Raw genomic sequence first — 72,089 nt, 5'->3', positions numbered from 1 at the left:
CAATCCGGAAATGTTTAACCCCCATACAAGAAAGAAAGGTAGAAATGACCACCGGAGGAGAACGAAGCGCCGGAATGCAAAACGGACAACGGGGAAAATGCTCGGATGCATGAGACGAACACGTATGCAAATGAAATGCGCATGATGACATGATATGCAATGCATGACATGCAAGCAATGACAAGGCAACAACAGCGAATAACTGAACGACACCTGGCACATCGGTCTCGGGGCGTTACAGTGGAGCTGCGATGGGCCCACGAGGGTGGGGGCGCGCCCTCCTGCCTCGTGGCCGCCTCGTTGCGTCTCTAACTTCCACTCCAAGTCTCCTGGATTGCGTTTGTTCCAAGAAAGATCCTCACGAAGGTTTCGTTACGTTTGGATTCCGTTTGATATTCCTTTCCTGCGAAACACTCAAATAGGCAAAAAAACAGAAACTGGCACTAGGCCTTCGGTTAATAGGTTAGTCCCAAAAAAATATAAAAGTGCATACTAAAGCCCATTAAACACCCAAAACAGATAATATAATAGCATGGAACAATCAAAAATTATAGATACGTTGGAGACGTATGATGCAACCAGAAGGTTTTGTCGATCCAAAAGGTGCTAACAAAGTGTGTAAGCTCCAGCGATCCATTTATGGACTGGTGCAAGCATCTCGGAGTTGAAATATGCGCTTTCATAGTGTGATCAAAGCATATGGTTTTATACAGACTTTTGGAGAAGCCTGTATTTACAAGAAAGTGAGTGGGAGCTCTGTAGCATTTCTAATATTATATGTGGATGACATATTGTTGATTGGAAATGATACTGAATTTCTGAATAGCATAAAAGGATACTTGAATAAGAATTTTTCAATGAAAGACCTCGGTGAAGCTGCTTATATATTGGGCATCAAGATCTATAGAGATAGATCAAGATGCTTAATTGGACTTTCACAAAGCACATACCTTGATAAAGTTTTGAAGAAGTTCAAAATGGATCAAGCAAAGAAAGGGTTCTTGCCTGTGTTACAAGGTGTGAAATTGAGTCAGACTCAATGCCCGACCACCGCAGAAGATGGAGAGAAAATGAAAGTCATTCCCTATGCCTCATCCATAGGTTCTATCATGTATGCAATGCTGTGTGCCAGACCTGATGTGTGCCTTGCTATTAGTTTAGCAGGGAGGTACCAAAGTAATCCAGGAGTGGATCACTAGACAGCGGTCAAGAACATCCTAAAATACCTGAAAAGGACTAAGGATATGTTTCTCGTTTATGCAGGTGACAAAGAGCTCGTCGTAAACGGTTACGTCGATGCAAGCTTTGACACTGGTCCGGTTGACTCTAAGTCACAAACTGGATAAGTATTTTTATTGAATGGTGGAGCTGTCAGTTGGTGCAGTTCTAAGCAAAGCGTCGTGGCGGGATCTACGTGTGAAGTGGAATAAATAGCTGCTTCGGAAGCAGCAAATGAAGGAGTCTGGATGAAGGAGTTCATATCCGGTCTAGGTGTCATACCTAGTGCATCAGGTCCAATGAAAATCTTTTGTGACAATACTGGTGCAATTGCCTTGGCAAAGGAATCCAGATTTCACAAGAGAACCAAGCACATCAAGAGACGCTTCAATTCCATCCGTGATCAAGTCAAGGAGAGAGACATAGAGATTTGCAAGATACATACGGATGTGAATGTTGTAGACCCGGTGACTAAGCCTCTCTCACGAGCAAAACATGATCAGCACCAAGACTCCATGGGTGTTAGAATCATTACTATGTAATCTAGATTATTGACTCTAGTGCAAGTGGGATACTGAAGGAAATATGCCCTAGAGGCAATAATAAAATTGTTATTTATATTTCCTTATATCACGATAAATGTTTGTTATTCATGCTAGAATTGTATTAACCAGAAACTTAGTACATGTGTGAATACATAGACAAACAGAGTGTCACTAGTATGCCTCTACTTGACTAGCTTGTTAATCAAAGATGGTTAAGTTTCCTAACCATAGACATGAGTTGTCATTTGATAAACCGGATCACATCATTAGAGAATGATGTGATTGCGATGACCCATCCGTTAGCTTAGCACTATGATCGTTTAGTTTATTGCTATTACTTTCTCCATAATTTATACATGTTCCTATGACTATGAGATTATGCAACTCCCAAATACCGGAGGAACACTGAGGGAGTCCTGGATTAGGGGGTGTTTGGGTAGCCGGACTATACCTTCAGCCAGACTCCAGGACTATGAAGATACAAGATTGAAGACTTCGTCCCGTGTCCGGATGGGACTTTCCTTGGCGTGGAAGGCAAGCTTGGCGATGCGGATATTCAAGATCTCCTATCATTGTAACCGACTCTATGTAACCCTAACCCAATCTGGTGTCTATATAAACCGGAGGGTTGTAGTCCGTAGGCAATCAACTCCATATACAACAATTATATCATAGGCTAGCTTCTAGGGTTTAGCCTCCTTGATCTCGTGGTAGATCTACTCTTGTACTACCCATATCATCAATATTAATCAAGCAGGACGTAGGGTTTTACCTCCATCAAGAGGGCCCGAACCTGGGTAAAACATCGTGTTCCCTGCCTCCTATTACCATCCGGCCTAGACGCACAGTTCGGGACCCACTACCCGAGATCCGCCGGTTTTGACACCGACATTGGTGCTTTCATTGAGAGTTCCTCTGTGCCGTCGCCTTTAGGCCCGATGGCTCCTTTGATCATCAACAACGATACGGTCCAGGGTGAGACTTTTCTCCCCGGACAGATCTTCGTCTTCGGCGGCTTCGCTCTGCGGGCCAATTCGCTCGGCCACCTGGAGCAGATCGAAAGCTACGCCCCTGGCCATCAAGTCAGGTTTGGAAGCTTAAACTACACGGCTGACATCAGCGGAGACTTGATCTTCGACGGGTTCGAGCCACGGCCAAGCGCGCCGCACTATCTCGAGGGGCATGACCTAGCTCTGCCTCTGGACAGTGTCCTGGAGGCCGCACACGCATCGGTTCCGACCCCTAACTCGGAGCCTATTGCGCCAATCGAGGATGAGCGGTTGGACGTCACCTCGGGGGCTTCGATCTCAAAGGCGATCGAGCCGAACACTAGCCCCGCACTCTGCATGATTCGTGACTCTGAGGATCCGGACTCCTTTCCGAACTCCGAACCCCCCACGCCCCTGCCCATCGAATCCGATTGGGTGCCGATAATAGAGTTCACCGCCGCAGACATCTTTCAGCACTCGCCTTGTGGCGAAATCCTGAACTCTCTCAAGTCCCTCTCCTTATCAGGAGAGCCCTGGCCGAACTACGGTCAGCGAGGATGGGATACGGACGATGAAGAAATTCAAAGCCCACCCACCACCCACTTGGTAGCCACTGTCGATAATTTAAACGACGTGCTCAACTTCGTCTCCGGAGACATCGACAGCATGGATGACGATGCAGGAGATACCGACGAACCAACACACATAGGGCATTGGACAGCCACCTCATCTCACGATGTGTACATGGTGGATACCCCTAAAGGAAGCGACAACGAGGAAAAAGGGGATGGGACGGGAGATCGACCCCCTGAAAAGCAATCAAAGCATCGGCGTAAATGCCGACCCAAGCCCCGCCTCGACAAAAACCCAGCCATAGAGCAGGACGAGCCGGTAGACGACGAGCAGGCCTTAGAGCAACCGTCCGAATAGGGCAACTCGGATAGAGAAACCGAACATCCCTCCTCCGGTGAAAACGGCATTCCGGACGACCTCACGCCGAATAAACCTATGGAGCAGAAGAATCTCCACGAGAGGCTCGTTGCAACTGCACGCAGCCTAAAAAAGCAGAAGCGGAAACTAAAAACAGCGGAAGATGCACTCCGTATTAGATGGAGCAAAGTAATCAATACCACAGATCAGTACGGCGACAGTCGCCGCACTAAAAGCTATCCGAAAAGAAAGCTACTGCCTGAATTCGACGAGGAGGCCCTAGAGCCCTCGCATTCAAAAAATGAAAAAGCCACACGGTCGGATAGACGACCCCATAAAGCGGCAAGCGGCGCCGCACCTAAATCGGCATGCGACCCACTTAAGGACTCGCATCATGGCCCAGTCAGGTCCATTTATGGGCCAAGAAAGCAAGCTCTCGTAAGCAACGCTATGAAGCCATCATCAGAATCTGGCACACCCAAATACAGGGGCGCCGCACACCCCCTATGTTTCACCGATGAGGTCTTGGACTATGAATTCCCAGAGGGATTCAAACCCGTAAACATAGAGGCATATGATGGAACAACAAACCCTGGAGTTTGGATCGAGGATTATATCCTCCACATACACATGGCTAGAGGAGATGATCTCCACGCAATAAAATATCTACCCCTTAAGCTTAAAGGGCCAGCCCGGCATTGGCTTAAAAGCCTTCCCGAAAACACAATTGGAAGCTGGGAAGAGCTCGAGGATGCTTTCCGAGCAAACTTTCAAGGGACCTATGTCCGCCCTCCGGATGCAGACGACCTTAGTCACATAACTCAACAACCCGGAGAATTAGCTCGGCAGTTCTGGAATAGATTCCTCACTAAAAAGAATTAGATAGTCGACTGTCCGGACGCCGAAGCCTTAGCATCTTTCAGGCATAACGTCCGAGACGAATGGCTCGCCAGACACCTCGGCCAAGAAAAGCCAAGAACAATGGCCGCACTAACAAGCCTCATGACCCGCTTTTGTGCAAGGGAGGACAGCTGGTTGGCAAGGTGCAGCCCCAGCAACCCAAGTACATCCGAAACTAGGGATGGAAACGGAAAACCGCGACGCAACAAGGACCGTCGCTGGACTAAGGACAAAAGTCCGAAGAGCACGGCAGTCAACGCCGGATTCAAAGGCTCATGACAAAATCAGGAAAAATTGCCCCCCCCCCCGGGATAACAGGGACGATCCATCCAACCTAAATAAAGTCCTGGACAGGATATGCCAGATACACAGTACTCCCGGGAAGCCTGCTAACCATACCCACAGAGACTGTTGGGTTTTCAAACAATCTGGCAGACTCAACGCCGAACACAAGGGGCTCGACACACCAAGCGAAGACGAGGACGAACCCCAAAAGCAGAGCACCAGGAAACAAAAGAACTTCCCACAAGAAGTAAAAACAGTGAACTCACTTCACATAACAAAACGTGCGGCGCCCGTAAAGGTACGCACCACACGGCCCATCCCCAAAGGGTCCCGCCACTGGTTGTCAAAACCGATCATCTTCGATCAGCTAGATTATTCTAGGAATATCAAGAATGTAGGCTGGACTGCCTTGATACTCGATCCAATAATTAGCGGACTCCAGTTTTCAAATGTCCTTATGGACGGCGGCAGTGGACTAAACCTGATATATCAGGATACAATCCAACACATGGGGATAAACCCAGCAAGAATCCGCCGCAACAAAACCTCCTTTCAAGGGGTAATACCTAGTCCGGACACCCATTGTATGGGTTTTGTCCGGCTCGAAGTCATATTCGGCTCTGCCGATAACCTCCGCCGCGAAAAGCTGACCTTCCATATCGTCCCGTTCTCAAGTCGCTATCAAGCACTACTGGGACGCGAAGCTTTCGCTCGCTTTAATGCAATACCGCATTATGCATCTCTTACGCTTAAGATGCCCGGTCCACGAGGCATCATCTCTTTGAAGGGAAAGCACTAAAGTGCGCCTCCCCAAGCGGAGGACTGTGCGGCCGCTTTGACAGCCCCACAGCAAAATGGCCTCACCGGCCAAAAAAAACTTCGAAATAGGTCATTCAAGACCACGAACGGGGATAGACGAGTTCGGTGCAAAATCATCATTGATGCAGGCCTAGAAGCCATATACCCCCGCACTAGGGGCTCCACGCATATACAATAAGAGACAATAAAGCTCAATCTTATATATCTTACTTTATACTTTGCTTATTTTAAACTTTTTCGGCACGACCCGTTTTCAACTCAGTTCCTCTCTTTTACAGATGAACGTCGTGCGGCGCCCGTCCAGGATACGGCACAACGGAGACACAGGCGTAGACGTGCAGTAGGGACCCATCCTAAAGGATTCTTTTCAGATTAAGACCCTGCGTAAACCTTTTTTACTGTCTCTTGTTGCTACACATCCCCTGGTTTTTTCTTTCTGATATAACCAAGGAGGAGGCTGGCGTCTTGGCATGTGGCCACGTCAGAATTTTTCCACGTACCTGGACACTAGGGGCTTTTTTAATAAAGAGTGTTGTTTCGCCCGCACTCATAAAGACCGAACACCTTAGGGAGTGTTCGGCATCGCGAGTTTTGGCATTATATGCATCAGCTCCGAATCATGTCTTTTGGTCAAATTTTGGGTTGCCCGGCTCCTGAGTTCGGCTACCTTACGTTCCGCTGTATCGGCTAAGGTAGCACCAGGAGAACTACTGTGATTGTGCCCCGGTTCGGCCGGCGAGCACCTCAGTAGAGAAAGCCGAAAACTGACTGTCATAATGTAGCATGAGACTGGTCAGCCACTTGATGACCTATCGGAATCTATCGGATTCCTCTGCTTTAACGAAGGGCCGCTTCCCGGTCAGGCACATATGTGCCCCGAACTCGGACGAGCACAGTTGCCACCAAGGGGCTACCTAAATAGTCTCACTGTCAAACTCCTATGGCTAAGTGAAAGTGTTAAAGCATTATAGTCCGGTTGCCTGGCCCGCTACGCTATCACCTCCTTTGTAGGACCAAGACGTTGGGTTAAGTGTGAAAATGCGTCTTCTGCGAGCACCCCCGCACTATGTGCGTGGGGGCTGAAGCCAACGACTGCCATCTTTCAGATTTATATATATATATATATATATATATATATATATATCTTAAAACGGCCGCACAGGAGGTGTTCCCAATACTTGGAGGCACAAGTATAAAAAGGCCACTACAGTTTATCAAAATATTACTTTATAATTACATATTCTATCATAACATAGCATCTTTCGGGCACTGCGTCTCTATTACACGAGCGCCTTCAAGAACTTCCTGAAAATAGTGCTCGGAGGGTACTCGGTTTTGTCCGAATCTCGGGACGCAACAACGGTGGTCTCCATCTCTGCCCAGTATGTCTTAACACGGGCAAGAGCCATCCTAGCGCCCTCTATGCATGCTGACCTCTTCATTGCATTTATACGCGGCACCGCGTCAAGGAATTGCCGCACCAAGCTGAAATAACTCTTCGGCTCCGATCTCCTCGGCCACAGGTGACCCATGACGTACTTCATGGCGAGTCCAGACAACCTATTCAGTTCGGCCCATTGAGCCAAACGATCATCCACTGCCAGTGGACGCTCTGGATTGTGAAACTGCGACCAGAAAAGCTTTTCCACTTCGCGATCTTTCTGATCTCGAAAGTGTTCAGTCGCATCAGCAGCACTCGCTGCCAAGTCCAGATAGGTATCCTCCACACTCCACATCCGGTCCAACGGAGCAAACTTCGGATCACAAAATTTCCTTCGCAGCATAAAGGGCTTTCCAGCCGCAATCTGTTCGGCCTGACGCAACTCCTCCTTTGCAGCTCTCATCACAGTGCGCGCGTCCTTGGCATTGGCAACGGCCTTCTCTAAGTCCGTCCGTTTCGCCTGGTCTTCTTTTTCAAGAAGTCTGCAACGGTCTGTAGCGCTTTTTAACTTTTCGGCCATCTCAGCCATCTCTTCTTTGCTTCGGCAATGAGCAGCCTGTTCGGCTCTTAGCTCTTCAAGGGCTTTCCTGGTGGCCGCATCACTTTCGCTGGCTTGTTCTTTAGCTTGGGCAAGTTCTTCCCTAAGACTCTCCACGGCGACCACACCATCTGCGTCAAGCACACACATCGTAAGACACAGGCATAAAACTGTTCTTACCTGATGCCGCCCGAGGAATTACATACCTTGAGCCTCATCAAGCCGCTTATCGACAAGCGTGATGTCGGCATCTGCCACTTCCAGTTGCCGCGTTAGTTCGGCAAAATCGTCAGTTCGGCTCGATTCCGGACACCCTGCCGCCTACATTCAAAGGCGACATCTTAGACCTGGGATTATGATCCTCCGCGTGCCGTCATTTCTTGACGACACGCAGAGTCTCAGGGGCTACTATCTACACAGGGCGCATCTTATTCATGCGCAACTGACCAAAGTATACATTATTTAATGTACCTCAAAACCCGTCAGTAAACTTTTGACGGCCTCATACAATCCGCTCTCTACGGATGAAATCCTTTCAATCACCGTGCCCATCAATGCACGGTGCTCCTCTGAGATAGAAGCTCGCCCCAGCAGAATCTTTAGCTCCTCCGGCCGAGCACCAGACGGTGCCGGGCTCGTCCCATGACCTCTTTCGAAGGCCGGACGCGGAGAACCTCGGGGGGCCGCATAGCCACCTTCCGCCCCTGCCAGATTTGGAGAAACCCTCCGCGATGACACCTCAGGGTCGCCCGCCTTGCTAGGCGGCATGGCAGGGGGAGGCGTCCCGCTCTCCATCATCTCCGGAAGGAGATCCCCCGAAGACGAGCTCTGCTGAGAAGGGCTGAGGTCCGAGCTACAAGATAAAGGTTTGGTTAATCTTCTCAGATATAAATCAAGGACTTCCCTCATCCCTCAAAAGGAAAATCTTTTCTCCACTTACGGCTCACTGGAGGGCTGATCCCCTTGAGGGCGTAGTCCGGCCGAGGAACTCCCCGGCGTCGGACCTCTGACGAGGATTTTCTCCCCCGTTTCGAGGCCATGGTTTCCGGGTCGTCAGAGGCGGCTCTCTTCTTCCCCTTAGGAGAGGAATTTTCGGTTCCTCCCTTCGGAGAAGCCTCCTTCGAGGAGGCCATAGCTTCCTTGTCCTCTCCCTCCAAAGACATTATCTCCAGCATCCTGACCAGCACGGGATCCGGCCTGGTTTCAGGAAGGGGCGCCGGACACCTGATCAGCTTTGCCTTCGCTATCCACTCCTGTTTAAAAGGACGGCTCTTTTAGGGGCAAGTTTCTGACAATTATATGGATAGAAGGTCCGGGCACAAGGTTGCTTACTTGAGTATCCGGGCGATTGCAGCTTAGGCCTGTGTCCTCGGTTAAATCCGGACACATCTCTTGTGATCCGAAGAACAGTCTATACATCTCCGCGGGCGTTGCGCCCATAAAGTTCTGGAGAGCTCGCGGTCCCTCTAGATTAAACTCCCACAGGAGAAGGGGGCGACGTCTGCCGGGCAATATTTGGCGAATCAGCATGACCTGCGTCACCTTGACCAAGCTGAGGCCTCCTTCCAAGAGATCCTTAATTCGGCCCTGCAACAGGGGCACGTCTTTGGGCAAACCCCAATCTAACCCTCTGTTAACCCATGACGCTAGTCGTGGTGGGGGACCCGAGCGAAAGGCAGGAAGCGCCACCCACTTGGTGCTTCGGGAAGCAGTGATATAAAACCACTCTCGTTGCCACAAGCCTAGCTCCTCTTGAAAAGAGCCCTCGGGCCACGGACCATCATCATTTTTGCTTATAAAAGCGCCTTCGCACTCTACGTGCCGCCCTTGATCATCTTCGGCTCCACTTTGAAAGTCTTGAGCCATAATCTGAAGTGAGGGGTAACACGGAGGAACGCTTCGCATACAACAATAAACGAGGAGATATGGAGGATGGACTCCGGAGCTAAGTCGTGGAATTCCAGCCCGTAATAAAACAGCAGTCCCCTCACAAAGGGGTCCATCGGGAATCCTAACCCCCGAAGGAAGTGAGACACAAACACTATGCTCTCACCGGGCTAGGGACTGGGGATAGCCTGCCTTTGAGCAGGCAACCTGTGCGAAATTTCGGCGGTCAAGAACTTAGCCTCTCTCAACTTTAGCACGTCCTCCTCCATGACGGAGGAGGGCATCCATCGGCCTTGAAGGTCAGAACCGGACATTGTCGAAGGTCTGAGGCGCCCGGAATCTGGAGCCTAGGGTGTTGGAACTCGAGGCGACGGGCGAACTTGTTTTGGGATTGGAGAAAAGGAGTAAGTCCATGGTCTCTTTATAAGAGGTTGAATACTAGGAGCCCTCCCCGTAACCGTTTGGGACTCGCCTTTAATCGAGAAAACATGCTAACAGGCACGATTGGGTTACCCACGTCCGTATTGATGAGAATCCCGTAAAAGGGGGGCACACGATCTCTGCTTTGACAAGACGTGCCAAGGAAACCGCCTCGCAAAACACGCTGAGGTGGAAAAGTGAAAACGATTTGAGTGAAGGACTTGGCTGTAGTGTGATGACGCACTGCGGAATACATCAGCAGATTTGATTTGTGTTAATATTATTCTCTCTATGGCAATATGTGGAAGCTTATTTTGCAGAGCCGGACACTACTCTTGGTGTTTACAATCTTCTATGAAGGACTTGGAGGAGGAACCCGCCTTGCAATGCCGAAGACAATTTGCGCGCCGGACTCGTCGTCATTGAAGCCTGGTTCAGGGGCTACTGAGGGAGTCCTAGATTAGGGGGTGTTCGGGTAGCCGGACTATACCTTCAGCCGGACTCCAGGACTATGAAGATACAAGATTGAAGACTTCGTCCCGTGTCCGGATGGGACTTTCCTTGGCGTGGAAGGCAAGCTTGGCGATGCGGATATTCAAGATCTCCTATCATTGTAACCGACTCTATGTAACCCTAACCCTATCCGGTGTCTATATAAACCGGAGGGTTGTAGTCCGTAGGCAATCAACTCCATATACAACAATCCTACCATAGGCTAGCTTCTAGGGTTTACCCTCCTTGATCTCGTGGTAGATCTACTCTTGTACTACCCATATCATCAATATTAATCAAGCAGGACGTAGGGTTTTACCTCCATCAAGAGGGCCCGAACCTGGGTAAAACATCGTGTTCCCTGCCTCCTGTTACCATCCGGCCTAGACGCACAGTTCGGGACCCACTACCCGAGATCCGCCGGTTTTGACACCGACAAACACTTAGTGTGCTATCAAACGTCACAACGTAACTGGGTGATTATAAAGATGCTCTACAGGTTTCTCCGATGGTGTTTGTTATGTTGGCATAGATGAAAGCACAAGTGCTCCCTGGGTGATTTTGATAATTAATGACAACATATCTCTTGTTGGACTAATACTTTTACCTAGTATGTTTCAGACAAGTTCAACAAATTAAGTGGCATGGACTAAAGGATGTGGAACCCCTTCAAGATGCTAAGGACAAAGGATTAGCTCAAGCTTCAAGATCAAGACTCTACATTTTCTATTTTAGTGATCCAAGATCACATTGAGTCTATAGGAAAATCCAATACTATCAAGGAGGGATAAAGTGTTGCTTGATGAGGTTCTTGCTTCATAGTGCTTAGTGATATGCTCCAAAACCCTCAACTACCTTCCCACATCCACATATGACCTAAACCAAAAGTCAAACTCGGCCCCACCGATTCTTTCTATCCGGCGCCACCGATTTCAGATGTCATAGCCACTGCCACAAACCCTAGGCAAATCGGTTTCACCGATAGGGATCTCGGTCTCACCGAGATGGGATTGTAATCTCTCTGTGTATGTCCATTACCAAAATCGGTCCCACCGAGATTGAGCAATCGGTACTACCGATATTACAATGCAAATTTTTTGGTTAGCTTATTACCAAAATTGGTCGCACTGAGTTTGTGTAATCGGTCTCACCAAGTTTTCCTGACCAACTCTCTGGTTAGCTTATTACCAAAATCGGTCCCATCGAGTTTGTGTAATCGGTCACACTGAGATTACGTTATGCCCTAACCCTAACCATATCGGTCCTACCGAGTTGCATCTCAGTCCCACCGAAAATCCTAACGGTCACTAGGTTTGCTAAATCGGTCCGACCGAGTTTCTCAATTCGGTCTCACCGAGATTGGTAAACTGTGTGTAACAGTTAGTTTTTGTGTGGAGGCTATATATACCCCTCCACCCACTCTTCATTCGTGGACAGAGCCATCAGAACATACCTACACTTCCAATACACATTTTCTGAGAGAGAACCACCTACTCATGTGTTGAGGCCAAGATATTCCATTCCCACCATATGAATCTTGATCTCTAGCCTTCCCCAAGTTGCTTTCCACTCAAATATTCTTTCCACCAAATCCAAATCCTGTGAGAGAGAGTTGAGTGTTGGGGAGACTATCATTTGAAGCACAAGAGCAAGGAGTTCATCATCAACACACCATTTGTTACTTCTTGGAGAGTGGTGTCTCCTAGATTGGTTAGGTGTCACTTGGGAGCCTCCGACAAGATTGTGGAGTTGAACCAAGGAGTTTGTAAGGGCAAGGAGATTGCCTACTTCGTGAAGATCTACCGCTAGTGAGGCAAGTCCTTCGTGGGCGATGGCCATGATGGGATAGACAAGGTTGCTTCTTCGTGGACCCTTCGTGGGTGGAGCCCTCCATGGACTCGCGCAATCGTTACCCTTCGTGGGTTGAAGTCTCCATCAATGTGGATGTACGATAGCACCACCTATCGAAACCACGACAAAAACATCCGTGTCTCCAATTGTGTTTGAATTCTCCAAACCCTTCCCTTTACATTCTTGCAAGTTGCATGCTTTACTTTCCGCTGCTCATATACTCTTTGCATGCTTGCTTCATATGTATTGTGTTTGTTAAACTTGTGCCAAAACTCCACTTCAACTTAAAGAAATTAAAAACTGCAACTTTTGCTAATTAGTGTCTAATCACCCCCCCCCCTCTAGACACCTCTTCTCGATCCTTTCAATTGGTATCAGAGCATTGGTCTCCATTGCCTTGGTTTAAACACCTTTGGAGGAAGATGGATGTGTCTACTTTGGGGAATCTTAGACATAGAGTGCCTATTCTTGATGGAGAAAATTTTCATGAGTGGAAAAATGAAATGCTTGAGATTTTCAATGAATATCACTTGAACAAGTACATTGCTAGCCCTTGTGCACCTCATGTTGATCCTTTGCTTCCTACCCTTGATGATTCTATTGACATGATTCGCAATCTTAGAAGTGTTAATCTTATCACTAGAGGCTTGCCTAGAAACTTGATTGGATGTTTGCCTACTCTTAAGTGTGCCTACACCATATGGAAATTTCTTGAGGAACTCTTTCCAAATTATTCCTTGAAAGATCTAGATGAAATTCTCCATAAATCTATTGCCTTGATTAAGATGAATTCCAATGATCCCAATTTTGGTGACTGCTTATTTGAGCTCACTAATCTTACGAGTGCCAAAGGAGATGTTGGAATCATTAGCAATATCATTTCCAAAGCTATTAGAATTCATAAAGATAACTATAGAAATGATCATTTATCTAATGAATTACCCTCTCTAGGAATTGATCAATCACAAGATGATGTTGAACATGGATACTCCGATCAGGATGATGATGATAGTGACTATGACCTTGATGATGCAATGATACACTTTGGTCTTATGGCAAATCTTCGCGGCTACATGACCGGAGGAAAGGAATGGGTTCTCGATAGTGGATGTACTGATCATTTGACCGGAGATAAAGATATGTTCCGTGAGCTTGCTAAAAACGACGACCCTCGAAAATATGTCACCTTTGTTGATAACTCAAAGGGTAAGGTGGTTGGCCTAGGTAAGGTGGCCATATCACATGATAGCTCCATACAAAATGTCATGCTCGTTGAATCTCTTGGGTACAATTTACTCTTAGTATCTAGACTTGCTGATTTCGGTTTCAATGTTCTATTCACTGAAGTAGACTGCCAAGTGTTTCGTAGAGACAATCGTAAAATGGTCTTTACCGGTATACGTAGAGGTGATCTTTACATTGTTGATTTCACTAAAAAGGCTCAACCTAGAACTTGCTTAATTGCTAAATCTTCTAAAGGTTGGTTATGGCATAGACGATTAGGTCATGTTGGTATGCGAAACCTTGACAAGTTTATTAAAGGTGATCATATCCTTGGAGTAAAAGATGTTATATTTGACAAGGATAGACTTTGTAGTGCTTGTCAGGCAGGGAAACAAGTTGGAGGAAGTCATCGCGCAAAGAACATCATGACCACGAGAAGACCACTCGAGCTACTTCACATGGATCTCTTTGGTCCAAATGCCTACAAGAGTCTCGGTGGTAACTCATTTGGACTAGTCATAGTTGATGGCTTTTCAAGATTTACGTGGGTGTTCTTTCTTGATGACAAATCTCATGTCCAAAAGATCTTCAAAAACTTTGCTAGGAAGGCCCAAAATCAATTTGACGTGAAGATCAAGAAGGTTCGGAGCGACAACGAAACGGAGTTCAAGAACGCAAATGTGGACACCTTTCTTGACGAAGAAGGGATTACACATGAGTTCTCGGCTACGTACACACCTCAACAAAATGGAGTCGTTGAGAGGAAGAACCGGACTCTTATCGAGATGGAAAGAACAATGCTTGATGAGTACAAGACGCCAAAACACTTTTGGGCGGAAGCAGTTGAGACAGCTTGTCATGCAACAAATTGCTTGTATCTTCACAAGCTACTCGGCAAGACGGCATACGAGCTCCTCACCGGTAACAAACCACAAGTTGGATACTTTCGAGTATTAAGCTCAAAGTGCTACATTCTTGATAAGCATCATCATTCTAAATTTGCTCCTAAGTCTCATGAAGGTTTCCTACTTGGTTATGGCTCAAACTCTCACACATATCGTGTCTACAACAATTTCACCCGAAAGGTTGAAGAAACGGTAGATGTGAAGTTTGATGAATCTAACGGCTCGCAAGTAGAGCAATTGCCAATTGATGTAGGAGACAAAGATCCCTCGGAAGCAATCCAAGACTTGTCTATTGGCAAGATTTGTCCAATGGAGATAAAGGAGAGTACCTCGTCCGTCCAAGTGGAAGCTTCTACCTCACGACAAGGCGAACCAAGAGTTGATACGGAAGCATCCACGAGTGGGACACACCAAGATGAAGAAAACAAGGAAGTGCACCAAGACGAACGTCAACAACCTCCTTCTCCACCACGACAAGAGAACGACAACGCTAACAATGAAGAAGGCCAAGAAGAAGAACAAGATGAAGAAGATGTTCAACCAAGACCCAAGCAAAAGCTTTCACGAGTTCGAGCAAGAATTGCTAAAGATCATCCCGTGGAGGAAATCTACAATGATATCCAAACCGGGAGAATCACTCGCTCTAAAACTCGTTTGGCTAACTTTTGTGAACATTACTCATTCATCTCTAGCATTGAACCTATGAAGGTTGAAGAAGCATTGGAGGATCCGGACTGGATAAACGCTATGCATGAAGAGCTACACAACTTTGAGAGAAATCAAGTGTGGACATTGGTCGAGAAGCCTGACAACAACCACAACATCATCGGTACCAAATGGGTGTTTCACAACAAGCAAGATGAAGATGGACAAGTGGTTCGCAACAAAGCACGTCTCGTCGCCCAAGGCTACACACAAGTCGAAGGGACTATGGTGAGACATATGCTCCCGTTGCTAGACTTGAGTCCATTCGCATCTTACTTGCTTATGCTAATCACCATGATATCACTTTGTACCAAATGGACATTAAAAGTGCTTTTCTAAATGGTGAAATTGAGGAGGAAGTTTATGTTAAGCAACCTCCCGGCTTTGTCAATCCTAAGAAACCTAATCATGTCTACAAACTTCACAAAGCCCTTTATGGTCTTAAACAAGCTCCTAGAGCATGGTATAAATGCTTGACCAAGTTCCTTATTGAAAAAGGCTTTGAAATTGGAAAAATAGATTCTACTCTTTTTACTAAAAGGGTTAATGGAGAACTATTTGTATGCCAAATTTATGTCGATGATATTATACTTGGATCAACTAACCCTCATTTTAGTGAAAAGTTTGGGAAGCTAATGTCGGAGAAGTTTCAGATGTCTATGATGAGTGAACTCAAATTCTTTCTTGGTTTGCAAATCAAGCAAACTAAGGAAGGCACCTTTGTCTCTCAAACGAAGTACACCAAGGACTTATTCAAGAAGTTCAATATGCAAGAATGCAAAGGTATGACTACACCCATGCCTACTAGTGGACATCTTGAATTGACCAAAGATGGTGAACCGGTTGATCAAAAAGTTTACCGTTCTATGATTGGTTCATTGTTATATCTATGTGCTTCACGTCCCGATATCATGCTAAGTGTGTGCATGTGTGCACAATATCAAGCTGCTCCTAAGGAATGTCATCTTAAGGCCGTGAAGAGGATAGTGAGATACTTAATACATACACCAAATTTTGGCATTTGGTATCCAAAGAGGGCTTCCTTTGATCTTGTTGGCTACTCCGACTCGGACTATGCCGGTGACAAGGTTGATATAAAGTCCACTTCAGGTACTTGTCAATTCCTTGGTAGATCTCTTGTGTCTTGGTCTTCCAAGAAACAAAACTCGGTATCCTTATCCACCGCCGAAGCGGAATACATTGCCGCTGGTTCATGTTGTGCTCAATTACTCTGGATGACCCAAACTCTTAAAGATTATGGGATATATGTGAAACATGTTCCATTACTTTGTGACAATGAAAGTGCTATCAAGATTGCTCACAATCCCGTGCAACACTCTCGAACTAAGCATATTGAAGTTCGTCATCATTTCATTTGAGATCATGTTGCTAAGGGTGACATAAACCTTAAGCATGTTCACACCGATAAGCAATTAGCGGATATATTCACTAGACCACTTGATGAGAAAGTGTTTTGCAGGTTAAGAGTGTCACACCTAGCTAGTTCAAGCATTAGAGTGTACATCATGTTTAAATTTCTCTTAAATTTGAAATGGGGATGACAGAACCCCCAGCACCCCCCCCCTGGAACAACTAGGGTTTACTAAAAACTTTTTCAATGAATCTGAAATGCCCTTCTAAAAAGCCCACCCTTTTTGTTTTGGGTTAAAACCTTTGACAAAAATGGTGCACATTTTTCTAGGACATCTTAAGGTCATTGGATTAATTCTTATAGTATTTGCATTTGGGCATTTAAATGCTATAAAATATTTTAAATGCTCAAATAATCATAAACTAAAATGTTTGCTGTTGGATATATCCTAAGCAGTGCCCATGATTAATTTTATGATTTTTGGAAATGCCCTGGCATTTTTAATAAAGCCCTGAAGTTACAAAAATAATAGAATAAATGAAAAACAGAAAAGGAGAGAGAGAACAGAGACTTACCTGGCGCAGCCCACTTGGCCCACCGGCTCGGCCCAGTCCACTGGCTCCTGCCAGTCGTCCTCCTCCTCTCGCCAGGAGGACGAGAAGCGTGTGGCCGGCGCCCGCGGACACACGCCGGCCACCTCCTGCTTCCGCCGACGCCCCGGACGTGCCTACGAATGCCACGCACTCCCCCACGTCCCCCTCTCATTCTCCCCACTCTCCCCGTGGCCTCTCCCCCTCTCTGGCTCTCTCCCCACTCCTTGTCAAGCGCAGCCGTCGCCGCCGACAAGCTCCACCGCAGCCACCGCCGTCCACTCGCTGCCTCGTCGTGCCAAGAAGCTCCGCCATCGTCCGCTGCTTCGCCTCGACCCATCCCCTAGCGCTCGCTCGCCCCGGAGACGCTTCACCGAGCTCGTCTTCAACCTCGGTCGCCGGAGATCCCCCTCGCCGCCCTGCTCGCTCCAGCTCTTCCCCGAACTCGCCGTTCGCTCCCCTGCAACCGCAGTGAGCTACTGACCCGTTTCCCCCTCTCCCCGCGCTCGTCCGCGTCATCTAACCACCATGGCCATCGGAGCCGAAGCTCGCCGCCGCCACCGCACGTCGCCGTCGTGGCCACAGCCACGTTGGGTCACAACCGAGCACGCCTTCGTCTTCAACGCACTCGCAGGAGCCCGTAGCACCCCCGCACGCCCCTCGCCGTGCCTGCTAGCGACTAGTTCAACCTCGCCCGAACTCCGGCCGCCGCGGACGTGCTCGCCGCCGTCGTCTCCGGCCATCCCAGCTCCACCTACTGCTACCACTCGACGCGGCTCACTCCCCGCATCACGTAGATGGTCTTCGCCGTCCTTTTGGTCGCCGGAGTGCAAAACCCGAGCCCTCCGCCGCGTCTGGCCTCGCCGGCGGCTAAACGCCGGTGAGTTTGACCCCTTTTGACCGTCGACTGACGCGTGGGCCCAGGTTGACTCCCCCCTGAACCTATGACAGGTGGGGCCGGCCTACTAATTAGTTTAGGATTAGAGTTAACTAATTTTAATTAGTTTAGTCACTGACATGTGGGCCCAGGCCCCACTGATAGTTAATTAGTACTAAGTTAATCCTGTTAATTAGCTGAGCCATTGACAGACAGGGCCCACCAGTCAGGTTTGACCTGGACGACCCAGTTGACCCGCTAACGTCACACCTATGTCATGCTGACGCATTAATTCAATTACTGGAATTATTGTTATATAGGAAATTCCAGAAAATAGCCAATCCTTCTAAAAATTATAGAAAATCAACCATAGCTCCAAATCAAACAATTTATATATGAAAAATGATCAGAAAAATTCAATCTATCCATCTATAATGGTTTCATGCATGACAAAACAAGTTAACCTTGCTGTTTAAGCAGAATAAGATAATGCACTAATAAGGCTATGTTAAATGAACTAACATTTGAATCTTTGATTCAAATGAGCTCATTCCTTTCTGTTTTAGCTTGCATTAGGCCAAGACACATTCATTTTGCCATGTCATGGCATGCATCATATTGTTGCATATTGTCATGTGTTGATTATGTTCGGTGTGATTTTCGTGGTAGGTTCTGCCTCCGAGGATAACCCCGAGTATCCGTCTGAAGGGCAGTACCCTACTACCACTACATCAAGCAAGCAACCCATTGATCATTCCGATACAAACCCATGTTCTCGCTTCTGCTCTTATTTATTGCATTAAGACAACGCGTTCAAACTGCTGTGTGCTACGGTAGTTGAACCCTTATCCTCTGCATGACCTGTCATTGGCACAGTAACTAGATGAAACCCACTAGCATGTGTAGGATTTTATTGAGCCATGTATGTGTTTCCTACCGTGCTATGCCTGCTATGCTTAGAGTTGTGTCAGGTCTGGTTCATCTGGGTGATGGGATAGAGTGAAATGATTATGTCGGTAATGTGAGGGATGTGTTGAACATGTTTTGCTAAAGGTATCGATGAGAGGCCATGTAGGAGTACATGGTGGGTTGTTTCATTGAGGCCGTCCGTAAGAACTGAGATCTGTATGCGTGATTTAAGATTCAGCTACTACCACACATTGGGCCCTGAAATATGACCTCGCTCGACTTACTGACCCCTCTCGCCCTCTGTTCAGGAGTTGCAACTAGTTTCTGGTGTTTGTAGGTTATGTGTTGGCGGCCGTGCGTAGCGCTGACCCTAGAGGTGGGCTATGATGCGGTAGATACACCGTGGCACGGTGTACCGAGTCGCCCGTTTGGTGTCTCGGGAACCCTGCACACATCGTTTGGGGCCGTTGGGGACACCCCGGCCAGATCTCCTTACGGATGGAACCTGAATAGGCGATAAACCTGGACTAGAGACTTGTGAGGTTAGTCAGGTCGTGGTCTACACCCACGTCGGCTTTCGCTTGAAGTCTGCCGAGCACTTGTCGTGTGTAGACGCTAAGTGGTGGAAACATGTGTGACGAAGTACACCCCTGCAGGGTATAAAACTATTCGAATAGCCGCGTCCGCGGTAAAGGACTACTTGGTTGCCTATACAGTTCATAGCCAAGCTAATGGATACTACTAAAAGACTCAAGATAAGTGTGAGTACCGAGGATGGCCCTCTCGTAGGATGACGAGGAAGGATCCCCAGTGGGGTATTGTGTTGGTGAGTAGTGGACTCGTGTGCGAAAACTATTTTACTAGTGGAGTTCCGTAGGATAGCTTAGCCAAGAGTCAAAGCTGGCTTGCTGCAATAACCCCACCACCTCCTTGAGAATGAGCATGTATAGTAGGTTCTGATGTAAGACTTTCTGAGTACCTTTGTACTCATGTTTGCTTAATTACTGTTTTCAGACGACAGCACCGCCCCCTCTGATGGGTTTTATGTAGACCTCGACATCGATGAGTAACTCGCCACCCAGGTGGTGACCCTGGCCATGGAGGGCCCTATGTAGATAGACAGGCTTCGAGAAGCCTTCTTGCTTTCTAGTGTCTGTACTCAGACTATTTGCTTCCGCATGTGCTTGTATGCTTGTATGACTTGAGTGTCGGGTCATGTGACCCCTATCTGTATGAACATGTTATGTATGGCTCTCTGGAGCCTTTAAATAAAATACTTGAGTTGTAGAGTTTTGTTGTGATGCCATGTTGTATGTACTCATATCGGGCATATTGTGTGTATGATTGAAATGCTTGGTATGAGTGGGATCCGACAATCTAATTGTTTATCCTTGGCAGCCTTTCTTATGGGGAAATGTAGTCTAGTGTTCCTCGAGCCATAGTAGTCCGCTACAGCCCGGTTCACCGGAGTCCTGTTAGCCCAGCACTACTGCTCAGGACACTTGACTGGCCGGCATGTGTTTCACTTCGTTCCTATGTCTGTCCCTTCGGGGAAATGTCACACGGTGACATCCGGAGTCCTGCCTAGCCTGCTACAGCTCGGGTTCCCCGGAGTTCTGTTAGCCCAGTGCTACAGCCCGGATTCACTCGCTGATGACCGACATGCTTGATGTGATTCATGTATGCATGTCTCCATAGGTCTGCGCCGCTTTGGGTTCACGACTAGCCATGTCGGCCTGGGTTCTCTGTCATATGGATGCTAGCGACACTATCATATACGTGAGCCAAAAGGCGCAAACGGTCCCGGGCCATGGTAAGGCGACACCCATGGGGATACCGTGCGTGAGGCCACAATGTGATATGAGGTGTTACCGGCTAGATCGATGTGACTTGGAATCGGGGTCCTGACATCGTTGGCATCAGAGTCGGACTGCCTGTAGGTTCATTGAGCCAAACTGGTCGATGTCGAGTCTAGAAATGCTTTAGCTATATGTAGGGGAATTGATTGTGGGAGGGAACGTAAGGCTCTTTTACTCCTTTACCTTATGCCCTCTGATCTGAGTCATTCTCTTCTCGTTCAACGTGGGTTAAGGACTAGGCTCTCTTCTTCTATCAAGTTCACGTGTTACTAATCCGTAGTAGCTTATAGGATTGCTGTTACAAGCCTCAGTACAGTTTCTACAACTTTTAGTATGTTTTCAGTTGAATCAGAACCTTGATGTGATGTTGTTGAGTGGTATTGCAAACTATTGTGGATGTCTCAAATCCTTTTCTGAGCATTTACAGCTGTTATGCTGTCCAATTTTCCCTAGAAATTCTAATGCCTTTGCATTGTGGTTGTGCTTTCAGATGGCCACTCGTGCTCAAAACCAAGTGGTTCGCCTGACCCGGTGCCTCGATGTGCCCGGTCTTACTGCTATGTTCGTCCGGGTAATGATCGAGACGGGTTACCGTTGGTATCCCGAATACACTGTCGAAGAGCAGTTCAGAGACTTCAACCAGAGCCGGTACCTCTGTACCGTTAGGATATATCCCTCTTATCCTGGAGCCACTGAGCCCCTTCACTGTTCCTATGGACTCGGGGTTACTATTGAGATGGCTGTGCAGGATGCTGCCTATTCCATGATGACCATCATGCGAGTCCGGACTGGCCTGCTTCGGAACACCGACTTCCGTTATATGCCAGCTTCACTTCTGGGAGTGCAAGGGTATCTCCAGGCTATCTATGCTGATCCCACACATGAGGAGTCACTACTCCGCACCACTGCTGAGATGCTCGAGGATAAGGACCATGAAAATCGGGCCTTGCGTATGGAGCTTTTTAACTCTCGTGCTGATCACTGGGCCACTTTGACTCGGTTTGCACCGGCGATACAGGCATGATACATGGATCTGAGGGATCTGTACCCTGTACGATCTGGATTGCCAGATTGTATGGAGTGGCGCGATGTGGGAGGCATCACCCCTCCTCGTGGTCCCCGTCTGCCACCACCTATGGGACCAAGGCCACATCCGAGTCCCTTTGGTCCGCAGGTTCCGCAGGACCGTCTGTTCCCAGATGATCATGTTCCACTTCCAGGTTTTGGTGGCGACTTCTATGAGGATTACTACGGAGCCGTCTGAGCTAGTAGTAGTTTCACTAGTATTGTAGTAGTTGTATCTCCACTGTCCTGCGTGACTTGTGGAATACGACTTAGGGGTAATCAATTCCGGAGGTGTAGACAAATAATGTATAGGAGCTTGGAATGCCTTCGATGAGATGTAATGTCCTTCACCGTAGTTGTACTCTAGCCTGGGCTTGTACTAAACTATGTATGGTGTGTATGACCAATGGTATATATATGGCAGTTTCTATATTACCATGTCGTGCAATGAACATCTTAGCATTCCATGTTATCCATTACATTCTGCACTTCCTTGCTAAGTTTGTGCCAACCTTATCTAAACCGTTGTCTTGTTTTTCTCCTAGGATGGTCAACACCTGCAGCAACCCTGCTGCCCCGGAGCAGGGGGAAGCCAGTGCAGCTAGGGGTGAAAATCTGCCTCACCGGCCTTCTCTGGCCGAAGTGATCCTGGAGGCGGAAAGAAACAAGCGTGAGACTAACCGCTTGTTGGAGCGGATTGAGCAGAACACTGCACGCCATCAGCGAAATGACTTGGTGTCAATCAATGACTTTATCAAGCTGTACCCACCAAAGTTTAACCATTCCGTCGAGCCCCTCGACGCGGATGACTGGCTTTGCAGCATCACCCACAAGCTACGTTCTGCCAACGTAGCCGAAGCCGATAAGGTTACTTATGCTGCCTATCACCTCGAAGGCCCTGCTAGCCTTTGGTGGGAAAACTTTGAAGCTATGCGCCCGATCGGCCAAATCACTACTTGGGCTGAATTCAGTGAGGCTTTCCGTGAGCATCACATCCCGGAAGGTCTCATAGATCGCAAGAGGGAAGAGTTCTGCAATTTCACCCAAGGAAGACTAACTGTGGATGCGTATAGTCATGAATTTGGGAATCTGACACGATATGCTCCTGAAGAAGTATCTACCGATGCTAAGAAGCAGGCAAGGTTCCGCAAGGGACTTAGCCCTGAGCTTCACCGCGATCTTCGTCTGCACGAGTGCACCTCCTTTCAGAAGTTGGTCAATAAAGCCATCAGTGCTGAGTCAGGTCAGTATGACTATGAAGCTTCACGCAAGCACTCACGTGATTTTGGCTCTTCATCCGGCTCTGGAGCTCAGAAGCGCCGGGTGTGGATTCCAAGCACGGCACTGCCAACCAGGTTCATTCCGAGGCCATCCTTTGAGGCGCCTCGTCCCAACCAATAGTTTGCACCGCCCAAGCCCTATGTTGGCCCCGCTGCTAATGCTACTCCATGCCCCAATGTTGTGACATGTTTCAAGTGTGGAGAGCCGGGTCATTATAGCCGAGAGTGTCCTCAGAACAACAACCCCAATCAGTTTGGAAAGTCCGTTGGCCATGGTAAGCCAGCGGGAAAGGCATTCTATGCCAAGCCGGTCACCACTGCACGTGGCCATGTCAACTATGTCTCAGCCGAGGAGGCTCATGAGGATCCTAACGTCGTCCTTGGTACGCTCCTTATTAATTGCCATCCGGCATCTGTTCTTTTCGATACTGGAGCATCTCATTCATTCATATCCGAGAACTATGCTCGATTGCATAACACGACATTCTGTGACATGCCCACTACCATGGAAATTCAAACCCCTGGCTCTAGATGGCAAACTTCTAGAGTAAGCCATGGGAACGAAATTCTTGTCGATAGACTTGTCTTCCTTGCATCCTTAATAGCTCTCAAGTCCTCGGACATAAACATCATCTTGGGTATGGACTGGATGTCAGCTCATTACGCTAAGATTGATTGTGCCACTAGAACCGTTCAAATTACTCACCCATCGGGCAAGACAGTCAATGTCTTAACTCGAGTGGCCAAGCGCCAGCTTTACTCCCTAAATGCCAACCCCCTTCCAGACCTTGAGGATGTTCCGGTAGTCCGAGACTTTCCGGATGTCTTTCCAGAAGAACTGCTAGGTGTTCCACCTGACCGGGATGTCGAGTTTGTGATAGACCTTGTTCCAGGAACCGTTCCAATATCTAGAAGACCCTATAAGATGGCACCCTTAGAACTAGCCGAGCTTAAGAACCAACTCGATGAGTCCTTGAAAAAGGGTTTCATCTGTCCTAGTTCCTCTCCTTGGGCTTGCCCCGTCCTCTTCGTCAAGAAGAAGGATGGAACGGATCGGATGGTTGTAGATTACCGACCTGTCAACTTGGTCACTACCAAGAACAAGTATCCGCTTCCCAGGATCAACGATCTGTATGATCAGCTTGCTGGATCCTCAGTGTTTTCCAAGATGGATTTGAGGTTGGGCTACCATCAAATCAAAATCAGAAACGGGGACATTCCCAAAACGGCCTTTGTTACTCATTATGGCCAATACGAGTACACCGTTATGTCCTTCGGTTTAACCAATGCCCCAGCCACCTTCTCCCGGTTAATGAACTCGGTCTTCATGGAGTATTTGGATAAATTCATCATAGTATACCTCGATGACAAACTCATCTACTCCAAGAATGAAGAGGAACATGCCGAACATCTAAGGCTGGTATTGACGAAACTTCGAGAGCATCGCCTTTATGCCAAATTCTCCAAGTGTGAATTTTGGTTGCCAGAAGTGACCTACCTAGGCCATGTAATCTCTGGTAAAGGTATTGTTGTCAATCCCGAGCGAGTTCAAGCCGTCCTTGATTGGACTCCACCTGAGACGGTCAAGCAAGTTCGGAGCTTCCTTGGCTTAGCGAGCTATTGCCGCCGCTTCGTCGAGAATTTCTCCAAGGTTGCTAAACCTCTAACTGAATTCCTCAAGAAAGATAAAAAGTTCGAGTGGACCCCACAGTGCGAGTTCAGCTTTCAGGAACTGAAAAGATGACTGACATCTGCTCCCGTACTGGTACCACCAGATTTCTCCAAGGACTTTATTATCTATTGCGACGCCTCGCGACAAGGACTAGGTTGCATACTCATGCAAGATCGTCAGGTAATTGCCTATGCTTCACGGCAATTACACCCACATGAGGAAAACTATCCCACACATGATCTAGAGCTTGCAGCTGTAGTCCATGCACTAAAAACTTGGCGACATTACCTCCTCGGTAATCGTTGCGAGATCTTCACCGATCACCAAAGTTTGAAATATATCTTCACCCAACCGGATTTGAATCTTAGGCAACGACGTTGGGTCGAGTTGATCTCGGATTACGACTTAGGAATAACTTACACCCCGGGCAAAGCCAATGTCATGGCTGATGCACTAAGTCGTAAGTCCTATTGTAACAATCTGATGTTACAACAAAGTCAACCACTTCTCCATGAGGAATTTCGTAAGCTTAATCTTCACATTGTTCCTCGAGGATTCCTATCCACCCTGGTGGCGAAGCCTAACCTTATGGATCAAATCATAGCTGCCCAGAAGCGTGATAAGGGCATATTCCGGATTAAGGAAAACATTGCTAGCGGAGTTGCTAAATGTTTTTCCATGGATGAGCGAGGTGTTGTCTTCTTTGAAAACCGCTTGATGGTTCCCAAGAAACAACATCTACGCCAGTTGATTCTTAAGGAAGCTCATGAATCCCCTCTCACCATTCATCCCGGTAGTACTAAAATGTATCAAGACCTACGCCAGAGGTTTTGGTGGACTAGGATGAAGAGAGAAATCGCACAATACATTGCTAATTGCGATGTTTGTCATCGTGTTAAAGCAGAGCATCAACGGCCTGCTGGCACCCTTCAACCTTTGGCTATCCCTGAGTGGAAATGGGATAAAATCAGTATGGATTTCATCACTGGGTTTCCCAGGACCAAGAGAGGGAATAATTCCATCTTCGTCGTGATCGACCGTCTTTCCAAAGTATCCCATTTCCTACCTGTTCATGAGAGTATCACCGCTAGCCAGCTAGCTGACTTATACATCTCCCGAATAGTGTCTCTTCATGGTGTCCCATTGGAAATTAACTCAGACCGTGGGAGTCTCTTCACCTCTCGATTTTGGGAAAGTTTCCAAAATGCTATGGGAACTCGTCTCTCTTTTAGCACCGCCTTCCATCCTCAATCAAGTGGTCAAGTAGAGCGAGTCAATCAAATTCTGGAAGATATGCTCCGAGCTTCTGTCATTTCATTCGGAATGGGTTGGGAGAAATGTCTTCCATTCGCGGAGTTTGCTTATAACAATGGTTATCAAGCTAGCTTGGGCAAAGCTCCTTTCGAAGTTCTCTATAGACGAAAATGTCGAATGCCTCTCAACTGGTCAGAAACCCGGGAAAGACAACTCTTTGGCCCAGATATGATTCAGGAAGCAGAAGAGCAGGTTCGCGTTATTCGTGAGAAATTGAAAACATCCCAATCTTGTCAAAAGAGCCAATATGATCATAAACATAAGCTCATGACTTATGAAGTCGGCGAGAAGGCTTACCTTCGGGTTACTCCATCAAAGGGAACCCATCGTTTCGGTATCAAAGGCAAATTGGCTCCTCGTTACATCGGACCCTTTCGCATTCTTGCCAAACAAGGAGAAGTTGCCTACCAATTGGAACTACCTTCGCATCTTTCCAGAGTTCACAATGTATTCCACGTTGCTCAACTCAGGCGTTGCTTCGCGGATCCTATCCGTGGAGTGGACCACGAAATGCTTGATCTACAAGATAACCTCTCATATCAGGAATATCCCGTTTGTATCCATGATCAAGCCGAGCGTACCACTCGACGCCATAATATCAAGTTTCTCAAGGTTCAATGGTCACACCATTCCGAGAAAGAGGCCACTTGGGAAAGGGAGGATCGTCTTCGACTCGAGTACCCCACCTTCTTGCCGGAGGATCCTAAATCTCGGGACGAGATTCTTTTGAGTGGGGGTGAGTTGTCACACCTAGCTAGTTCAAGCATTAGAGTGTGCATCATGTTTAAATTTCTCTTAAATTTGAAATGGGGATGACAGAACCCCCAGCAACCCCCTGGAACAACTAGGGTTTACTAAAAACTTTTTCAATGAACCTGAAATGCCCTTCTAAAAAGCCCACCCTTTTTGTTTTGGGTTAAACCTTTGACAAAAATGGTCCACATTTTTCTAGGACATCTTAAGGTCATTGGATTAATTCTTATAGTATTTGCATTTGGGCATTTAAATGCTATAAAATATTTTAAATGCTCAAATAATCATAAACTAAAATGTTTGCTGTTGGATATATCCTAAGCAGTGCCCATGATTAATTTTATGATTTTTGGAAATGCCCTGGCATTTTTAATAAAGCCCTGAAGTTACAGAAATAATAGAATAAATGAAAAACAGAAAAGGAGAGAGAGAACAGAGACTTACCTGGCGCAGCCCACTTGGCCCACCGGCTCGGCCCAGTCCATTGGCTCCTGCCAGTCGTCCTCCTCCTCTCGCCAGGAGGACGAGAAGCGCGTGGCCGGCGCCCGCGGCCACACGCCGGCCACCTCCTGCTTCCGCCGACGCCCCGGACGCGCCTACGAGTGCCACGCACTCCCCCACGTCCCCCTCTCATTCTCCCCACTCTCCCCGTGCCTCTCCCCCTCTCTGGCTCTCTCCCCACTCCCTGCCGAGCGCAGCCGTCGCCGCCGACAAGCTCCACCGCAGCCACCGCCGTCCACTCGCTGCCTCGTCGTGCCAAGAAGCTCCGCCATCATCCGTTGCTTCGCCTCGACCCATCCCCGAGCGCTCGCTCGCCACGGAGACGCTGCACCGAGCTCGTCTTCAACCTCAATCGCCGGAGATCCCCCTCGCTGCCCCGCTCGCTCCAGCTCTTCCCCGAGCTCGCCGTTCGCTCCCCTGTAACCGCAGTGAGCTACTGACACGTTTCCCCCTCTCCCCGCGCTCTTCCGCGTCCTCTAACCACCATGGCCATCGGAGCCGAAGCTCGCCGCCGCCACCGCACGTCGCCGTCGTGGCCACAGCCACGTTGGGTCGCAACCGAGCACGCCTTCGTCTTCAACACACTCGCAGGAGCCCGTAGCACCCCCGCACGCCCCTCGCCGTGCCTGCTAGCGACTAGTTCAACCTCGCCCGAACTCCGGCCGCCGCGGACGTGCTCGCCACCGTCGTCTCCGGCCACCCCAGCTCCACCTACTGCTACCACTCGATGCGGCTCACTCCCCGCATCACGTAGATGGTCTCCGCCGTCCTTTTGGTCGCCAGAGTGCAAAACCCGAGCCCTCCGCCGTGTCTGGCCTCGCCGGCGGCTAAACGCCGGCGAGTTTGACCCCTTTTGACCATGGACTGACGCGTGGGCCTAGGTTGACTCCCCCCCTGAGCCTATGACAGGTGGGGCCGGCCTGCTAATTAGTTTAGGATTAGAGTTAACTAATTTTAATTAGTTTAGTCACTGACATGTGGGCCCAGGCCCCACTGACAGTTAATTAGTACTAAGTTAATCATGTTAATTAGCTGAGCCACTGACAGACAGGGCCCACCAGTCAGGTTTGACCTGGCCGACCCAGTTGACCCGCTGACGTCACACCTATGTCATGCTGACGCATTAATTCAATTACTGGAATTATTCTTATATAGGAAATTCCAGAAAATAGCCAAAACTTCTAAAAATCATAGAAAATCAACCATAGCTCCAAATCAAACAATTTATATATGAAAAATGATCAAAAAAATTCAACCTATCCATCTGTAATGGTTTCATGCATGACAAAACAAGTTAACCTTGCTGTTTAAGCAGAATAATATAACGCACTAATAAGGCTATGTTAAATGAACTAACATTTGAATCTTTGATTCAAATGAGCTCATTCCTTTCTGTTTTAGCTTGCATTAGGCAAAGACACATTCATTTTGCCATCTCATAGCATGCATCATATTGTTGCATATTGTCATGTGTTGATTATGTTCGGTGTGATTTTTGTGGTAGGTTCTGCCTCCAAGGATAACCCCGAGTATCCGTCTGAAGGGCAGTACCCTACTACCACTACATCAGGCAAGCAACCCATTGATCATTCCGATACAAACCCATGTTCTCGCTTCTGCTCTTATTTACTGCATTAAGACAACGCGATTCAAACTGCTGTGTGCTACGGTAGTTGAACCCTTATCCTCTGCATGACCTGTCATTGCCACAGTAACTAGATGAAACCCACTAGCATGTGTAGGAGTTGATTGAGCCATGTATGTGTTTCCTACCGTGCTATTCCTGCTATGCTTAGAGTTGTGTCAGGTCTGGTTCATCTGGGTGATGGGCTAGAGTGAAATGATTATGTCGGTAATGTGAGGGATGTGTTGAACATGATTTGGTAAAGGTATCGATGAGAGGCCATGTAGGAGTACATGGTGGGTTGTTTCATTGAGACCGTCCATAAGAAGTGAGATCTGTATGCATGATTTAAGATTCAGCTACGACCACACATTGGGCCCTGAAATATGACTCCGCTCGACTTACGGACCCCTCTCGTTCTCTGTACAGGAGTTGCAACTAGTTTCTGGTGTTTGTAGGTTATGTGTTGGCGGCCGTGCATAGCACTGACCCTAGGGGTGGGCTATGATGCGGTAGATACACCGTGGCATGGTGTACCGAGTCGCCCGTTTGGTGTCTCGGGAACCCTGCACACATCATTTGGGGCCGTTGGGGACACCCCGGCCGGATCTCCTTGCGGATGGAACCTGAATAGGAGATAAACCTGGACTAGAGACTTGTGAGGTTAGTCAGGTCGTGGTCTACACCCACGTCGGCTTTCGCTTGAAGTCTGCCGAGCACTTGTCGTGTGCAGACGCTAAGTGGTGGAAACATGTGTGACGAAGTACACCCCTGCAGGGTATAAAACTATTCGAATAGCCGCGTCCGCGGTAAAGGACTACTTGGTTTCCTATACAGTTCATAGCCAAGCTAATGGATACTACTAAAAGACTCAAGATAAGTGTGAGTACCGAGGATGGCTCTCTCGTAGGATGACGAGGAAGGATCCCCAGTGGACTATTGTGTTGGTGAGTAGTGGACTCGTGTGCAAAAACTATTTTACTAGTGGAGTTCCATAGGATAGCTTAGCCAAGAGTCAAAGATGGCTTGCTGCAATAACCCCACCACCTCCTTGAGAATGAGCATGTATATTAGGTTCTGATGTAAGACTTTCTGAGTACCTTTGTACTCATGTTTGCTTAATTATTGTTTTCAGACGACAACACCGCCCCCTCCGATGGGTTTTATGTAGACCTCAACATCAATGAGTAACTCGCCACCCAGGTGGTGACCCTGGCCATGGAGGGCCCTATGTAGATAGACAGGCTTCGAGAAGCCTTCTTGCTTTCTAGTGTCTGTACTCAGACTATTTGCTTCCGCATGTGCTTGTATGCTTGTATGACTTGAGTGTCGGGCCATGTGACCCCTATCTGTATGAACATGTTATGTATGGCTCTCTGGAGCCTTTAAATAAAATACTTGAGTTGTAGAGTTTTGTTGTGATGCCATGTTGTATGTACTCATATCGGGCATATTGTGTGTATGATTGAAATGCTTGGTATGAGTGGGATCCGACAATCTAGTTGTTTATCCTTGGCAGCCTTTCTTATGGGGAAATGTAGTCTAGTGTTCCTCGAGCCACAGTAGTCCGCTACAGCCTGGTTCACCGGAGTCCTATTAGCCCAGCACTATTGCTCAGGACACTTGACTGGCCGGCATGTGTTTCACTTCGTTCCTATGTCTGTCCCTTCGGGGAAATTTCATGCGGTGACATCCGGAGTCCTGCCTAGCCTGCTACAGCCCGGGTTCCCCGGAGTCCTGTTAGCCCAGTGCTACAGCCCGGATTCACTCGCTGATGACCGACATGCTCGATGTGATTCATGTATGCCTGTCTCCATAGGTCTGCGCTGCTTTGGGTTCACGACTAGCCATTTCGGCCCGGGTTCTCTGTCATATGGATGCTAGCGACACTATCATATACGTGAGCCAAAAGGAGCAAACAGTCCCGGGTCATGGTAAGGCGACACCCGTGGGGATACCGTGCGTGAGGCCGCAATGTGATATGAGGTGTTACCGGCTAGATCGATGTGACTTGGAATCGGGGTCCTGACAAAGAGGTGAATTGAACATCATTGATGCTTCAAACTTGGAGTAGGAACTCCATTGGCTACATGCAAGACTTGAGCTTACGACTAATCACTTGATATTTCTCCTATGATGATTAGCTTATGTCTTGAAAATTTGCATCTTGCATGTTATCTAACCCTTGTAGGTACTTGGATGAATCTAATTCTATGAGATTGCAACTCACTCACATCTTGAGCAATCTCTACATCACCAAGTCTCTACACAATGGTGGTTGATGACAAGGAAGCACGAAACCTTTCAAACATATCCTTTGACAAATTCTATGTTGAGCTTCATGATTGTCATGTTGGATACAGAAGTGCTCTTCCTTGCGAAAACTAACCCATGTAGGTAGATGAACTCAAAATCCAAAGGGTGCTCCCAACTCTTGATGGGCTACATCAACCTTGAGCAACCCACACAAGTTCAACTACATGATCAAGATCAACACCGCCACCCAAGGTATGTTATTCCATCTTAGAGTAGCTTTACTCCAAGTCATGAGTCAAAGCAACTCGACAAGATGTGAATACATCAAGATACTTAAACGAAAAATGGTAACCCCATTTTGAGCTTAAACGATGAGTACGACCTATGATCAAGTGATCTCACTTGACTCCTAAGTCAATATACTCTAACATAGGTGACTTTGTCACCGCCCAACTCTAGATGAAGTTCTCTTGTGTTCTTTTCTGTGTTCTTGCATTTGTCTCATGCATATTTGTTTCCCCTTTCAAAAAAAACTTCATCTAGATCTTTTAGTTTCTTTTCTTTGCTTTTTGTTCTGCATTTTCTGCATCCAATTCATTGCAAATATTTGTGAGATCTTATTTGTCCAGTGAGCTGAGGTGACAAGTGTTTTTCTCTGTGATAAACTCGGTTCCACTGATTTCATGTCTCCGGTCTAGCCGAAGATTTTCGGAGCAACCAAAGCATACAACTCGGTGACACCGATTTCACTACAGGAAAAACATTTTGCCATTTATTCCTGCTTTACTCTTGATCCAGCTCCACTCAATGAATCTTGTCCTCTGCAAGCATCACATTTACCTTAATGCTTTGTACTGTGATTCAAGGACCAAACCCATTCACAACAAATTCCAGAAGACCCTTCTTGGAAATTGATGTCAAAAGGGAAGAGAGAGATCACATCAAAGCTTAATCATATCTCTAGGGGGAGAGATCTCTAGGGGGAGGGAATACTCCAGGAAAGAGTAATCTTCAAGGATCCCAGAGGCTTGATGTTCAAGAGGAGAGATGCCACATGTCTTCTTGGCGGAAGACATGGTCATATGTGCTTATTTGCATTAGATCTGTTCATTTGTTTCTTTGAGCTTTGTTTTTCTGTTCCCTATCTTCTCCCAGTATCCCATGCTAGATTCAGGGGGAGCAAGACATCCAAGGGAAAGAAATTTATTAAATTCATTGCATATCTTTCTCTTTGGGGACATTTCAATATCTATCGTAGTACTCTGTACTCACTCTACATGTCATCCCAGTCTTGGTACTCTTGTGGTTTCTTTTGTTTGCTCTAGCTAGTGGGTGCATCTGTGTTATCTAACCTTGTTTACGCAGGCTCATCCCATCCTAGCCAACTCAAGACCACACGGTAAGTATATGCATCATAGTCATGTGTATGAGAAATTCTTGCTGATGTACATACTGTTTGCAAGAAGGACTCATGGGCATGTGTAACACCCTCGATGCGACTATATCTCCCACGTGTCGAGGCACGACTTAGAGGCATAATCGCATTGAAGGCATATGTCGCAAGTTAGGCAATCTTCACAACATCCCATGTAATAAGAATAATAAAGGGGAGATAACATAGTTGGCTTACACTCGCCACGTCAATCAAGTACATAAATAACATTTCATCATCCAAACACTCATGGCCCGACTACGGCGCCAAAATAAAAGAGAACCCAACATGCGACAACGGTCCCAATCACCCCCAACTGGGCACCACTACTGATCATCGGGAAAGGAAACATAGTAACGTTGAGAGTCTTCATCGAACTCCCACTTGAGCTCAAGCGCGTCACCTGGAGCGGAATCATCAGGCCCTGCATCTGTTGTAATAGTAATCTGTGAGCCACAGGGACTCAGCAATCTCGCACCCTCGCGATCAAGACTATTTAAGCTTATAGGTATGGCAAGGTAAATATGTGGAGCTGCAGCAAGCGACTAGCAAAAATATGGTGGATAACTTATTCGCAAAAGAGAGCGAGAAGAGGAGGCAAAGCACGAGCGAGAAACTAGAGAACAACCTGCACAAACATTACTCCAACACTGTGTCCACTTCCCGGACTCCGCTGAGAAGAGGCCATCACGGTAACACACTCAGTTGATTCATTTTAATTAAATTAAGGTTCAAGTTATCTACAACCGGACATTAACAAATTCCCATCTGCCCATAACCGCGGGCACGGCTTTCGAAAGTTCAAATCCCTGCAGGGGAGTCCCAACTTAGCCCATGACAAGCTCTCACGGTCAATGAAGGAATAGACCTCCTCCCAAGACGTTCCGATCAGACTCGGTATCTCGGTTCTTCAAGACACTTCGACAGGTTAAAACAAGACCAGCAACACCGCCCGAGTGTGCCGACAAATCCCGATAGGAGCTGCACATATCTCTTTCTCAGGGCACACTCAGATGAGCAAGACGTTGGGTAGGCCAGCCCAGAGTTGCCCCTGGTAGCCCCGGACATCGCTCGGTTGGACCAACACTCAGAGGAGCACTGGCCCGGGGGGTTAAAATAAAGATGACCCTTGAGTCTGCAGAACCCAAGGGAAAGAAAAGGCTAGGTGGCGAATGGTAAAACCAAGGTTGGGCATTGCTGGAAAAGCTTTAATCAAGGCGAATTATCAAGGGGTTCCCATTATAACCCAACCGCGTAAGGAACGCAAAATCCGGGAACATAACACCGATATGACGGAAACTAGGGCGGCAAGAGTGGAACAAAACACTAGGCGAGAGGCCGAGCCTTCCACCCTTTACCAAGTATATAGATGCATTAAGATAACATGGCAATATAATGATATCCCAACAAGTAAATAAATGTTCCAACAAGAAACGGCCTCCAATCTTCACCTGCAACTAGCAACGCTATAAGAGGGGCTGAGCAAAGCGGTAACATAGCCAATCAACGGTTTGCTAGGACATGGTGGGTTAGAGGTTTGACATGGCAATTTGGGAGGATTTAAAGCAAGGGGTAGGCATCGTAGCATTGGCATAGCAAAAGAGTGAGCAAACTAGCATAGCAAAGATAGTAGTGATTTCGAGGGTATGATCATCTTGCTTGCACAGTTGTCAGAGTTGACTGGATCCTCGAAAGCAAACTCAACGGGCTCCTCGTTAGCGAACTCGTCTCCCGGCTCTATCCAAACAAGACAAACAAGCAACAAGGATACAATCAACCACGTGCAAGACCAAGCAATAAGATGCAATGATGATATGCTATGCAGGATGCGATGCGGGATGCAAAATGCAAGATATGACAGGAAATGCATGAACCTGGCCCCAACTTGGAAAATCAAGTGTGCCACTGGAAAGATGAGATGAAATCACTTGAAAACGATATAAAGAACGCCGGAATCGGAGTTACGGTTTGGAAATGGCAAGCGATTCAAAAATGACACCGGTCTGCGATTTACAGCAAGTAGCCATCTAAATGCAATGAGATGAACATGCTACAGCACCCAAACATGACAACAAAATACATGGCAGGGATGCACACAAGATGCTTAACAAAAGTCTAGCACTGAGCTACGGCCAATTCATCCATTAACAGGTTCAAACAAGCATGGCAAAAATGCATATGCCAAACAGATCTCAGACTTAGTGAAATCAACACTTGTCTGGAATTTCAGATCAGGTGGCACTCTTCGGAGCAACAAAACTACGTTCTACAGGACCTGAACAAGGCAAAGTAAAGCATCTCATGGAGCTACTCAAAGAGCTTAACAAAAGTCCCTTAGTGACCTTGAGCCAAAAGGGATCAGAAAATACAATTGCAAGCATGTGAACATAGCAAAAACATAATCAGTTTTCAGACTTAGTGAAAACTGACACATGCTGAAATATAACTCGAGTAGGCATGTTTACGAGCTCGATGCACTCACTACGGTGCAAGTCATGGCAAGACAAGCATAAATCCATCAAGAAGGCACAAAATTCAAGCTATATACGGCAAGAACAATAGCATAGCATGCACGGATCAACTACAACATCACCAGCAAAATTGCAAACAAGTTGACAATCTGCCCAGATTCACAAAGTAGCAAAAGTAGAGCTCGATTGACTCAAGCTAGGATGCTCCATAATTGCAAACAAAGACGTGGATGGATATAGAACTACAATATTAACAAAACATCCTTACTGATCATCCTCAAAAGAGGCACAGATCACTAGGAAACAACATGAACATATGGCATCATGAGATAAACAGCTCCAGGACTTAGTGGAATTGCTAAGTCCCTGAAATCAGAATTAGCAAGTGCACCACTTTGCAAGCTTGCACTAGTCACCACACACATCACAACAATACATGGGTTGCACCTCTGGAAAGATGACAAAACCCTTAACAAAACATATGTAGAACTCATGGGCATAGCATGCACACATTAATCATGGCAAAAATGACAAAAACCTAAATGGAGTAGCAGATCTGACAATTAACTCAAGTATCCCTCTTCTACCAGAATTTCGGGCATCAAGATGAGATCAAATGAAAATGATGCAATGGAATGAAATGATGTACTCTCTGAGATGAACATTTTGATATGCTATATGCATGAATCGGAGCTACAGATGCAAAATTACGGGGCTACGATCATGAGCACTTGGACTGAGAATTTCGGGACTTAGAGGAAAAACAACCTCCGGATTAGGGTTTACTGTTCACGGATCTAGATCTCGTGCACGCCGACCGAGGATGGCCGGCCGGAGTTTCGCCGGAGGAGGGTGCGGTGCGGCGCCGGGGAGGAGAGGAGGCCGGGCGGCGGGGCAGCGGACCCGGGCGGCGATGGCGCGCGGCGCGGCGGAGCAGCGCGGTGGCGGCGGCGCGGCGTGGTGGTGGCGGCGCGGCGCGGTGGCGCGGGAGGAAGGAGACGGCGGCGGGGCGACGCGGGTGGGGGCGGCGGCGATTGGGCCCGTGGGGGCCCGCTACGGGCCTCGGCGGGCCGGGCGGCGGGGAGGCGCGATGATGTGGGCGCCCGGGCGGACGAACCCCGAGGCGACACGTGGCGGCAGACGGGCGAGGCGGACGTGTCCGTCGGCAGGTTTTTTTGTCCGGCGCGGCGCGGTGGGTTGGATCTAGGGTTTCGGGGGGGAAGAAGAAGAAAACGGAGGGGTCTTTAAATAGGCATAGGAGGAGCTAGGAGAGTCCAAATGAGGTGCGGTTTTCGGTCACGCGATCGTGATCGAAAGCTCTAGATGATGGAGAAGGCTTAGATGGGTTTTGGGCCGAATTGGAAGGGTGTTGGGCTGCAACACACACGAGGCCTTTTCGGTCCCTCGGTTAACCGTTGGAGTATCAAACGAAGTCCAAATGATACGAAACTTGACAGGCGGTCTACCGGTAGTAAACCAAGGCCGCTTGGCAAGTCTCGGTCCAATCCGGAAATGTTTAATCCCCACACACGAAAGAAAGCTAGAAATGACCACCGGAGGAGAACGAAACGCCGGAATGCAAAATGGACAACGGGGAAAATGCTCGAATGCATGAGATGAACACGTATGCAGATGCAATGCACATGATGACATGATATAAGATGCATGACAACGACAACAACACACGGAGACAAAGAACCCGAACCCAAGGAAATAAATTAACTTAACGCCGGAAACGGCAAGAGTTGGAGTACAAATTGGGAAAGTTACATCCGGGGTGTTACAGCATGAAGGTACATTTCCCATATTCATGTCTTTTGCCCTGATGCATATAGCCAAGATACATGTAACACATTGCTACTCTGTCATGGTTATGCTCTCACATGCTTCTATATTCCATAGTCACATGATTGCATACATGTAGGGGGAGCCTATGCTTGTTACATGTCTTTCCAAAGCTTTACTTGCTATTCTCTATATATCTTTATCTAAAGCTTTGATGTATGTTGCCATCAATTACCAAAAAGGGGGAGACTGAAAGCACAAGTGCTCCCTGGGTGATTTTGATAATTAATGACAACATATCTCTTGTTGAACTAATACTTTTACCTAGTATGTTTCAGACAAGTTCAACAAATTAAGTGGCATGGACTAAAGGATGTGAAACCCCTTCAAGATGCTAAGGACAAAGGATTAGCTCAAGCTTCAAGATCAAGACTCTACATTTTCTATTTTAGTGATCCAAGATCACATTGAGTCTATAGGAAAATCCAATACTATCAAGGAGGGATGAGGTGTTGCTTGATGAGGTTCTTGCTTCATAGTGCTTAGTGATATGCTCCAAAACCCTCAACTACCTTCCCACATCCACATATGACCTAAACCAAAAGTCAAACTCGACCCCACCGATTCTTTCTATCCGGCGCCACCGAGTTCAGATGTCATAGCCACTGCCACAAACCCTAGGCAAATCGGTTTCACCGATAGGGATCTCGGTCTCACCGAGATGGGATTGTAATCTCTCTGTGTATGTCCATTACCAAAATCGGTCCCACCGAGATTGAGCAATCGGTACTACCGAGATTACAATGCAAACTTTATGGTTAGCTTATTACCAAAATTGGTCCCATCGAGTTTGTGTAATCGGTCTCACCAAGTTTGCCTGACCAACTCTCTGGTTAGCTTATTACCAAAATCGGTCCCACCGAGTTTGTGTAATCGGTCACACCGAGATTACATTATGCCCTAACCCTAACCATATTTGTCCTACCGAGTTGCATCTCAGTCCCACCGAAAATCCTAACGGTCACTAGGTTTGCTAAATTGGTCCGACCGAGTTTCTCAATTCGGTCTCACCGAGATTGGTAAATTGTGTGTAACGGTTACTTTTTGTGTGGAGGCTATATATACCCCTCCACCCACTCTTCATTCATGGAGAGAGCCATCAGAACATACCTACACTTCCAATACACATTTTCTGAGAGAGAACCACCTACTCATGTGTTAAGGCCAAGATATTCCATTCCCACCATATGAATCTTGATCTCTAGCCTTCCCCAAGTTGCTTTCCACTCAAATCTTCTTTCCACCAAATCCAAATCCTGTGAGAGAGAGTTGAGTGTTGGGGAGACTATCATTTGAAGCACAAGAGCAAGGAGTTCATCATCAACACACCATTTGTTACTTCTTGGAGAGTGATGTCTCCTAGATTGGCTAGGTGTCACTTGGGAGCCTCCGACAAGATTGTGGAGTTGAATCAAGGAGTTTGCAAGGGCAAGGAGATCACCTACTTCGTGAAGATCTACCGCTAGTGAGGCAAGTCCTTCGTGGGCGATGGCCATGATGGGATGGACAAGGTTGCTTCTTCGTGGACCCTTCGTGGGTGGAGCCCTCTGTGGACTCGCGCAACCGTTACCCTTCGTGGGTTGAAGTCTCCATCAACGTGGATGTACGATAGCACCACCTATCGGAACCACGACAAAAACATCCGTGTCTCCAATTGCGTTTGAATTCTCCAAACCCTTCCCTTTACATTCTTGCAAGTTGCATGCTTTACTTTCCGCTGCTCATATACTCTTTGCATGCTTGCTTGATATATATTGTGTTTGTTAAACTTGTGCCAAAACTCCACTTCAACTTAAAAAAAATTAAAAACTATAACTTTTGCTACTTAGTGTCTAATCACCCCCCTCTAGACACCTCTTCTCGATCCTTTCAATAGATCGAGATTAGGATTTGTCACTCCGATTGTCGGAGAGGTATCTTTGGGCCCTCTCGGTAATGCACATCACTATAAGCCTTTCAAGCAATGTGATTAATGAGTTAGTTGCGAGATGTTGCATTACGGAACGAGTAAAGAGACTTGCCAGTAACGAGATTGAACTAGGTATGATGATACCGACGATCGAATCTCGGGCAAGTAACATACCGATGACAAAGGGAACAACGTATATTGTTATGCGGTTTGACCGATAAAGATCTTCGTAGAATATGTAGGAACCAATATGAACATCCAGGTTCCGCTATTGGTTATTGACTGAAGATGAGTCTCAGTCATGTCTACATAGTTCTCGAACCCATAGGGTCTGCACGTTTTACGTTCGATGACGATATGTATTGTGAGTTATGTGATTTGATGTGCCGAAGGTTGTTCGGAGTCCCGAATGTGATCACGTACATGACGAGGAGTCTCGAAATGGTCAAGACATGAAGATTGATATATTGGAAGGTTATGTTTGCACACCGGAAAGGTTTCGGATTAGTTCGGGCATTTTCCGGAGTACCGGGGGGTTACCGGAACCCCCCGGGGGCTTAATGGGCCTACATGGGCTTTAGTGGAAGAGAGGAGGAGGCGGCCAAGAGGTGGGGCACGCCCCCCCCCCCCCCAAGCCCAATCCGAATTGGGAGGGGGGGCGGCCCCCTTTCCTTTCTCTCCCTCTTCCCTTCCTTCCCCCTCCTAGTTGGACTAGGAAAGGGGGAACCTACTCCTAGTAGGAGTAGGATTCCCCCCTTGGGGCGCGCCATAGGAGGCCGGCCGGCCCCCTCCTCCACTCCTTTATATACAGGGGACGGGGCACTCCATAGACACAAAAGTTGATCTCTTAGCTGTGTGCGATGCCCCCCCTCCGTAGATTTCCACCTCAGTCATATTGTCGTAGTGCTTAGGCGAAGCCCTGCGTCGATAACTTCACCATCACCGTAACCACGCCGTCGTGCTGACGAAACTCTCCCTCGGCCTCAGCTGGACCTAGAGTTCGAGGGACGTCACCGCTGAACGTGTGCAGATCATGGAGGTGCCGTGCGTTTGGTACTTGATCGGTTGGATCGCGGAAATGTTCGACTACATCAACCGCGTTACTTAACGCTTTCGCTTTCGGTCTACGAGGGTACGTAGACATACTCTCCCCTCTCGTTGCTATGCATCTCCTAGATAGATCTTGCGTGATCGTAGGAATTTTTTTGAAATACTGCGTTCCATAACACTTAATACACTAGATACATGCTGGATAGCGGTCGATGTGTGTAGTAATAGTAGTAGATGCAGAATCATTTCGGACATGATGCTTATATACATGATCATCGCCTTGGATATCATCATAATGATTTGATTTTCTATCAATTGCCCAACTGTAATTTGTTTACCAACCGTATGATATTTTCAAGAAAGAAGCCTCTAGTGAAAACCATGGCCCCCGGGTCTATCTTTTATCATATAGTAAAACCAAAAATACCTTGCTGCGTTTTTCTTTTATTTATTTTATTTTGTATTTTTCCGATCTATCTATCAAATACCATACAATTTAATCTTGCTCGTAACCGTCGATGGATTGATAACCCGTTTGCGCGTTGGGTTGCAAGGATTTGTTGTTTGTGTGCACGTACTGCTAATGAGTTGTTGCTTGGTTCTTCTACTGGATTGATAATCTTGGTTCTTAACTGAGGAAAATACTTATCTCTAATGTACTGCACCATCCTCTTCTCTTCAGGGGAATCCCAACGCAGATCACAAGTAGCACCCGCCGCCACCTCCAGGGGGCTACACCGTCGATGAAGAAGCCGCCGGCCCGTCCCGGCCAGATGGGGCCCAAAGGGGCATAGATCTAAGCCGAGCGAATGCCGCCACCAACGACCACGCCGCAACGCAATAGACCACCCGCGCCGGCACAAGGTCACACCCCCCCCCCCCCCCCGCGCCGCCTGGGAACACTACCCAGCGCCGCTCCGCCCCGCGCAGGAGCCGCGCCAGGAGGGGAATCGCGTGGGGCCGCCGCCGCCGCCCCGGGCTGAGCCCGGCGACGGCGGGGGGAGAGGAGGTGAGGAAGGGGGCTAGGGGAGGGAGCCGTCGGTGCGGCCGGTCACCCGCCGGGAGACGAGCCGGTCGCGAGAGCCGTCTGGTCCTGAGAGCCCTCTTTTTTACACATGGTGAACTGTTTTTCGTGTGTCTTTTCGTATATAAGAAGCCGAGTCAATGGTGTCTTTTCGTATATAAGATGCCGTGTTAACTATGTACGGAAGGAGATTTATTTGAGAGAGGAAATTTGGAAACTTTTCCAGTAGTTACCCAGATGTCAATACAACACACACACACACACACACACACACACACACACAGAGCACAACATGAGCCCAGGGAGAAATCCAACAGATGCAGGCTGGCCGGTCGGTTAAATTTCTGTGATATGGCGCGTAACCATCATCAAGTTAGGGATGTTGTTAGCCAGAAGTCTACTTCAACAGTGAAAACTTTTGGTTCACTAAGTTTGAATGAGTTCACGTCCGAGGTGAAGAGCTCACCTGCATCAGTGTCTGAACCAGCACGGCATGCAAACTCATTAAAAGGACATGTATCAGCATCTGACAAATTGTCCCAGGTAAATGTGCCGCTAAATTCAGGAACTGATGTTTTGCAAAGTCAGCAAATAGCAGCCCTGCAAAGTCCAGGAGTAGATCTTCTGTTCGTGAAGATGGTGGCAATTACAGTAACAAACCAGTAAAAGATGGAGCTATTTTATTACCTTTTCTTTTGGTCCATGCAGTTATTTTTCGTTGCATACTTTACAGAACTTTCTGTAAATTTGTATCAGTTGCATAGCTTTTGTTTACCTCTACATCTATGATGATGACCCATTCCAATAATCCCCACGTTAATCTGAACCAAAAGGAGAAGACCAGAACAACACACATGATTTTATTCATTGATGCGTGATTTAGTAGGTACAATCCAATCAAGTGTGTCCAGCTCCCTGATTGTGTTCCTCTCCAACCTTTGAAACTCAGTTTCCAAGTTTAGCAATCCAGCATTTATTCTAAGGACTCGAATCCTCCCCAAAAAAAAACTTGTGTTGGATTGAATCAAAGAAGCCAGACAAAAAGCCTGGTGCTCCTTTGTTCGAAGAACAAAAACCCTAGACTAGATACAACTGACACAAACCTCGCAAAAAAAAGATAGAACTGACATAAGTATGGAATTATATAAAGTCATAATGCATCACAGAGGAAGATAATATGTAGAAGTCTGGAAACCAATTAACAAATGGGTTTAACCAATGCCACAGAGCACTGGAAACATGTCCGAGCATCAACAGCTCTCCCATATATCTCCTGGGGATTTCTCCCTAGGAACCTTTATTGCTTATACTTCACCAGTCTTATTATTGTTACTAAAATAAAAGCAGTTCTTGAGTTGCCCCTCTTCTGGCAGGCCTAGAACGGCATGCCGTAGTCGTCGCCCGCAAACTGCGGGCTCCAGACCCCGAACACGTTGCCGGCGACGCCGGACTGGTTCGCAGGATCGGACACCGGGGCGTCTCCAGCGGCGGGCTCTTCAGCCATGGGTTCGTCCTCGACGACGTTTGCCGGGTTTGCCTGCTGAAGCGCCTGGTTCCAGGCTTCGTCTACCTGGAGCAGTTCCTCTGGTGAAATGCCGTCTACCTGGAGCAGATCCACTAGTTCAATGCCTTGCTGCTCCTGCCCCGGTCCTTCCATCTGGTTCGTCAAGAATTTCTCCACCTCTTCCCAATCCCAGTCACTGAAAGGCTCAGACTGCGCATTCTCTGCGGCGGGGTGGTAGTTGTCTATACCGTCAAGCAGGGCATTGCCTGCTAGATCCACCAGATAACCAGCGCCCATGGCTGCAGCAGGCACCTCGTTCACTTCATGTGGAGTAACTGCGGCGTGCGCCTCGTCCATGGTGTCTTTCTGCAGAGTAACTGCGGCGTGCACCTCGTTCATTGTGTCTTCCTGTGGAGTAACTGCGGCGTGCACATCGTCCTTGGTGTCTTTCTGCATGTCATCGCTCTCCAGGTTGATGACAATCTTGCCTGCTGCTTCAGTAAGACTGATCTCCTCTCTCTCCAGGTTGATGAAAATCTAGCGTCCATATCCATCAAGTGCTTTGCTCTGTACAGGCAGCACCTCGCGTTTGTATGACAGGCTCTCATTATAGTACTGCAGGCTCTCCTGGTACCAGTCCCAGATAGATTTGGTACCATGTGTCAGAACTGGAGGTGGACGTGCATTAGTCTGAGAAACTCGTGCTCCAGCCGAACTCTCCCCCACTGCTTTCCGGGGTAATTGTACCACATAGCAGAGGCTGCTGAACTTCCCTCCATGTGTGGCCACACCATCCCAGGGTACATGTCCCAGATAGAAGAGGCAACCCCATGTGTGAACTGCGTCTGGGTTGTTGCCAAATGATTATTGGGTTTAGCACTGGGTGCCTTGTATGCTGATGACATCATCTCAGAAAATTCCTCCATGCTGGCATAATGTTGATAGCCCTCTTCATCGTGAGATAACCTCTGCCTCTGCGCTCGCAGCCGGTGTTTCTGCATCACAATACAGAACAGAACATTCAAGACAGGGATCACACATCACAATATAGAAAGTGAGCGTAATGAAGAAATTATAGTGTTTTAGCATAACAACGCTGAAATAGATCAACTTGAAACTTGTGGAGTATGTATTTTTTTTTTCTCAAACAAGCACCCGGACGTGTTTCGTTTTGTATTAGGAGAGTGCCAAGAAAGCACAAACAGTCACAACAAGGCCAAAAAGAAGCCAAAGCCCTACTGCTAGCATCAGCTAAGGGTAGACCAAAGTTACGTCAATAAGCCCCTAATTTAACCAATAAAGGAGAAAATACCTATAAAGTAGTACATTGTTCACAAAATTCCCATTAACGTGATAACAATTATTAATCAGTCGATTTGGTAAACTGCGTTATAATAATGCTTTGGATAGTCTGATTACTACGAATTCGGTGCTAACATGCATAAAGTTTTTTTTTTTCCAATTGTGATTGGTTCTGTAACAAAATCTACTCCTGAAGCTGCATGGTTTGGAAATTTGAAATCTTATCTAGAGCACCATATACAAAACTTAATCTCCATGGCATGCAGAGACAGAGAGTACAGACTACTGAGTACTGACGCAGGTATGAGACATCCATGTACATGTGTTTCTTCTGGAAAATAAAGAAATAACAAAGGACACACAGTAGAGTATCAGGTGGAAACATTCTTTCCTTCCAAGTTTATTCAGTTAAAATGGAATCTTGACCCTTGTATTTAGCATGCAAGCCTGCCAGTAACTGTGTGAACTTTTACTGGGGTATGAATTAAAAGGTCAAATATTAAATAAAGTTCTCTTCCTATTTGTTTCTTCAACAGTTCAACAGTGTGCACATAGTTCTTTAAAATTTTGTGAAGTCGGACACTGTTGCCACAGAAAATTACCCAATTGATTGAACAATGCAGAACCTATATTTACACAAAATAAATAGCAGAGGGAAATGTTTTATTTTTCACACTAAGATCAAACCAATAATAAAAAATTAATTATTATGTTGTTGTTGCTATTCCAGTAGGTGTTTGTTTCTCCTCTACCTTTTTCCCTTTTGCCCAATCACTGTATGTTAATGAGCACATGAGTTGGTAAAAGGACTCATCTGCACGTAACATCAATTTCTTTGGTCACTCAGCCTCCATGCGTTAGTTACCGTGTTCCTCAAAATCTTGCCGAATCAGAAATCCGAATCCGAGCCAGATTCGGAGACCGTGACTTTGTCCGAGCAGCACTAGCTGCTGGTACTTAACGTGCCAGGGTACAAAACAGTGATAAAGGTGATGACCAAGCGGTGGCATACACCTGCAACTTCAGGAATCGTGTAATTATGACCACCGTGATCAGATCTCTTGCAATTAGCTGGTTCTGCAAGATTAGTTTAGGCAATGCTGCAACCATTCTGTTGGTTAATCAATATATATGTGCAGAAATGGAAAGTGCATAGTAGCTTCCATCTCTACCAAATATTCATGCATGGGGGGATCAGGTTGGCAGTGGCAATCAATAGCCAATGGCCACGGAAGGGGGATAGTCAGCTGTAGTGGTGGGAACCAATGACTGGACAGAACAATGGCCATGCCATCGAACTTCAAGGCTATAGCAGAATGACAATATCATCTTAATTAGTGGCAAAAACAAAAGGTTTCGTTCGGGAAAGTGCATAGGATGAAAGAAAAATATAAGGCTCAAATGCCAAATGTTCAGTCAGTTTAAACTAACTAGCATGCATAGGTTGTCAGCTTCTACTACTTATGATCGTCTATTAAACAAAAAAAAATTAACAAAAAAACGTACATAGTGCCTATTGATGTACCGGCAATACCACAGTTGAGGTAAACTAAATCGATCACCCACCTGGAGATGGCTTGCAACATGCTGTATGGTCAAATTCAAATCCTTGGCATTCATGTACTGGTGAATGTTTCGAGCCGTAGCAGCTGTTAGCCAAAAAGAAAACAGACACTCAAAGGTCATGCTTTTTCAGCTGTTAAACATAACAAACGACTAATTTATGCCAAGTGCAGATAGCCTTACACGCCCCAAGCACTTCAACAGCCTGCGAGAACTTCTCATGGAGCTCACTGCTCCATAAGAACCAACCCAGATTCTCTGAATAGACATTCGCGTTCAACGCATCTTGTTTTTCATCCTCAGTTTCAGACCTGTGATTTTTAATAGACCTGTGTTGAAGTGCTCTCATCCTCAGAAAATTGACGGTTTCAGTATCCAACGGCTTAACCACATTGAAGCATGTTCCAAGGGTCATGCGTGCGGAGACTGCTTCATCATAGGCACACATAGCTGCAACCAAGAAACAACACTCCTAGATTAATGAGTTTGGGATGGAAAAAAATTCTTAAAACAATACAGCTCTGAATACAAATGCTTACTGATGAGAGGCACTTCAAGTGCATTCAGGATGTGGTGAAACAGCACCAAGGTGTCCATCTCTGCATTGCCAGGATGAACTTCCGCTACTACCAAATCAAGCTCCTCATTTTTAGCAACCCCCCTTTTAAGGGAATCTAGGGCCTCTTCCACTGTTTCGAATGGAAGAACTACAAAACAGTAGAAGTTAGACTCAAAATTTTGGAGAGTAAACACCGTGTTATCATGTCCAAATATAGTTATATTTATATCCCAACCTGCACGTACTATTGCAACAAGTGAGTATCTTCTAAGGACTAATATAGCTACTTGGTATGTGATTTTTCTCATTTGACCACATAATCCAACACTTTCTGCAATCTAATAGCACTTGGAAGGGCGGCCCAGTAACTAGCAGCTAGCTATATCCCATTACGAACTACATATGCTGCCTCCGTTCAAACTGTGAAGTTCACACAATATATTACACACACATATGCTATATAATCTAATGGTCAGGGTGACGCAGTAACACTATATCCTATATGGGAACTGCATCTGTTTCCTTTCTGTTTAAAATGTCATAGATCTACGGAAATGCTCCACATATATATGATGGTCGTACGAGCTATACATGATAGTATGATACCGAGGACAGGTTCACTGCCATGTAGGGCCATAGCTCGCCAAGCTTCACGTCATGAGAAGCATTCTATATCCACACACGAAAGCCATCCAACCGTTAATTAGTGGTCCAGATCATAATGAATAGAACGTATAAATTGTCCCACCGGACAACCGTAAACCCAAACTTCACGCCAAGCAGCCGTACACCCAAACTTCCCGCCAAACAGATGTACACCCAAATTTCCAGCCAAACAGCCGTACACCCAAACTCCCCACCAAACAGCAGAAATATGAAATATCTGAAATTCGATCAGATGTGACTGTGGATAGAAGACACCAACAGATATCAAATTGTGCCTTTTATAGTAGCCCCATGAATATGCAAAATCTTGTGCAACAGATATCAAATCGTGCCTTTTATAGTAGCCCCATGAATACTATCTTTCATTCTCCCTCTAAAAACAACTTCCTTTTTGGACAGGAAGGGGAAAATACGAAATGGAGATGCTTGGGATTGAAGTGTGCACCTTTGAAGTTGAATCTAGCAAGCGTATTGGAGATGGTCCACAGGGAAACCGGATCTCGATCAAGAACTAAAACTGAAAGATTTTCCATCAGGTCAGTGAGACCCTATGGGGCGGAAACAAAGTCTGCCAATGTTTGTGGTGGATCTAACCATATATGGATCTAATACCTTCTTTTGGCGTGAGACCTTCACCAAGGGCAAAAGATAGACACTATATACCAGACGATATCAGAAAAGGACAAGAATTTAAGTAGACTCTATCTAAGTTTTTATTCAAAAGCTGACCTGTATTTGGACAGGGAGGTTGAACAAGATATACTTACTTGAGAAATACAAAAGTTAACATCATTATTTTGTCCTCTTGTGCTTCTTCAGTTTCCAATGTAACGAACATGCAAGACCATGTACAATGCAAGCCGGTGCTTATCTGTAGAGAGCAGATGCTTAATTATGCACCCCTGTCACAGATATAAGCACCGGTGCTTAAGAAAAACACAGTTTGTTTTACTAAGCACCTCTCTAAGCATCTTGCATTGTACATGGTCCAAGAAGGTGTGAACCCTTCCCGTCATGACTTCATGTTATCTGTTCTCTATCACCATGCTTGCTTTTGGTGACTAGTGATGAACGATGTAATAATGATGGCTATATGTTCACATGTATTCTCAGTATGTTCATGGCTCCAAATTTACCTAAGGCGCATGTAGGGCACATGCATGTTCTCCCTAGCTCTCGCCCACAGTACTATTTTTTTCTTCATTCAGTACCTAGTGTTCATATGAAAGAAACAAAGCAAGCAGGCCATTCACCTATTAATTAGCAAACATATCAATACTTCAGTTGCAATAATTAGAACTTCCAAGTCCTAAAGGGTCTCAAGTCTCAATTATCAAATTTCAAAACAAACCAAATGGTGATGTGCTGCTTTAAGATGATTCCTCAAGAAAAAGTCTGAAGGGTAAATAAGGTAATTTATTGGCCAGCTTCATTATTTATAACATGCAACAGTTTCACTGATTTATGGCATGCTGTCATGCATACCAAGAATTCTACTACAAAGAGTCCTCCTGTGGACAGGTGTCGTGATGACATGTCATATAATCAATGGGTTAATGCATGCCGGTGAATTTGATCTTGTGGTGCTATCTGGCGCATGGTTGGCAATGTTGCGAGCACGCAATCCTACATGATGTATGCATGAGCACTAGTTGCACCGATGTACAAGATAACTTCACAAAAGACAAAAACCAGTAGTTGTAGCCGCGATTGCATCACTATCTTAATGCCGCAACAGACACTCACCCTAGCCCCAATTGCATCACCACATCTGCTCTTTTTAGGCAGCAAACCTACATATCTATCCACACGATAATGTACCAACAAAAATAATGAGATGTGCGGTTGATTTCTACAAAGAAAAAAAGGTATATAACCGATTCCTTAACAAGGAAGATATGCGAATGATGTTAAACATTGATGCAGCCTCTAAGTGGGATGGGACAAACTGAGGAAGAAACAACCAGGGCCAAGCCTAAAATCAATAAAAAATTCTAAAAGAGAAAGTATCCACGCTATGGGCGACCGCCCTGGGTTCCAATGCTTGTCACCACCCCTATCCCAAAAGATATATGACATGGCCCGTGCCCAGTGTGGTGCATATGTGCTTCTTGAAGGAACTGATTGCCCATCTCGAACACTGCAGGAAGAGATCCCAGACCAAATGCCCTTCAAATCGAAACCTGGAAGCCAGCTTTTTCTTCAGATAATCGAACCTGGATCCACATACTGCTAAGCAACAATCGAAGTAGGCGCGACACAGATGCTTTAACCAAACTAAATCGAAGTAGGCAGACGCTTCGGAATGGTGCGCGCTTACTGGGGGAGGGAAGGCCAGGGTCAAGGGCAGCAGTGCCTCCGGCGAGCGCGAGGCGTAGGAGGAGGAGTCGCGCCTCCCGACCGGGCGACGTCGGGATCCCTCGTCTCTCTCGCCGGCGGTCGCCGCCTCGCCATCCGCCGCCTCGCGAGTAGTACGGTCGTGGTACACGGGGATTCAGACGGAAACGGATGGGCCTGACTGCTCATGGGCTCAAAATGCTTTAGCAGAGTGGGCCCAGACATGGCCAGATGAGCTGCTCCAGCGGGAGAGCTCCTATCGGGCGCTTCAGGCGCCCGAACTTCTCCCTGGCGCTCGCTACGCGCTCAGTTGGGCCGGCCCACGAGTCGCGTTGAGCACCGAACGCAAAAGCTAAAATCGCAAAAAAAAACAGAGACCTCTACAGGCCTCCAACTCACGACCTTCAAGTTTACATGCAAAGTCCAGAGGCACCCGAGCTATCCTGCTGTCACTGATTATTTCAAGCGGCAATAGCTTAATAAACATTCATCAAACTTGAAAAAAAAATCATTTTTTGTTAACGAGGGTCCAACTGCACTTTTGTACCCTCTCGCTTAGGGTTACAGCGCCGCCTCGGGCGATCTCGAGATTGCCGAGGAGGAAGGCTGATATCGATCGATACCGAGTCGCCGTCCCGTCCAGGGCTGGCGAGGGAGTTCTCCAGTAGCCTCGGCTGTGAGTCAAGGGCCTGGGCTGCCGCCATGGCCGCCGCAGGGGGGTCCTCGTCGCAGACAGGAAAGAAACCTGAGATTGATCTAGAGGAGATGCTGAAGAACATGGTTCTAATGGAGGATGAATTGGATGAGGTTGTCATTGGGAAGGAGGATGCCCAGAGGTTCGAGGCGGAGGCCAAGTGGATGGCGATTGCACGGGTAAATACCGCCAGGCCTTTTAGCTCCACGACGTTCTTTGACAATATGATGTTCATATGGGGGCTAGCTCAGACTCCAAAATTCCGTGAGGCGGGAGAGAATTTGTTCATCTTCCAATTTTTCTGCCTTGGAGATTGGAAGAGGGTCGTGCATAGAGGACCTTGGCTCTTCAGAGGGCTTGGGGTGATCATTGAGGACTATGACGGCAAGACGGACCCTGAGGATGTGGTACTAGATGGGCTGTCTGTCTGGGCACAAATACACAAGATTCCAGACCTCTATCGGCATGAGTCAGTGGTGGATGAACTAGCTCGCAGGATTGGCAAGGTTCGTGAGGTTCAACTAAGGCCTACCCTTTTCTATGAGGGGGATTATGTCCGTGTTCGTGCAAAGGTCTTGACAGCGAAGCCATTGACCCGTTTCACACCGCTGACTGTGGAAGGAGAAGGTAGACGGATGATGGTTGTTAAGTATGAAAAGATTCCCTTCTTTTGTAAGGTTTGTGGGATGATGGGCCATGGCTATGAGGAATGCGGCACGGGTGTTTGGAAAGCTGAAGACATGAAGTGGGGAAGCTGGATGATTGCACAACGTCGCTCAGTAATGTACACACAACCCATGGGGGTGGATACCCTACTCGGGGTGGGAGAGGGAGAGGCCGTGGAGGCACATCACGTGGCTTTGCTCCAGCTCGAGGAAGGGGGGATGCTACTGATCGCTCAGGAACAGTAGCAAGGGACGCCCACACGGAGGGGAATAGGAACTCGGGGGTTCATCCCCATGAAGAGGAGATGGTCAATGATGGCGGGGTAGATGGAGGAAAAGGAAGGGCGTTGACTCTGAATGCTGCGTCCGCATCATCTACTGAAAAATACAGATGTTAACGAGAAATCTTGCACGACAGGGATGGAGCTTGATTCAAGTCCAAAAGAACCAGAAGCCAGGACCAACAACAAACGCATGTCCGAGGACAATGTGCACGTGGCGACCCGGGGGCAAATCATCCTCAACCCTGTGGATGATGAAGGAAGTAAGGGTGCGGTTGCCCTGGCAGATAGGACTCCTATGGGTGTACCACCACTACCTCCGGTTTATGTCTCCCCACGGAAGAATATTAAAAGGCCAAAGAAGATTTCAGGCCAGCAAGCAGCGGAAGGATAGGGTGGTGCAACTGAAACAACTACTGCATTATCGGCGGGCTCTCAAGGGGAGCACCGCCGGGCACAATGAGTTACATCTGCTGGAACTGCCGGGGCGCGGGCAAGGCCTCGACAGTTCGTGAACTTCGCGATTTAGCGAAGAACTATGCCCCTACTTTGTTTTGTATCTTAGAAACACAGATTGGCAAGGCAAGGGTAGAGAATTTAGCAAGTTCAATAGGCTTTGATAATGCTTTTGCTATTAATAGCGTTGGTATAGGAGTGGAGGCATAGGCCTTTTTTGGAACAATTCAATAAAAATAAATGTATTGGGTTACTCGGATTACCATGTTGATGTGGAAGTACTTGACCCAGGTTCGGATCCGTGGAGAATGACAGTAGTATATGGGGAAGCTCAAACTCATTTGCGCCACCAAACATGGGACACTTTGAAGAATATAAGCGTTTCAAGCAATCTTCCATGGCTTTGTATTGGCGATTTCAATGAAGTTCTCCGTCCGGATGAACACGAGGGAGTGGGACAGTGAAGCAATGCTCAGATCCAGGCTTTTCGGGACATGGTTGATGTGTGCATGCTAATGGACTTGGGCTTCAAGGGAAGGTTTTGGACCTTCGAAAAGAAGGTTACAGGTGGAACATACACTCGAGTGAGGCTGGACCGTGCACTTGCTTCAGCAGAATGGAGCTCCCGTTTTCCAAATGCAAGTTTGACACATCTGGATGCAGCTACATCTGATCATTATCCGATATATTTTGAGCTCAACGATACACCCAAAATACAAACAGCCCCAAGTAAAATTTTCAGGTATGAAGTTGCTTGGGAGTCTCATGAAGGTCTAAAAGAGGAAATCCAAGGAGCCTGGACAGCAGGACAACCCAGCCACCGAGTGGAGGACATCAAGCAGAAACTATTTTCGTTATCCCAAAGTCTGAGGCGGTGGGATAAATTCACTTTTGGGTCAGTTAGAGCTGAGATAAAAAGGTTAAAAAATGAGCTGGGGAGATTGAGAGATGACCCGTTGCGTACCGGCCCTAGCCATATCGAGCAAAAGATTCATGAGAGGCTTGTGGAGATGTATCACAGAGAGGAAATTCTTTGGCGCCAACGATCGAGAATTGATTGGCTAGCGGCAGGAGACAAGAACACAAAATTCTTCCACATGAGGGCAAGCATGAGGAGGAAGAAAAACATGATCAAATCTCTGTCTAGTGCTTTGGGCATCACGGTGGACGACCCGGTTGAACTGAAAATTCTTATTTCAAATTTTTACAAAGACCTGTACACGTTAGAGGGAGTAACAAACATGGAGGCGGTGCTTGAACATGTGCCTCGTAAAGTTACGCCTAATATGAATGATATCCTCTGTGCTCCCTATTCTGGTGACGAGGTCAAAGTGGAGCTATTTCAAATGTTGCCCACAAAATTGCCTGGCCTGGATGGCTTTTCGGCACATTTTTATCAGAGGCATTGGTATGTGTGTAGTGAAGAAATTACCAGGGCCGTGATGCAAATCATTAAGGGGGAAGAAAGTACGGAGTGTATAAACGATACTTTCTTGGTATTATTCCCAAAGGTAATGAACCGAACTGTCCTTACTCAATTTCGGCCCATTCGTTTATGCAATGTTCTGTACAAAATTGCATCAAAAGTGGTGGCGAATAGGTTGAAGCAAATCTTGCCCGATATCATTTCTGAAGAACAATCCGCGTTTGTTCCTGGAAGATTGATCACGGATAACATCATATGTGCCTACGAATGCTTACACTTTATGAAGAGGAGCAAAGCCAAGTCCAATAGTCACTTTGCTTTGAAGCTGGACATGATGAAGGTGTATGATAGGTTAGAATGGGCATATTTGGAGGCGATAATGAGTAAGCTTGGCTTTGCTAAATCGTGGATTGATGTGATTATGGGCATGATAAAGTCAGTATCATTTTCAGTTTTATTCAACGGAGAGAAATTGGACCAGTTTAAACCCACCAGGGGTATTCGACAGGGAGATCCAATCTCCCCGTATCTCTTTTTGATTGCAGCGGAGAGCCTTTCGTGCCTCTTGAAATCTGGAACTCAGTCATCGCATTTTGTGGGAGTACAAGTGGCTCCGACAGCTCCGGTTGTTAACCATCTTCTTTTTGCTGATGATAGCCTGCTGCTATTCAAAGCGAGTAATGAGGGGGCGACCACTGTGTCAAACCTGTTGACTACCTATTGTAACGCTTCTGGTCAGAGGGTCAACAATGAAAAGTCATCAATTTTTTTCAGCAAGGGATGCTCTCAAGCTGTTCGAGATAGCATAAAAGCTTCTCTCGATGTGCATAATGAACAATTGAGCGAGAGGTACCTAGGCATGCCTACAGATGTGGGTCATTCAAGGAATGGAACTTTTAAGTATTTGAGAGATAGAGTTTGGGAAAAGATCAAAGGGTGGATGTAGAAGTTATTATCGTATGCGGGAAAGGAAGTGTTGATAAAAGCAGTTGCCCAAGCAATCCCGGTTTATTCTATGGCATGCTTCAGGTTGCCACGTGGTATTTGTGAGAATGTGACGTCAATGATCCGTCAGTTCTGGTGGGGAAGCAAGAGGGGCAAAAGGAAGCCGTGTTGGGTCTCATGGGATGTATGCACCACACCAAAATCTTTGGGAGGCTTAGGCTTTAAGGACATCGAGTTATTCAATTTGTCGCTCTTGGCAAGACAAGCATGGCGCTTGATTGAGGGGCCTTCGACGCTGAGTGCAAGGATATTAAAGGCGGTGTACTACCCCTTTGTTTCTTTATTAGATTCTGAGCTTGGGGCTCATCCCTCGTAGATTTGGAGGGCAATCCTGGACAGGCGAGATGTCATTGCACACGGCATTATCAGAAGGATTGGAACAGGTGAGAACACCAACATATGGACGCAAAACTGGTTGCCCAGGCCGGGCATGATGAGACCGGTCGCTTCACTGGTAAATGGTCCACCACAACATGTATCGGACCTCATGGGTGCTTCTTCCAGTGCATGGCGGGAGGAGTTGAGAAGGGTCTTCATTCCAATCGACGTTACAACCATACTATATATCCCACTGTGTACCAAGAGGATCAATGACTTCTGGGCTTGGGGTGAAGATCGACGTGGAAAGTTTTCAGTAAGCTCAGCTTATAAGATGCTCTTCAAGTTAAAGAGCCAAAGGGAAAATTTACTTGCTGGTACAGAAGGGTCGTCGGCTTCAGGTCGAGAGATGAAGGCGTGGGTGTCCTTGTGGAACATCAAAGTCCCTTCAAAACTGAAAAATTTTGTCTAGAGATTATGTAGGGACTCGGTACCAACAGCGGACAATCTTCATCACCGGCATATGGCCACAAGTTCAATCTGCCCATTCTGTTCGGCGGAAGATGGCTGGAAACACGCTTTAATCGACTGCATCTCCGCAAGGTGTGTGTGGTCTTTGTCATCAGAGGAGATGGTGGAAAAGATGTGTGACAACTTGAACTTAAATGCTAAAAATAGGATATTCACAGTGCATGAATTATTGACGCATGAAGAGTTCACACACATGGTGGTCACTCTATGGGAAATATGGAGGGCTAGGCGACAGGCAATACATGAAGAAATCTATGACAGCCCACTACAGATCCATCACTTTATCAGGGTGTTTCTAAGGGATATTGATATACTATCAAAACCAACACTACCGAATAACATGGGACGGGTTGCTAGGCCGAGTCATTGGCTACCCCCGCCCCAGGGATATGTGAAGATGAATGTTGATGCTGCAGTTTCTAATGAAAACTTTGGTGCTATTGGAGTAGTTTGTAGGGATGCTGATGGAATTTTTCTCGGGGCTTCTGCTATCACATTTCAGCACATCCATGATCCTGTTATGTTGGAAGCTATGGCAGTCAGAGAGGTGCTGGCAATCGCGGAGGATTTATATGTTCAGAAGATCCAAGTGGTGTCGGATTGCAAGATAGTTGTGGATGATATCAAGCAGAGATCGGCTGGGGATCATGTAGCTGAAGGAAATATGCCCTAGAGGCAATAATAAAGTTATTATTTATTTCCTTATATCATGATAAAAGTTTATTATTCATGCTAGAATTGTATTAACCGGAAACATAATACATGTGTGAATACATAGACAAACAGAGTGTCACTAGTATGCCTCTACTTGACTAGCTCGTTAATCAAAGATGGTTATGTTTCCTAACCATGGACAAAGAGTTGTTATTTGATTAACGGGATCACATCATTAGTTGAATGATCTGATTGACATGACCCATTCCATTAGCTTAGCACACGATCGTTTAGTATGTTGCTATTGCTTTCTTCATGACTTATACATGTTCCTATGACTATGAGATTATGCACCTCCCGTTTGCCAGAGGAACACTTTGTGTGCTACCAAACGTCACAACGTAACTGGGTGATTATAAAGGAGCTCTACAGGTGTCTCCAAAGGTACATGTTGGGTTGGCGTATTTCGAGATTAGGATTTGTCACTCCGATTGTCGGAGAGGAATCTCTGGGCCCTCTCGGCAATGCACATCACTTAAGCCTTGCAAGCATTGCAACTAATGAGTTAGTTGCGGGATGATGTATTACAGAACGAGTAAAGAGACATGTCGGTAACGAGATTGAACTAGGTATGGAATACCGACGATCGAATCTCGAGCAAGTAACATACCGATGACAAAGGGAACAACGTATGTTGTTATGCGGTCTGACCGATAAAAGATCTTCGTAGAATATGTAGGAGCCAATATGAGCATCTAGGTTCCGCTATTGGTTATTGACCGGAGACGTGTCTCGGCCATGTCTACATTGTTCTCGAACCCGTAGGGTCCGCACGCTTAAGGTTTCGATGACAGTTATATTATGAGTTTATGAGTTTTGATGTACCGAGGTTAGTTCGGAGTCCCGGATGTGATCACGGACATGACGAGGAGTCTCGAAATGGTCGAGACATAAAGATTGATATGTTGGACGGGTATATTCAGACACCGGAAGTGTTCCGGGGAGGTTTCGGATAAAACCGGAGCACCGGGGGGTTACCGGAACCCCCCGGGGGGTTAATGGGCCTCATGGACCTAAAGTGGAGAAGAGGAGGGGCTGCCAGGGCAGGCCGCGCGCCCCCTCTCCCCCTAGTCCATATTGGACAAGGAGGGAGGGGCGGCGCCCCCCCTTTTCCTTCTCTCCTTCCCCCTCTCCTACTTGGACAAGGAAAGGGAGGGGAGTCCTACTCCCGGTAGGAGTAGGACTCCTCCTGCACGCCTCCTACTAGGGCCGGCCGCACCCCCCCCCCTTCGATCCTTTATATACAGAGGCAAGGGGCACCCCTAGACACACAAGTTGATCCACGTGATCATATTCTTAGCCGTGTGCGGTGCCCCCTTTCACCATAGTCCTCGATAATATTGTAGCAGTGCTTAGGCGAAGCCCTGCGACAGTTATACATCAAGATCGTCACCACGCCGTCGTGCTGACGGAACTCTTCCCCGACACTTTGCTGGATCGGAGTCCGGGGATCGTCATCGAGCTGAACGTGTGCTAGAACTCGGAGGTGCCGTAGTTTCGGTGCTTGATCGGTCGGGCCGTGAAGACGTACGACTACATCAATCAAGTTAACGCTTCCGTTGTCGATCTACAAGGGTACGTAGATCACACTCTCCCCCTCTCGTTGCTATGCATCATCATGATCTTGCGTGTGCGTAGGAATTTTTTTGAAATTACTACGAAACCCAACAGTGGCATCCGAGCCTAGGTTTTATATGTTGATGTTATATGCATGAGTAGAACACAAGTGAGTTGTGGGCGATATAAGTCATACTGCTTACCAGCATGTCATACTTTGGTTCGGCGGTATTGTTGGACGAAGCGGCCCGGACCGACATTACGCGTACGCTTACGCGAGACCGGTTCTCCCGACGTGCTTTGCACATAGGTGGCTTGCGGGTGACAGTTTCTCCAACTTTAGTTGAACCGAGTGTGGCTACGTCCGGTCCTTGTGAAGGTTAAAACAACACCTACTTGACAAACTATCGTTGCGGTTTTGATGCGTAGGTAAGATTGGTTCTTGCTTAAGCCCGTAGCAGCCACGTAAAACATGCAACAACAAAGTAGAGGACGTCTAACTTGTTTTTGCAGGGCATGTTGTGATGTGATATGGTCAAGACATGATGCTAAATTTTATTGTATGAGATGATCATGTTTTGTAACCAAGTTATCGGCAACTGGCAAGAGCCATATGGTTGTCGCTTTATTGTATGCAATGCAATCGCGCTGTAATGCTTTACTTCATCACTAAGCGGTAGCGATAGTCGTGGAAGCATAAAATTGGCGAGACGACAACGATGCTATGATGGAGATCTAGGTGTCGCGCCGGTGACGATGGTGATCACGACGGTGCTTCGAAGATGGAGATCACAAGCACAAGATGATGATGGCCATATCATATCACTTATATTGATTGCATGTGATGTTTATCTTTTATGCATCTTATCTTGCTTTGATTGACGGTAGCATTATAAGATGATCTCTCACTAAATTATCAAGAAGTGTTCTCCCTGAGTATGCACCGTTGCGAAAGTTCTTCGTGCTGAGACACCACGTGATGATCGGGTGTGATAGGCTCTACGTTCAAATACAACGGGTGCAAAACTGTTGCACACAGGGAATACTCAGGTTATACTTGACGAGCCAAGCATATACAGATATGGCCTCGGAACACGGAGACCGAAAGGTCGAGCGTGAATCATATAGTAGATATGATCGACATAGTGATGTTCACCAATGAAACTACTCCATCTCACGTGATGATCGGACATGGTTTAGTTGATTTGGATCACGTAATCACTTAGAGGATTAGAGGGATGTCTATCTAAGTGGGAGTTCTTTAAGTAATATGATTAATTGAACCGAAATTTATCATGAACTTAGTACCTGATAGTATCTTGCTTGTTTATGTATGATTGTAGATAAATGGCCCGTGCTGTTGTTCCGTTGAATTTTAATGCGTTCCTTGAGAAAGCAAAGTTGAAAGATGATGGTAGCAATTACACGGATTGGGTCCGTAACTTGAGGATTATCCTCATTGTTGCACAGAAGAATTACGTCCTGGAAGCACCGCTGGGTGCCAGGCCTGCTGCTGGAGCAACACCAGATGTTGTGAACGTCTGGCAGAGCAAAGCTGATGACTACTCGATAGTTCAGTGTGCCATGCTTTACGGCTTAGAACCGGGACTTCAACGACGTTTTGAACGTCATGGAGCATATGAGATGTTCCAGGAGTTGAAGTTAATGTTTCAAGCAAATGCCCGGATTGAGAGATATGAAGTCTCCAATAAGTTCTATAGCTGCAAGATGGAGGAGAACAGTTCTGTCAGTGAGCATATACTCAAAATGCCTAGGTATAATAATCACTTGATTCAAATGGGAGTTAATCTTCCAAATGATTGCGTCATTGACAGAATTCTCCAATCATTGCCACCAAGCTACAAGAGCTTCATGATGAACTATAATATGCAAGGGATGAATAAGACTATTCCCGAGCTCTTCGCAATGCTGAAAGCTGCGGAGGTAGAAATCAAAAAAGAGCATCAAGTGTTGATGGTCAACAAGACCACTAGTTTCAAGAAAAAGGGCAAAGGGAAGAAGAAGGGGAACTTCAAGAAGAACAGCAAGCAAGTTGCTGCTCAAGAGAAGAAACCCAAGTCTGGACCTAAGCCTGAAACTGAGTGCTTCTACTGCAAGCAGACTGGTCACTGGAAGCGGAACTGCCCCAAGTATTTGGCGGATAAGAAGGATGGCAAGGTGAACAAAGGTATATGTGATATACATGTTATTGATGTGTACCTTACTAATGCTCGCAGTAGCACCTGGGTATTTGATACTGGTTCTGTTGCTAATATTTGCAACTCGAAACAGGGACTACGAATTAAGCGAAGATTGGCTAAGGACGAGGTGACGATGCGCGTGGGAAACGGTTCCAAAGTCGATGTGATCGCGGTCGGCACGCTACCTCTACATCTACCTTCGGGATTAATATTAGACCTAAATAATGGTTATTTGGTGCCAGCGTTAAGCATGAATATTATATCTGGATCTTGTTTGATGCGAGACAGTTATTCATTTAAATCAGAGAATAATGGTTGTTCTATTTATATGAGTAATATCTTTTATGGTCATGCACCCTTGAATAGTGGTATATTCTTATTGAATCTCGATAGTAGTAACACACATATTCATAATGTTGAAGCCAAAAGATGCAGAGTTGATAATGGTAGTGCAACTTATTTGTGGCACTGTCGTTTAGGTCATATCGGTGTAAAGCGCATGAAGAAACTCCATACTGATGGACTTTTGGAACCACTTGATTATGAATCACTTGGTACTTGCGAACCGTGCCTCATGGGCAAGATGACTAAAACGCCGTTCTCCGGTACTATGAAGAGAGCAACAGATTTGTTGGAAATCATACATACAGATGTATGTGGTCCGATGAATATTGAGGCTCGTGGCGGATATCGTTATTTTCTCACCTTCACAGATGACTTAAGCAGATATGGGTATATCTGCTTAATGAAACATAAGTCTGAAACGTTTGAAAAGTTCAAAGAATTTCAGAGTGAAGTTGAAAATCATCGTAACAAGAAAATAAAGTTTCTGCGATCTGATCGTGGAGGAGAATATTTGAGTTACGAGTTTGGTGTACATTTGAAACAATACGGAATAGTTTCGCAACTCACGCCACCCGGAACACCACAGCGTAATGGTGTGTCTGAACGTCGTAATCGTACTTTACTAGATATGGTGCGATCTATGATGTCTCTTACTGATTTACCTCTATCGTTTTGGGGTTATGCTTTGGAGACGGCCGCATTCACGTTAAATAGGGCAGCATCAAAATCCGTTGAGATGACGCCTTATGAACTATGGTTTGGCAAGAAACCAAAGTTGTCGTTTCTGAAAGTTTGGGGCTGCGATGCTTATGTGAAAAAGCTTCAACCTGATAAGCTCGAACCCAAATCGGAGAAATGTGTCTTCATAGGATATCCAAAGGAGACTATTGGATACACCTTCTATCACAGATCCGAAGGCAAGACTTTTGTTGCTAAGTTTGGAAACTTTCTAGAGAAGGAGTTTCTCGAAAGAAGTGAGTGGGAGGAAAGTAGAACTTGATGAGGTAACTGTACCTGCTCCCTTATTGGAAAGTAGTGCATCACAGAAAACTGTTTCTGTGACACCTACACCAATTAGTGAGGAAGCTAATGATAATGATCATGAAACTTCAGAACAAGATACTACTGAACCTCGTAGATCAACCAGAGTGAGATCCGCGCCAGAGTGGTACGGTAATCCAGTTCTAGAAGTCATGCTACTAGATCATGATGAACCTACGAACTATGAAGAAGCGATGGTGAGCCTAGATTCCACAAAATGGATTGAAGCCATGAAATCCGAGATGGGATCCATGTATGAGAACAAAGTGTGGACTTTGGTTGACTTGCCCAATGATCGGCAAGCAATTGAGAATAAATGGATCTTCAAGAAGAAGACTGACGCAGACGGTAATATTACTGTCTATAAAGCTCGACTTGTCGCAAAAGGGTTTCGGCAAGTTCAAGGGGTTGACTACGATGAGACCTTCTCACCCGTAGCGATGCTTAAGTCTGTCCGAATCATGTTAGCAATTGCCGCATTTTATGATTATGAAATTTGGCAGATGGATGTCAAAACTGCATTCCTGAATGGATTTCTGGAAGAAGAGTTGTATATGATGCAACCGGAAGGTTTTGTCGATCCAAAGGGAGCTAACAAAGTGTGCAAGCTCCAGCGATCCATTTATGGACTGGTGCAAGCCTCTCGGAGTTGGAATAAACGCTTTGATAGTGTGATCAAAGCATTTGGTTTTATACAGACTTGTGGAGAAGTCTGTATTTACAAGAAAGTGAGTGGGAGCTCTGTAGCATTTCTGATATTATATGTGGATGACATATTACTGATCGGAAATGATATAGAATTTCTGGATAGCATAAAGGGATACTTGAATAAGAGTTTTTCAATGGAAGACCTCGGTGAAGCTGCATACATATTAGGCATAAAGATCTATAGAGATAGATCAAGACGTTTAATTGGACTTTCACAAAGCACATACCTTGACAAGATTTTGAAGAAGTTCAAAATGGATCAAGCAAAGAAAGGGTTCTTGCCTGTGTTACAAGGTGTGAAGTTGAGTCAGACTCAATGGCCGACCACTGTAGAAGATAGAGAGAAAATGAAAGATGTTCCTTATGCTTCAGCCATAGGCTCTATCATGTATGCAATGCTGTGTACCAGACCTGATGTGTGCCTTGCTATAAGTCTAGCAGGGAGGTACCAAAGTAATCCAGGATTGGATCACTAGACAGCGGTCAAGAACATCCTGAAGTACCTGAAAAGGACTAAGGATATGTTTCTCATATATGGAGGTGACAAAGAGCTCATCGTAAACGGTTACGTTGATGCAAGCTTTAACACTGATCCGGACGATTCTAAATCGCAAACCGGATACGTGTTTACATTAAACAGTGGAGCTGTCAGTTGGTGCAGTTCTAAACAAAGCGTCGTGGCGGGATCTACGTGTGAAGCGGAATGCATAGCTGCTTCGGAAGCAGCAAATGAAGGAGTCTGGATGAAGGAGTTCATATCCGATCTAGGTGTCATACCTAGTGCATCGGGCCCAATGAAAATCTTTTGTGACAATACTGGTGCAATTGCCTTGGCGAAGGAATCCAGATTTCACAAGAGAACCAAGCACATCAAGAGACGCTTCAATTCCATCCGGGTCTAGTCCAGGTGGGAGACATAGAGATTTGCAAGATACATACGGATCTGAATGTTGCAGACCCGTTGACTAAGCCTCTTCCACGAGCAAAACATGATCAGCACCAAGGCTCCATGGGTGTTAGAATCATTACTGTATAATCTAGATTATTGACTCTAGTGCAAGTGGGCGACTGAAGGAAATATGCCCTAGAGGCAATAATAAAGTTATTATTTATTTCCTTATATCATGATAAAAGTTTATTATTCATGCTAGAATTGTATTAACCGGAAACATAATACACGTGTGAATACATAGACAAACAGAGTGTCACTAGTATGCCTCTACTTGACTAGCTCGTTAATCAAAGATGGTTATGTTTCCTAACCATGGACAAAGAGTTGTTATTTGATTAACGGGATCACATCATTAGTTGAATGATCTGATTGACATGACCCATTCCATTAGCTTAGCACCCGATCGTTTAGTATGTTGCTATTGCTTTCTTCATGACTTATACATGTTCCTATGACTATGAGATTATGTAACTCCCGTTTGCCAGAGGAACACTTTGTGTGCTACCAAACGTCACAACGTAACTGGGTGATTATAAAGGAGCTCTACAGGTGTCTCCAAAGGTACATGTTGGGTTGGCGTATTTCGAGATTAGGATTTGTCACTCCGATTGTCGGAGAGGTATCTCTGGGCCCTCTCGGAAATGCACATCACTTAAGCCTTGCAAGCATTGCAACTAATGAGTTAGTTGCGGGATGATGTATTACAGAACGAGTAAAGAGACTTGCCGGTAACGAGATTGAACTAGGTATGGGATACCAACGATCGAATCTCGGGCAAGTAACATACCGATGACAAAGGGAACAACGTATGTTGTTATGCGGTCTGACCGATAAAAGATCTTCATAGAATATGTAGGAGCCAATATGAGCATCCAGGTTCCGCTATTGGTTATTGACCGGAGACGTGTCTCGGCCATGTCTACATTGTTCTCGAACCCGTAGGGTCCGCACGCTTAAGGTTTCGATGACAGTTATATTATGAGTTTATGAGTTTTGATGTACCGAAGTTAGTTCGGAGTCCCGGATGTGATCACGGACATGACGAGGAGTCTCGAAATGGTCGAGATATAAAGATTGATATATTGGACGGGTATATTCGGACACCGGAAGTGTTCCGGGGAGGTTTCGGATAAAACCGGAGCACCGGGGGGTTACCGGAACCCCCCGGGGGGTTAATGGGCCTCATGGGCCTAAAGTGGAGAAGAGGAGGGGCTGCCAGGGCAGGCCGCGCGCCCCCTCTCCCCCTAGTCCGAATTGGACAAGGAGGGAGGGGCGGCGCCCCCCCTTTTCCTTCTCTCCTTCCCCCTCTCCTACTTGGACAAGGAAAGGGAGGGGAGTCCTACTCCCGGTAGGAGTAGGACTCCTCCTGCGCGCCTCCTACTAGGGCCGGCCGCACCCCCCCCCTTGGATCCTTTATATACGGAGGCAAGGGGCACCCCTAGACACACAAGTTGATCCACGTGATCATATTCTTAGCCGTGTGCGGTGCCCCCTTTCACCATTGTCCTCGATAATATTGTAGCGGTGCTTAGGCGAAGCCCTGCGACAGTAGTACATCAAGATCGTCACCACGCCGTCGTGCTGACGGAACTCTTCCCCGACACTTTGCTGGATCGGAGTCCGGGGATCGTCATCGAGCTGAACGTGTGCTAGAACTCGGAGGTGCCGTAGTTTCGGTGCTTGATCGGTCGGGCTGTGAAGACGTACGACTACATCAACCAAGTTAACGCTTCCGTTGTCGATCTACAAGGGTACATAGATCACACTCTCCCCTCTCGTTGCTATGCAGCATCATGATCTTGCGTGTGCGTAGGAAATTTTTTGAAATTACTACGAAACCGAACAGTAGCTATCATACATGAAATATTAGAGCGATCACATTTTTTCACTGCTCGTAATATTATCCACGAGTTTCGGAGCTCGAATTTCGAGGCTCACAGTCTTGCTAGGCACGCACTTTCGCTTGGGTACGGCCGCCATGTTTGGTTAGGTCTACCCGGGGATTTGATTTTCCTTCCTGTAAACCTTATGACAATTTAAATCAAGCCTAGCGTGAATGTCTCAAAAAAATCAAACTTGAAAAAAAGTTCATAAATTCATAAATTATGAATTTAATAAAAAAATCGTGCTTGTCCCTTCGCTCACAAATCTAAAAAAACATGGATTAAAAAATACGAATTTGAAAGATTCATAAATTCTGAAAACGTTCATCAATTTTGAAACCCATTTCACAAAAAAAGAAAAAAGTTCATCAAATATCAAAAAGTTCATTGAGTTTGAAAAGAGTTCATCGAGTTTCAATAAAAGTTCATCGAATTTGAAAAAACTTCATCAAAATATGAAAAATGTACATCAAGTTTCAATAAAAGTTCATGGAATTTGAAAAAAGTTCATCAAAATATGAAAAAAGTTCATCGTGTTTGAAAAGTGTTCATCAAATTTCAATAGAAGTTCATGGAATTTTAAAAAAATTCATCAAAATATGAAAAAAGTTCATCGAATTTCAATAAAAGTTCATTGAATTTGAAAAAAGTTCATTGAATTTGAAAAACAGTTCATCGCTTTTGCAGAAACTTCGTCGTCTTTGAAAAAGATTCACGCATTTAAGGAAAAGAGAAAAGGGGAAAAGGAAAGCAAACTGGAAAACAACGTGTTTTTCCATTTATAAAAAGAATACCAAATAAATATTCTGGCACATCTGGTAATCGTATCCAATTGGTCGGTGCGATCCCTACTTAAATGAAACGATCATGGTTCGATTCACGGCGACCACACTATTTTTTGGTTTTTAGAAACAGGGAAACAGAATATAGTAGAAGAAAGTGGGATGGGCCGGCCCGCAGTGTACAGCGGGGTTTGCGCCCTGTACCAAATTGCATGTATAGCGCCGAATAGGATTTGGCATAAAAGGGCCTGACACGACACGGTTCGTGTCAGGCTGAAGGAGCTCAAAGATCAGCGTGGCACCCGAGCCAAAACCGCCGGCCCGCAAATAAAAGGGTCTTGTCGGGCGATTTTTTTTTAAAAAATATATAACAAATTCGGAAAATTTATGTCCTAAATTGAAATTTTCAAAACTAATATCTCGACGGCCATGCTGAAGCCGAAGAGGTACTCTTTGGTCTACCTTTGGCCGAAGAGAGTACTTCGATCTAGTGATGGCCGAAGAGGTGCAGAGAGGGGCCGAAAAGTGGCCGCCGGTGGGCCTTGGACCGAAGAGATTAACTTCACCCTGGCTGGAACCAAAAGGCCCTTCTTCGACCTACCATCGATCGAAGAGTGATCTTCGGCCATCCCGCGACCGAAGAGTGGTCTCCGGCCGACCTTATTCTTCCTCCAGATGGGTCTTTCCTCTCTCAGTTCTCTCTCCTTTCTCTCGCGACCCGCAGAAATAGTAGAGCATAGCCATCCCTGGCGGCCTAAGGTCTGATCTATCCATGGGGTAGCTTTTTTTGGCATGAAGTGGGCATGGTTGAGGAGTAGCCATGGTGGGGTGGAGGTGCGGCTGGGGAGGAGGTGTGGCTTGGGGGTGAGGAGGCGCTGGTGGTGATGAACTTTGGTGGGAGGTAGGTCGAGTCCAACCTCCGGGAGCCGAGGGGGAGGCGGTGGTGGTGCCCGGTGGTGCAAGAACTCTGGGAGGTGGCCGGTGGCGCTAAGTTGAAGAGAGGAGGTGGGAAGTAGGGGACTGATGCATTGAAGGTATAACCATATCGTCGTATATTTTCTCTAATTATTGAGGTGTGGCTTGGGGGTGAGGAGGCGCTGGTGGTGATGAACTTTGGTGGGAGGTAGGCCGAGTCCAACCTCCGGGAGCCGAGGGTGCCGTGGATGTCACGGCAGATGTCCTTAGTGTCAGGACTTAGTCGTGAGGCCAACGCATCTATGTGGTAGCTTGAAAAGGGTTGAGCGGAATCAAGAGACGCAACGCAAGACAAGGGTTTAGACAGCTTCGGGCCCCGGAAAACATCATCCGGTAACAACCCTACATGCTGTTTGAGGCTAGGTCTCATTATCATCACGAGGGAGTCGCCGTAAACCGGCTCTCCTCCTTGTGTCTAGCCCTAAGATTGTTTCTTCTTTTTTTGTCCCTCTTTGGGGAGCCCTGCCCCTCCTTATATATGTTGAAGGGGTGGGTTACATGTGGAGTCCTATTAGGATTAGGACTAGTCTATCTTCTAATACAAACCAGATACAAATCCAGGTCTTAACTCCTTGTAAGATAAATGTTTCTCACGCCTTTCCTCTTAAACCGGCCCACCACTAACATAAATCGGCCTGCTGGGCCTTGGGCCTTGTCATCTATCTGGAACACGCGTCGGGTCACCAATGAGTCTTCAGGCTCGTAAATCGTCATACCAGTGAACCGCCAGACACGTAAGTCGCCAATCCTCTGGCCGGTTACCAATGAACGCCAAGTCCGGCCGGGTTATACTTCCGGCCGGTTTACGCCGCGGGGTATATCCCCGACATTAGCCCCAAAGTTTAGCTTGGATTTATCCATGGTAAACTTATACTGCAGAATAAACACAAGAACCAATTTGATAGGTTGTGCTCCGAGTTAAGAACTCTTGTAAACCGGCACCTGAACATCCTTAAGTCCTTGTCATTTCCTTCTTCTAGAAAATCCAAGTCAATAGGCCAGCTTCATAATCAATTTGCTGACATTGGTTTGTCACAAAGAAATATTGTGAAGAATAACTCCTTTGACTTCAGCTCCCAATGCTTAACAAAAATATTGGCCTTTGAAATACTCATTTGACCTTCAGCCGGTTTAAGAATATTGATGGCACCGGATCAGAAATGTTTGTTAACATCAGTTTTGAAAATATACCTCTTATATGCCTATCACTTGTAGCCCCCAAGTCTTAAGAAGGTAGCATAGCAACATCTTAAGACTTGCTTCAATATGAATGTCACAAGCTTGAAGAAATCCAGGTTGTTCATCTCAATCACCAGTCAGAACTGAGTATTCCACATATGTAGCCCCCAAGTGTCGGGTTGTCATGCTTGCAGCAACCTGGGACTTGAAATTGCCTTATGCTCATAAAAACTTCAACCAGTGTAGCCCCCAAGGGTCGGGTTATTATGCAATAATGAGAAGGGACTTTATAAATATGATCATGTAAACTTGAGCAGCAATGTGTAGCCCCAAGGGCCGGCTCAATAAGATAATATTGAGCTGGGACTTGATATATTCTTCAATGTAAATAACATCATATGATGTAATCTCCACCATAGGGCTTGAACCCACGTCCACAAGGTTAAGAGCTTTGTACTCTACCAACTGAGTAGTGGATCTTTCAATATAATGGATTGAGGCTTGTGTACCTTGAATTTTGACAGGAGCAATTGGTAGCCCCCAAGGGCCGGCTCATTATGATGTGATGAGTCGGGTCTTCAATAAGTTGAGCAAAAAATGACTTTGCATTAGCCCCCAAGTGTCATGGTGCATGCTGGCAGTGACATGGGACTTGCATATTTGACATAATCCCAATGTGAATAATGTAGCCCCCAAGTGCCGGGTCGTAAGCCTGCAGCGAATCGGGACTATTCCTTCCATTGTAGAATAAATCATATCAATTGATAAAATAATAGCCATTGCGCCAAAGCGACTTTGAATACCTTAACTCTTGACAAGTAAATCCGGAGTTTAAATACCCGACGGCTCTTGGCCGATGGCGATTTTAATACGCCTCCATTGTAAGCCGGAATTTTTATAACCCGGCGGCTAATAGCCTTTGAGAAAATCCAAAATGGATAACCCTTTTGAAGCATCAGTTTTGATGATGAGCTTGAATTTATATGTCATATTTCTTCAAATCCCGCTCAAAGTGTAAATAACATATGCCCTGGCGACTTAACGTCGAAAGCCAGGGTGGGTAGCCACCCGAATGCATTCTTATCTTGCACACAAGTAGATCACAAGAATCCTTGGCGGTTTACCGCAAGGCGGGTCATAATGCCCATATAAATAGCTAAGGTTTATAACCAAGGCTGTATTTGAAAATAATCAAATATGAAAAAAGATGATACATGTGACAGTGAATCACACCGTTGATTTTATCAACTTTTTTGTAGCAAGGGTGATAACCTCAATCTTGAGTATTGATAACTCCTCCCATATTTTGCCGGTTTTATGATAAAACCGTATCGGGTTGTAATAAACACCAGATTATCCTTATAATACTGGCGACTTGTTAGTCAAAACCAGACCGGGTCAATAAGCACCGGATTATCCTTATAATACTGGTGACTTGTTAGTCAACACCAGACCGGGTCAATAAGCATCGGATTATAACTGATTATGTACTGCCAACTAGTTTAGTTGAAAGCCAAGCCAGGTTAATGAACACCGGTATATCCATGCACATATGATACATGCTATGATGATGTAATGATGATGCAATATATGATGATGTATATGTATGATCAAGAGGGTTTAAGCTATGGTTCGGATATGACCAGAACCCCCATGTAGTCATAATTGTGGCATTGCGCCGATCAAAAGGTGTAACTATGGTTCGAATACGACCAAGCCCCCAAGTGATTTCCCTAGTGCCCTTATGCCTATCAAGAGGCGTAACTATGGTTCGAACCCATAGCCCCCAAGTGATTTCCCTGGTGGTCTTATGCCTATCAAGAGGTGTAGCTATGGTTCGGATACGACCAAGCCCCCAAGTGATTTCCCTGGTGCCCTTATGCCTATCAAGAGGTGTAGCTATGGTTCGGATACGACCAGAGCCCCCAAATGATTTCCCTGGTGGCCTTTAAGCCTATCAAGAGGTGTGACTATGGTTCGAACATAGCCCCCAAGTGATATTGTGAGCTGTGCTCAAGGGATACCCATGTTTGAGCTGTGCTGTGCAACAGACTCTCTTTGGCCCCTTGTAAAAATATTGGCTTGATAGCCGGATTACCGAAGTAACCAGAGCTGTGCTCTTATGATAATATTGGCTTGATAGCCGGATCAATATGTAATCAGAACTCCGCTTTATAAACAGAAGCCCACATGTGATCAATAATATGATAAGCCAATAAGGCAGGATAACCCATGTTTGAACCGCGCATCATGGCAACTGGTCCTCTTCGGCAACCTTTAACTTTTCTGAGAACGCGAACTTTGCGAGAGATATTTCTTCTTGAACCGGATGTTAAACCGGATATTAAGAGCTTCAAAGCTTTATGGGAGACATCTTTCTCTTGAGCTGGATTTGAACCGGAATCTTCATTTTCAGCCAAAAATTGTCCGACGGCCTTTAAACTCGAACTTGCGAGAAGTTAATTCTTTTTTGAACCGGAAATTCTTAAACCGGATTTAAAAGTTTCAGAGCTTTGTGGGAGAACATATTTCCCTTGAACTGGATTTTAAACCGGCATTCTTCATTTTGAACCGGAATTTTTCAGATGGCCTTTAAATTTGTACCAATATGGCGGTTTAGGGTCCTGCATTAGATAACTTTGCAAGCCGGAGTAATTGCTCTTTTAAAGAAAGCAATATATAATATAAAAATATACTGAATGGATTTCACCTGATATGTTAGGCCAGAAATTATCCACCGCGGAGTTGATGATCACCCCGGTAAAGTTGAAATCGATCATAGGTGAGTCTGCCGTAGGAGCAGACAGATGAATCAGCCGTGATATTATAGGCCGGTGCGGACGAGCAAGTTGTCCTCCGCGTTGTAAATCGGTGCGGACGCGTGAACCGGCCGCAAGGGCGAAAGGGCGAGTCGTCCGTGGCGTTGTAAGGCGGTGCGGACGTGCGAGTCGGCCGGCGCGTTGATGGAAACCGGACCGCGATACGCGTGTCCGTGAAAACTGCAGGGCACATCTAAACACGCATCCGTGGCATAACACCACCCTTGTTCTTTTTTAAATAGCCGCCCTGCATAAAAAATATTACAGGTCAGAGCAATTGTTGTTTGATGAAAACAACGTGTTAATTAAAATGGACTTAGATTGATATCACCTGATTTGTCCGCATGACAGATGATCCGTATGTGGCATCCGTAGATAACCTTTCAGTACTGTTGCTTTGGTCCCTCTATTTATCCAAAGGATTTTTCGTTCATCCCCTCGAGGACCTCACGAGATGCTGTCGTAGCTCTTCTCCTGTATATCTTGCTGATCGTTAACAAATACGTACTTTATCCAGATGACCTCATTCATCAATACTGGTCTTCATCTCTGGATGTCAGTTCTCCACAAGCAGTAATATCTGATGCCGTGGTGACTCGGCATGACCCCAATGCATGTGTTCTTATGATCCATTGTGCGTTCAACACTTTTCCTGCTTGTTTTTCCTTCCTTGGCGAACTGTTGCATCAGGGGCGTCGCGGCTTCAGACGCGTTGGTGGGTTGCTGCAGTGGATAGCATGGACGAAGCGAGCACCGCGATGGTGACCGTGGGCGGCGACTCGAAGTGAGACGGCAGACGGCTCACAACAGAAGCGAGTCCAGCTTGAGGCCGCAACGGTAAGTTTGCGTGGACAACAGAGTCCGGGTCGTAGCAGAAACCGTGCAGAGTCCGGATCGTAGAAACGGCGGCTCGGATGGCAGAAACGAACCGGCACCGGAGTACATCAGCAAAGGCGTTACTGGCGGGTTGACGGCCGAGGCAAACCGGGTGGCCCAGTAGTAGATGGGAAGCCGGGTCAGGTGAGGCTTGAACATCCGTAAACAAGATCGCCACTGCGGCAGGCGGGTGGCTACGGCCAAAGCAGTCGGCGGGTCAACGGAACGGATCAACAGAGGAGTCTGAGCCCGCGGAGAATCTGTTTCCAGGTCGTGTCCCCCCCTTTTTTTTGTCAATCGTCCAATCAGCTCCCCACCTTTCGTTTCTTCAGGCAGCAACCAGCAGGAGATCATGCGGTGGACACCAAGACGAAGGTGGTTGAAACAGGCGAGCCAGCTGGCGGCGACCGCGAAGCGGGGCCACGGCCGCGGAGGCGTTCGAGCCGTGCGGACGCAGGCGCACGGGCCACGGCCGTGGAGAGCGGCGGGTTGATTTTCGGGCGAGCGAACCCTGGGAGCAGAGCAGTTGATTTTGGCCTCGTGTGATTAGTACACGATCCCATGTGAGCACGGCTCTTCATCCCAAACCTAGGAATCTGTGCCCAGTCACTTTTCCTATGTGGTAGTAGTATAGAAATAATAACTGATGGGTGTGCTCGGACGAGCGATGACAGGGGCGGGTCCGAGGCGGAGTGCGTACGGCCTGACGAATCCGAGTTGAAGCCTGCACGGGGTGGCACAGGAGGCCAGCTCGGCAGGGGCGGCCCGATGTAGGCACGAAGCGGGCCAGCGAACACCGGCGGCTTAGGGCATCTGCAGCCGTTCGCCTCTCAGGAGAGGCAAAAAAATCACCTCCTAAAAGCACACCGGCGCTAAACCATACACTAGAGCGTGATGCCCTCAGTTGCGGTCATTCATGGGTTTAAAAAAAGTTAAATACGGCGTAAACACGAATTAAATTTAACGCAAATATCGGTGAGTTCGTTCAAATTTAAATATATTTTAAAAAAGAGGGAAAAACTACCGCGGGCTAACCCCGCCGTCTCCCTCGCCGCCCGCCCACGCGGTTCTACATGCCGAGGAGGCGATAGAACCGCGTGTAGTCACCGCCGTCGTCGTCGCCCCCGCTGTCCCTGCTGCATCCCTTTCCCGGTTGGCGCGGCGGGTTGGACGGTCCGGGGGCGTCATCGTCGTCGTCGCTGAGGACCACGACGCCGTGCTCGTCCTCGCGCCCACGCTTGCGGGTGGCGATCTCCTCCAGGGCCCGGCGCTGCCGGATCATCTCGTCGCGGAGGTAGTCGTCCCGCGCCCACCGCAGGGCGTCCTCGTCGGAGAAGCCGTGCCGGGCTATCTCCTCGTACTCCACGGGGAGGTCGGGCTCCGGCTTGGGCTCCGGCTTGGGCTCGATGAGGACGAAGCGGCCGGTGGGGAGGCGTTGTCGCCGATGCGGACGCCGGAGCTGCGGGTGCGCGCGCTGACAGGCGCGCCCTGGGGCTCCGGCTTGACGGGGCGGAAGTGGAGGCAGGGGGAGCCGCCGGACGAGAAGGAGGACCCCCCGGTCTCCATGCACCTCGGGGTCCAGGAGCTTCCCCAGCGGCGTGTGAAGGACGGGGGAGCGAGGTACTCGAGGCGCGGCGTGTTGCCGCCCTCGATGTACTCGAGGACGGCCTCCAACGTGCGCCCGGGCACGCCCCACCACCGACGGCGTTGAGCCTGCCGGAGGGCTCGACGCCGTTGGTAGCCTCGAGCTGCTCGGCGTGACGGCGGCGGAAGTAGGGCTCCCAGAGCAGGCTATCGG

At 46.8% G+C, this 72,089-nt stretch overlaps 1 protein-coding gene across 5 annotated transcripts; it reads right to left on the bottom strand.

Annotated features, from left to right (window-relative positions):
• Positions 1–42,076: 42,076 nt before the first annotated feature.
• Positions 42,077–49,084, bottom strand: LOC125520947 (two-component response regulator ORR29-like). Of its 5 annotated transcripts, none has more exons than XM_087534967.1 (5): positions 48,867–49,084; positions 45,861–48,729; positions 45,505–45,771; positions 45,325–45,407; positions 42,077–43,451 (listed from the first exon to the last, which is right to left on the bottom strand). In XM_087534967.1, exons 2-5 carry the CDS (start codon positions 46,186–46,188, stop codon positions 43,119–43,121), a joined length of 1,011 nt encoding a protein of 336 aa, XP_087391093.1. In that variant the 5' UTR covers positions 46,189–48,729; positions 48,867–49,084; the 3' UTR covers positions 42,077–43,118. The 5 variants fall into 5 exon arrangements, with proteins under 5 accessions (XP_087391093.1, XP_087391094.1, XP_087391092.1 ...); XM_087534968.1 differs by having other exon boundaries at positions 45,861–46,028; positions 46,992–49,073; XM_087534966.1 differs by having other exon boundaries at positions 45,861–48,762; positions 48,867–49,071.
• Between the last annotated feature and the right edge of the window lie 23,005 nt (positions 49,085–72,089).

This window comes from Triticum urartu, chromosome 7A (genome assembly GCF_056163025.1).
Source record: "Triticum urartu cultivar PI428250 chromosome 7A, HENAU_Tu73, whole genome shotgun sequence".
Classification (NCBI taxonomy): Eukaryota; Viridiplantae; Streptophyta; class Magnoliopsida; order Poales; family Poaceae; genus Triticum; species Triticum urartu.
The sequence above is the reverse complement of the archived record's forward strand: the minus strand, read 5'-3'. Positions and strand labels throughout refer to the sequence as shown.

Bases quoted from the DNA above. Each gene is read 5' to 3' on its own strand.
- LOC125520947 (XM_087534967.1), bottom strand. From the start codon at position 46,188: ATGAGAAAAATCACATACCAAGTAGCTATATTAGTCCTTAGAAGATAC. The intron at 45,772-45,860 runs GTAAGCATTTGT...TCTTGGTTGCAG, and splicing joins ACTTGAAGTGCCTCTCATCA to CTATGTGTGCCTATGATGAA. The intron at 45,408-45,504 runs GTAAGGCTATCT...TTTGGCTAACAG, and splicing joins TGTTGAAGTGCTTGGGGCGT to CTGCTACGGCTCGAAACATT.